The 60,948-nt window shown below is 42.2% G+C and overlaps 6 protein-coding genes across 16 annotated transcripts; 4 read left to right on the top strand and 2 right to left on the bottom strand.

Annotated features, from left to right (window-relative positions):
* Positions 1–11,909: 11,909 nt before the first annotated feature.
* LOC127757455 (universal stress protein PHOS34-like) lies at positions 11,910–14,424 on the top strand. 2 transcript variants are annotated; one of them, XM_052282959.1, is made up of 4 exons: positions 11,910–12,202; positions 12,289–12,377; positions 13,218–13,339; positions 14,094–14,424. In XM_052282959.1, exons 1-4 carry the CDS (start codon positions 11,956–11,958, stop codon positions 14,179–14,181), a joined length of 546 nt encoding a protein of 181 aa, XP_052138919.1. In that variant the 5' UTR covers positions 11,910–11,955; the 3' UTR covers positions 14,182–14,424. The 2 variants fall into 2 exon arrangements, with proteins under 2 accessions (XP_052138919.1, XP_052138920.1); XM_052282960.1 differs by having other exon boundaries at positions 11,912–12,193.
* A 219-nt stretch (positions 14,425–14,643) lies between these two features.
* On the top strand, positions 14,644–16,187 carry LOC127757456 (uncharacterized). Its single transcript, XM_052282961.1, has 4 exons — positions 14,644–15,002; positions 15,093–15,175; positions 15,288–15,409; positions 15,642–16,187. The coding sequence occupies exons 1-4, from the start codon at positions 14,825–14,827 to the stop codon at positions 15,733–15,735; spliced, it is 477 nt and encodes a 158-aa protein (XP_052138921.1). The 5' UTR covers positions 14,644–14,824; the 3' UTR covers positions 15,736–16,187.
* Positions 16,188–16,399: 212 nt separating this feature from the next.
* LOC127758016 (pentatricopeptide repeat-containing protein At4g13650) lies at positions 16,400–22,844 on the top strand. Of its 6 annotated transcripts, none has more exons than XM_052283620.1 (5): positions 16,400–19,726; positions 19,841–20,077; positions 20,327–20,501; positions 21,579–21,914; positions 21,994–22,843. In XM_052283620.1, the coding sequence occupies exon 1, from the start codon at positions 16,689–16,691 to the stop codon at positions 19,446–19,448; it is 2,760 nt and encodes a 919-aa protein (XP_052139580.1). In that variant the 5' UTR covers positions 16,400–16,688; the 3' UTR covers positions 19,449–19,726; positions 19,841–20,077; positions 20,327–20,501; positions 21,579–21,914; positions 21,994–22,843. The 6 variants fall into 6 exon arrangements, with proteins under 6 accessions (XP_052139580.1, XP_052139578.1, XP_052139579.1 ...); XM_052283618.1 differs by having other exon boundaries at positions 21,579–22,158; positions 22,237–22,843; XM_052283619.1 differs by having other exon boundaries at positions 20,327–20,531; positions 21,579–22,844.
* Positions 22,845–26,453: 3,609 nt separating this feature from the next.
* Positions 26,454–33,555, top strand: LOC127757526 (uncharacterized). The gene is made up of 3 exons (XM_052283053.1): positions 26,454–26,894; positions 30,155–31,745; positions 31,852–33,555. Exons 1-3 carry the CDS (start codon positions 26,680–26,682, stop codon positions 32,482–32,484), a joined length of 2,439 nt encoding a protein of 812 aa, XP_052139013.1. The 5' UTR covers positions 26,454–26,679; the 3' UTR covers positions 32,485–33,555.
* Positions 33,556–34,921: 1,366 nt separating this feature from the next.
* On the bottom strand, positions 34,922–40,156 carry LOC127757527 (uncharacterized). Of its 5 annotated transcripts, XM_052283055.1 has the most exons (8): positions 39,883–40,156; positions 39,591–39,805; positions 38,865–38,991; positions 38,323–38,440; positions 36,012–38,239; positions 35,756–35,935; positions 35,393–35,681; positions 34,922–35,311 (listed from the first exon to the last, which is right to left on the bottom strand). In XM_052283055.1, the coding sequence occupies exons 5-8, from the start codon at positions 36,782–36,784 to the stop codon at positions 35,108–35,110; spliced, it is 1,446 nt and encodes a 481-aa protein (XP_052139015.1). In that variant the 5' UTR covers positions 36,785–38,239; positions 38,323–38,440; positions 38,865–38,991; positions 39,591–39,805; positions 39,883–40,156; the 3' UTR covers positions 34,922–35,107. The 5 variants fall into 5 exon arrangements, with proteins under 5 accessions (XP_052139015.1, XP_052139014.1, XP_052139016.1 ...); XM_052283054.1 differs by having other exon boundaries at positions 39,591–40,156; XM_052283056.1 differs by lacking the exon at positions 39,591–39,805.
* Positions 40,157–45,646: 5,490 nt separating this feature from the next.
* On the bottom strand, positions 45,647–47,327 carry LOC127757945 (patatin-like protein 1). Its single transcript, XM_052283536.1, has 3 exons — positions 46,770–47,327; positions 46,511–46,672; positions 45,647–46,394 (listed from the first exon to the last, which is right to left on the bottom strand). Exons 1-3 carry the CDS (start codon positions 47,325–47,327, stop codon positions 45,801–45,803), a joined length of 1,314 nt encoding a protein of 437 aa, XP_052139496.1. The 3' UTR covers positions 45,647–45,800.
* Positions 47,328–60,948: the final 13,621 nt, after the last annotated feature.

The following is a 60,948-nucleotide window of genomic DNA, read 5'->3' as shown; positions in this document are numbered from 1 at the left end:
TGGGACGGAGGGAGTACTCAATTTCTGTATAGTACTTTCCATTAGCTAGCTAGTCATGTCGATCCCTAGCTAGGCTCGAACCAATCAGACATGCTAGCTAGGTGGTGCCCTCATCGCCAATCAATGGACAAGATCTAGCTGCAGTTCTGATCCAAACGGCATATGTCCTTTTGTGTACCTACCCCTGACCGGTCACAAAAAGGCAGCCATGTTCCCCTTCTACCCGGCGCGCACGGCTTTTACCTTAATCGAACTAAATCAGAACCAATACAATCATCCAAATTTGGATCAAGTGTCATCCAAATTTGGATCAAGTGGTGTAGTACTACAATGTTTGATACTCCCTCTGGTTCTATATTAATTGATGTTGTAGATAAGGTTGAGGTAAATTTTTATAAATTTGACCATCAATAACTTTAAAAATATTTAGTTTAAAGAAACTAGAAAAACATATATAGATTTGTCTTTCAAAACACTATAATAAAAATAAACATGCATTTATTTATTGTATATATTATAATAGAAAAATAAATTCAAAGGTATATCTTGTAGAGCGTGTCATTGTTCAAAGCGTCAATTAAAATAAAACCGGAGGGAGTATACTTATATATCAGAAGGATAGATCGGAGTAAATAAGTCATCTACTTGTTTTAAGAACCTATTTAGTAAGATTTGTAAATTACCCCTTCAACTTATCAGTATTAAAAGTAATCAAATCGAAATGTATATAGCCACGTATAAAATCAAACTAAGATGAATATTCTTATAGCAAACTGATGGGTATTGTACATTCCGTAGAAAATATAATTTTAATTTATTTTGGATAATATTATAATATATTCTCTTTCATCTGTAAAAAAGCACAAACTTAACTAGTTTAAGAAAAGTCTGTTTTACCTCTAAAATCACTGCCTTCTCTGATTACCCCATTAGATAACGTTGGACCGTTTTCAACACTTCATTTAATTTTTCATATTGGACGAATACTACTCTCTATCGTTTTTACCTACTGTTGTCCACGATTTAAATCAATGCCTGCACATGTTTTTCTATTATCTTTTCTGCTTAGATGTTAGCAAAAAATACGATGATGCCAAGGTAAACTTTATTTAGTTCGATGACTGCTTTGCTTATATACCATTTGCATTAATCACTACTACAGAAAAACACATCAGTACCGGTTGGAACCCCATAGGTGCCGTATTTTCCAGTCAGCACCCCTCACTATATAGGATTCTCCCAAACAGCAAGCACCCCCGTGTGCGCGTGGTAGGGTGGAAAAAAACAGTGCCGTCTCTTTTTCGTGTTTCTGTTGTAGCAGTGAAATGTCATGAATTTAAATATAAGTGAGCTTTTGAAATATGTCGACCATACATGCATGCATACATTCCAGGACAAGAAATTGATAAAAGGAGCAAGGGGGCATATCCTGTCTCTGACTTTATTGCGGAACATCGGGCGCAAATTAAAGGCGGTTTCATGAAGCTTGACTTTAAGGATGTTCCTGTGATAGCTAAGAGGTTTGTTCATATGCATGCATCTATATATCTTCCTTGCATGAGGCCAGCAAACTCTAGTTAAATTAGCTAGGTAGGGTTCACAATATTAAGATGTTTGTTTGCTGTTAAGCTTGTTGGATGTCCTTAAGTCTGATATGTCATTTGATTAAGCTGGTGAGATTTGGACACAGGCAAACAGATGTGCTGTTAGCTAGCTAACTCTAGCTAGCTACACTCCGTAGGATTGCAATTGTGCTATTGAGGGGCATGGTGTCCGGTTGGTGTCATGCATGAGTGGTCATGCTTTTGGTATAGATTCATAAGTTGCAACATCAAATTATAGATTTCCCCCAACCGATCGAAGTAGCTAAAATTTCTATAAATAATTTTAAATTAATTACAAAATCCTCGATCATATTATATATGGGTTTTTATTTGCTAAAAATGGGGGTTCATATCCTCTACCATAATGTCACTACCATTACAGACATTTATTGACGTGTGTAGCAATAGAAGCATAGGACCCATATACTTGTGACTGTAATGATAGTGGCATTATGATAGAGGATCCTCATTGATCTAGTTCTGAGAAACATTAATGGAGCATATACATGTGCTTATCCTTTAAGAAACTAAAAACTATACCCAATGATTGTCTAATTGTTTTGTTCATGCCTTCGGGGCATTTGTCTATCTCCATTTCTAGAAATTTATAGTACTGCTATTTATTCTATGAGATAATGGATATAAAATGTCTCATAATCCCATTGGAAATTAGTTCAAAAGCCTTTCTTGTAGGCAACAAATTAAGAATTAGCTAGCTAGGAGATTCAAATCCTTACATTAATATCACAACATCCGATAGCCTATATATACACAAGTTGAGTGTCACAGGCCTTGATGATAGTAATTAAGTTTAGAAAAGTATATCTTGTCTCTAACTGTTGAAATTGTACCCCACCTCATCCACATCGTACTTAATTTATGCGATATAAGTGCAGCTATATATATAAAAGGCCATTGTTACCCTCATGCTGTAGCTCAACAATAACATGAGCTAGAGGTGACCTAACCTGCAATCGATCATGTCGTGTTCATGTCATCGCCGAGGTATATAAGATAGGCTTTGAGCTTTAATTGATACTTCCTATGTTTCACAATGTAAAATTTTCTGACATTGCCCACATTCATTTAGATGTTAATGAATCTAGATATATATATATATATATATATATATATGTATATATATATATATGTTTAGATATGTATGTGGACAATGCTAAAAAGTCATACATTGTGAAATGAAAGAAGTAAGTCACATTTCGATGATATCTAGCTCAGGTCTTACAAATGGTGGATTTCTCTCGTAAACATTTTGTTAACACTTTGTAAATATTTTATTTGATGGGGGGTGTGTGGATCTGGGCAATCGGTGGGGACGACTGATGCGCGGACCTAGGCGACTGGGTAGCCTTGAGAGGAAGCCGTCTGCTGTGCCGCCATGGAGGGCGCCTGCCATGCCCCGCCATTGGGAGGCCGCCCGCTGTGGAAGGGAAACCACCTGCCTTGGAGGGGAGGCCTCCCTGGCCACTGTGTGCCACCATGGGGAGGCCACCCACCGTCCACTATACGGAGCGAAGGCCGCACCCTCGCGGGGGATGGACAGAGAATGAGAAAAGAAGAGAAGAGAAGGATGGGGGAAACAGAGAAGTTGCGGTGGAAGATAACATACATACACTTAAAAACCAAATCCATGCATCCCGCTTGAGATATTTTCATGGTGTTTCTTTGTTGGGTCGGCTCGATTGAAAGGCATTTTTTTTTAAAAAAAAAGGCAATAATGACTCATATATAAGTGTAGGTATTTTATAATAAGAATTGATACCTATGACTATTGGTGCTGATTTTTTTTTACTATAAAGTAACACCAATAAGCTGTTTTTAATTTGATCCAGTTAAAAGACTTGTTTGCGAGGGAAACATTTCATAGGTTTTAGTTTTAAGTGAATCGGTACTTATAAGCTTAGAGCATTACGGATGTGGTGTTGTATATATATATATATACTAGTGGCTACATCATCATCACGAATTCTTCAACCTAGCTAATTGGATGGTGCATGCTTTGATACTTCAGATTAATTATGATCACCTAATATTCCTAGACTGCCGGAATCATTTTATCACTAATTGGATTATGTACCTTATTAATTTCAATCAATCAAATTTACGACTAAATATTACTCCTACATAGTTATATAAAGTTGTGACATTTATACTTTAATACTTCGCAGAAATACACAGCGGCCAGTTATATCATCTATATGGCCTTGTTTAGATCCCACCCTAAAATTTTTCACCATGTCACATTGAACGTGTGAACACCTACATAAAGTATTAAATATAGGCTAAAAAAATAGCTAATTACACAGATTGCGACTAATTTGCGAGACGAATCTTTTAAGCTTAATTAATTGCTCCATGATTTGACAATGTGATGCTACAGTAATATTTATTAATGACAGATTAATTATGCTTAATAAATTCGTCTCGCGGTTTACTGACGGATTATGTAATTATTTTTTTATTAGTGTCCGAACACCCTATACGATACCATATATAATATCTGATGTGACATACTGAAACTTTATACCCCTTTTGGATTGGGATAATATGAGATCACTAGATCCTTTTGCATTGAGCAACGGTGCATGCATTTATCCGCACACTATTGCAGCTGAACCCCACGAGGGAGAGTAGAGTGGCCCTAACTCGTGCAATCGCGTCAGCTATCACGTCTATCGCATCAACGGATATACAGTACTAGCTCCACATAATTTTCTCATTATTTTGCATCGATCTTGTCGGACGTCGTCTGATCATGAGCAAAGGAAAGCCATCGATCGCATGCATGCATCCTGACGCAGATTGTCTGTTTGTTTTTTTTTAAAACATTGGCTGTTTGGTTAGTGAATTAATTTTGTCACAGCTAACCGTAGGTAAAGTGTGACATGATATAAAAGTGTGGCTAGGGTAACAAGTGTGGTGTAATTTAAAAAAGATAAGTGAATGACTCGTGGATCCAAAGAATAAAAAAGTGTGGCAAACCTAATTATAGCTGCAAAATAAACACATAGCTTACAACTGTGACATGAGTAAGGCGTGGCTTGATAAAGTGAAGTAGTGAAACAAACAACCCCTAGAAGATTAAGGTTGTCTCTTGTTTATCACACACCAAACGATGCATTGGTAGATGTAAATAAACTGTTTAATTAAGTTAAACCTATGAGCTAACCTGGTCCATATATATAGCTCTCGATTAGCCAGAATAATTCTACAGGGTTGTGATCAGCTGCTTGAACATATATGTGTCTATATTTTTTTTCTATTGTTGTGCTTGTAAGATCCCCAATATATAGTATGTTTTAGAAGTTACTTTAATTTTGTGTGGGAATCAACATCTATTCTACTACTATGTATTTTACAGTAGTCGGCGCTTTAAAAAAAATCTATGTTAGATGTAGAAGTCAAGTTTTAATTATTTTAGATAAAAGATAGTTGCATAAACTTATAGTTATAATCTGTTGGAATCTCCACTACTGAATATGCGGTGGAAAAGATAACCATGGTTTAATTTCGTGCGTAAAATATTGATCGACCACAAGCTAGCTGCTTATATGTAAAAAATGCGTATTAAAAAACATAAATATTAGGGAAGGACCTAATATTAAATAATTAGAAGTGGTGAGACTTCGAACCCAGGTCGTCTAGCCCATCACCTTGTGAAGTTAGCTGGAAGACCATAAGCGTTTCTCTGAAAGGTGCGTATCCAAAATAATTGTAGCTCTGTCCTGACAATTGAATAACTAAACCAATCAGTGAACCCAAATAGATGAGGAGGGCGTGCAAATATGCTTATAATTACCTTTCGAAGATGCAAGAGATATACTCATTAATTAGTTGAATTTTGATTTATAGGAGGTGATAGCTATAGGATCGATCCAGCGCTTTGACTCATTTTTTGTCTACTGCCAGCAGCCCAGTAAAATGGACTATATGATGGCATGTTGTAATGCCCATAACCTGTTGATCAATCCCATACAGATCTAGTTATTACTCCCTCTGTCCCATTTTAAGTGCAACCATGATTTACCGTGTTTAATTTTGATCGTCCGTCTTATTTAAAATTTTTTTAAAAAAAATTAAAAACATAAGTCACGCATAAAGTATTACTAATGTTTTGTCCTCTCATAAAAATAAAAATACTAATTATAAAATTTTTTCAAATAAGACGAACAATTAAGGTTGGGCACGGAATCTTGTGTTGCACTTATAATGGGACGGAGGCAGTACATAGATATCGTTCTAGCATAATACATTAAATGAATGTATGGACTCACATGCATGCATGCATGCATGCATGCTTCACTAGACACTGGAGATCGATGGCTAATTATCTGCAGGCTAAAATTATAAGTGTAAAGATGTTTTTATGGTCTAGATTATACCAAGATTCACGTTGATAATCTAATCAAGCGTATTTCTCTTCGACAATTCCCTCCCTCAACATCCCACGCTAGTGCATGCCACGCAATGTTTCCTGCCTTCCTCTATCTGCCCTTTCTCCCTGCCTCCCTTTCTCTATGTCTCCACCACTTTATCCTCCTATGTCCTCCTCTTTGTCATAGTGCTATGGTGCTATTTTAGAATCTGTTTGGATAGATTAAAATTCTAAGAAATAGTTTGCTGGTAGTCAGCTTTTGAGAATTTGGAGAGGCTGGATTTTTTAACTTTTAACTTCTAGTTTATTTTCTGAATTGTATAATTAACTACAGATTATAAGAATCTAGGTGAGAATTGAGGGAGCTGGAGTTTCTAAGAGAAGCTACCGCAGAAAAAAAAAATCTCCCAAACAGAACCTTACCTAGATTCCTTCTGGTCATCTCTGACCGGAGGTTTACCTTGCTAGATCCACTATGACCTCTTGACCACTTGCCATCCTTGCTCCAACACCAACCGAGCCTACGGCCAAGCTAGGCGCTACATCACCGTTGTCTCAATGTCTCCTGGGCCGCTTGTGTCACCCACAAATCAAGCTACACCCTCCGTCCCATAATAGATGACGTTTTTGACTTTTTATTTGCAACGTTTGACCATTCGTTTTATTTGAAAAATTAGTGCAAATATAAAAAAAGATAAGTCATATGTAAAGTACTTTTGATAATAAAGCAAATGACAAACAAAATAAATAATAATTCTAAAATTTTTTAAATAAGACGAATGATCAAACATTGATATAAAAAACTCAAAAAGACAAGTAATATGGGACGGAGGTAGTACCACACAACCGCAACCATGAATCATTTAAAACCTGCAAACCCCTTAAAAAAAATACCACATGAGCTTGGCCATTAATTCTTGCAGTATTGCCCCCATTCTCGCACTGCCTACTCTGAACCATAATCTTGACGAGGATCAAATGGTGGTTAAATCAACTGAATTTTTCTTGATTTTAAGGTGACTGGCATAAATGCATTTCGTTTTTATTAATACATATCATATTACTTTTTATTTATTTAACAGGCGCCCAGGTTCATAGACTCTAGAAAATGGGTGGTATTCAGAGGACGAAGCAAACATAAGGCCTTGTTTAGATTGAGGAAAACAGAACAGAGAAATAAAAATGTAGGAAAAGAAAACATAAAAATGCACATGTAATAAAACTGAAGAATTAGGAAAAACACAAAACTTTATATATAGTGGATGTTTGCAATACAAGAATTTTAGACTTTGCTTAAACTAACAAGGTATTAGATATTAGCTAGATTTCTTTTTAGGTCAAGCTAACCTCATCTATTACCTTTTCTTTTCCATGGGAAAATTTTCCCTTAGATTTGAGCTCCTTTTTCTTTTCCATTCATTTTTACTACAAAAATAATAGACTAGAGAAGCCTAGGAAAGTTTTCCAAAGGATTCTTGGGTCCATTCCTCCATTCCAAGCAGTCCTATATGTAAAAAAAAAATAAGTGGGTTTCAGATCCTTTGATTTTCATTTGAAGTTCCTCCATACCCAACATACCCAGAGGCGGATCCAGGAAAGATTAACAGGAGGATCTGAACAAACTATATAAAATTATAGCCCCCTCTTCTAATAGATGTATGACAAAAAATTTTAGTGGGATCTTTATGGGGTCTCCCATGATTACAATACAGGTAGTGGAGTCTCGATACCCTAGAGACCCCAGGTGGACCCTAATATATGGCATAAGCGAAAGCGAAATAATGCACTTGACAATTGATACAACACTCAAATGGGTCATTTCCTCACATTCGATATTAGGCAAGTCCAGAATTGATACCCAAATTAAACTATCTCTTAAGAAAAATACCAGAAGGGATCTTAATTCGACCGCTCAACTAGTAAGTCTTTGAAGTGGAATCACAATTTGAGAGACAGGCCAGTAGTTTTTGCGGTGCTTAATTACGAACAGTCAAAACTGGTTAATATAATTTTCTACTGATAGTTAATACGCACTAATTCATTCATACATATTTCCTCTAAAAATTAATAGATTTATATCTGTACACATACTCGATCAGGGCAGAAGGCCGATCGAGAATCAATTACGGATTTGCTAGTTTACTGTCGACAGTAAACGAGGGAAAAACTGTCGAATTTTTGACCGTCGGATTTGCCTCAAGATTAGTGCTGACGTGTTCGTGGCGGAAAAAATCCCACTAGCTATGCGTGGTAGCCACTTCATCTCATGCAAGTTTTTTAAAAGGTTTGCAAGTTACAGTTAGTTATACTCCAGTTACACCCTAGTTACATTATAGGGGAGCGTATCCTATGCACACAGGCCCTCACATGTACACACCGTGTACACCAACTAAAAATTATCACAAAAAATTCTAGGAAAATTCATACATATACTTTCAATAGTATTACATCTACGTGCAAAGTCGCATCTTCAAATTCATTCTACATAGAGAATAACAAAAAAGATAAAATTCTGACAAAATTGCAACCTTAAAACTGTCAGATTTTTTGTTTTTTTTGTTACGGCTAAAATATAATGAATTTGACGTTAAGATTTTAACCCTAGGTGTAATACAATTGAAAGTATGTGTATGATTTTTTCTAGATTTTTTGGTGACATTTTTTAGTTGGTGTGCACGTGTGTACACGTGAGGGCCTGTGTGCATAGGATATGTTGCCACATTATAGTTACACTATAGTTACATTGTAATTACATTGTAACTAGGCAACATATCCTATGCACACAAGCTCTCACGTGTAAACACGTACACACCAACTAAAAAATGTCACCAAAAAATCTAGAAAAAAATCATACACATACTTTCAATTGTATTACACCTAGGGTTAAAATCTTAACGTCAAATTCATTATATTTTAGCCGTAACAAAAAAAACAAAAAATCTGACAGTTTTAAGGTTGCAATTTTGTCAGAATTTTATCTTTTTTGTTATTCTCTATGTAGAATGAATTTGAAGATGCGACTTTGCACGTAGATGTAATACTATTAAAAGTACATGTATGAATTTTCCTAGAATTTTTTGTGATAATTTTTAGTTGGTGTACACGGTGTGTACACGCGAGGGCCTGTGTGTATAGGATACGCTTCCTTGTAATTATAGTGTAACTACACTATAAGTATATTGTTATCTCTATATAAATTAGATATAAAGTTACATATATTATTTTAATACATATATACAAGTTATTATTATTATAGTATATAGTTCTAGTGAAATTATATACTGTAGTTAGATTTGAAAGTTTTCCAAAAAAAACGCTCGACAGTTTTTTAGCTAATCCCATTAATTAAGTGCTGCGTCCGTGCTGGGCCGGTCAATGGAGGAATTTGCATTTTGCATATTGGGCCGTACGCGCTGCCACGTAGGCCCGCGCGAAGAATAAAATAGGCCCACCGTGAGCCCATTGAAACTGTGTACTTTGATATGCTGGCCTTAGCTAAAATTCTCAAGAATTAAATCTCCTTCAAGGAAAAAAAAAACTAAACACTAAAAAGTCAGGAATTTGCCAGTTTAATATATAAAAAAAGGAATCGGCCAGTTTCGGTCCTCTTGCGAGTTGATACTGTTCATCAATGTGCAAAACTATAACTAAATTTGTTAGTGATGCTGTTTTGTTAAGCACCTGTTTGCCATAATTGTTGTGGTTACGTACCAAGTAACAAATTCCATTATGTATAAAAAAACATACCGAGTAACAAAATATCCCTTATTTATGCAACTTGGACCAAAGAACATGTGTCTTATATAAATTGCTGTAATATTTTCTTTATCTTGTTCATGTTTTATTATTGATGGTATAGTGGCGACATCACTTTTTTTTGTTAAAACCATTTCTCTGTTTGAAGTTGAACCAAGAGATGTGAAATGTGCAAATTTTTAAAATCAGAGGGGCGAATAATTAACATTTTGATAGCTCAACGATCAAGACCAGAGTAAAAACTTTAGTTAACCGGACAAATATGATTCGGTTTTTATTTAAGGATACAAAGAAAGCCAGTAACTTAATCCAAGGAATTCAAACAGGTTAGAGCATAAACAATGATGTAACACCAGTATTTGAGAGAGAATGCCCATATAGGAATTTTGAAGATACAGAGAAAGCAGAAAAAAGAAAGAATATTGCAATCCGTTGATTAATGGATAACTTAATGTCATATATAAAACTATCTGTGGAATCAAATCATTGATCACACGAATATATTTGAGATAACTAAATAAACCATCTGTTTATGTGAGTTGTTTATTCGTTGCTGAGAACTTGAGATATGACGTGAAAATGTTAAAAAAAACGCAAATATTAGAAAATGACATAATATCAAATAATTAGAAGGAGTGAGGCTTAGAATCTAGATTGTCTGCCCACCATCTTATGAAGCTAGCCAGAAGATTCCTAAGTGTTTCTCACGTGAAAAATGTTATATAAACAATAACACATTCTAAAACTATTGTTAACGATCTTATAAGGCGAAAGGCCTTAGTGTTTGGCTGCATGCTGTGATCATCAACTCGACAGCACCATCGAAGTGAACCTTCAACCAATCATATTACTACTACTTACTAGCTCGATGTGATCCCGTACTAATTTTGTTTATTTTAAGACGAAGTAATTTTATATTAAATTTGTTTATTTTTAGATGAAGGAAGTATGTTGCAAAGAAATAGTTATATTTTATAACGGATCGAATACATTTTTTTACACCAACCAGAGCATGAGGAAAGATACTATTCCCTCCGTCCCTTTTTAGTGTAGTTATAGGTTTCTGTATCTAACGTTTGATCGTCTGTCTTATTTGAAACATTTGTATGATTAATAATTTTGTTGTTATTAGATAAAAAAACATAAATAGTATTTTATGTGTGACTTCTTTAAAAAATTCATAGATTTTTTAAACAAGATAGAGGATTAAACGTTGGACATGAAAAACTATAATTGCACTTAAAATAAGACGGAAGGAGTAGTAGCAAAGAAAGAACATATCAACATCAACTTGTGGTTTTCGGTTCGACAAACTTTGGATGACACGAGTGAGGCTGTGTTTAGTTCCACACCAAAATTGGAAGTTTAAAGAAATTGGAATGATGTGACGGAAAAGTTAAAAGTTTGGCTGTGTTTAGTTCACGCCAAAATTAAAAGTTTGGTTGAAATTGGAACGATGTAACGGATAAATTAGAAGTTTATGTATGTAGTAAAGTTTTGATGTGATGGAAAAATTGGAAGTTTGAAGAAAAACTTTAAAACTAAACACGGCATTTGTGTGTGTAGAAAAGTTCGATGTGACGGAAAAGTTAGAAGTTTGAAGAAAAAAAGTTGGGATCTAAACAGGGTATAATATTATAGGGAACGCAACTAATTAGTACTTTCTTTGTTTTAAAATATAAATATTTTTAAAGTTGACATGCGTATTAAGAAAATATATAAGAATAACTAGAGAAAGCGTATAATTTGTTAAAAAGAGAAAGTAGATGAAGAAGAATGGTTAGCATTGGTTGAGAGGAGGTAGTAGGTGGAGAAATAGATTTATTTTAGGATAATGTATTGTGCTATACATTTTAAAACCAAGCTAGTAATAAGCAATAAGCAGGAAAATATCTTCATGGAAAAAGCTTTGTCGATGCATCCATATCCTATCTCTGCGTGATCTGTTCCCATCCAAGCTCAGTCGTGACTCGTGACAGCTCGACGCGCCAGCCCACGATGCACTGAACCTGAACACCCACGAAGTGACGTGGCACACACGGACCTACTACCACCACCATTATTGGAGATGCCGCGTCCCCACCCACCTCCCCCGGGCCTACCTGTCAGCCAATGGCTGCCGTCTTACTAGGAGAAAGCACACGGTTCGCGAAGCGTACACACACTTCGTGACTTGTTTCCGTGAGCGATCGACAGGAGGACATGGCGGAGGAAGCGGCGGCGTCGTCGGCGGCGGTGGGGGAGGCGGCGGCGGCGGCGGGGGAGGGGAGGATGACGATGGTGGTCGGGGTGGACGAGAGCGAGCACAGCTACTACGCGCTGCAGTGGACGCTGCGCCACTTCTTCGCCACCGCCGCCGGCGGCCAGCCGCCGCAGTACCGCCTCGTCGTCGTCAACGCCAAGCCCACCGCCGCCTCCGCCGTCGGCCTCGCCGGCCCAGGTACGCGCGGTAAACGAGCGTGTGCTTCCTGTCCGGTACTTGGATCTGAGTTGGATTTGACTGAACTGAACTGAACTGAACCACCCCTCCGGTAGGCGCGGCGGATGTGCTGCCGTTCGTGGAGGCGGACCTGAAGAAGAGCTCCATGCGCGTCATCGAGAAGGCCAGGGAGCTCTGCGCCCAGGTGATCCGAGATCGAACCGAATCACTCACTTTTTTCTACCTCTAATCTGTATGTGTGTGCTAGTAGCTGTTAATACTCCCTAATCGTGTTCTATTTTTAATTCTTCAGGAGTTCATGTGTAATTTCGTATCCCTGTTATGTTAGATAAAGTAATTGTTACTCCCTCCGTTTCATATTATAAGTCGTTTTGATGTTTCTAGTCAAACTATTTTTAGGTTTCACCAAGTTTATGGAAAAATTAGTTTAACTAAATGTAACATTGAATATATTTTTCATAATATGTATGTTTTGTGTTGAAATTGTTATTATATTTTTCTACAAACTTAGTTTGACTAGAAAAAAAGTCAAAACGACTTATAATATGAAACGGGGGAGTAGTAATTACTAGCAAGTTAAGTTGGCAACCTAGCTAACTATATACAAGACGAATCACACTTGCTCTAAATTAAGGAAGCCCTAAAAAAAGCTAGCTAATTGAGATCAGCTCAGCTGTTGGAATCAAACCATGACTTTTTTTTTTGCCGGGAAAAAAAAAGGTTGGGATGGCTAGAAGGAGCTAGCTTCTAGCCATCCAATGGAATTAAGATAGGAGGAGGCACATATTTCCAACCCTTCATTTAATCCAGGCGGATGGTGAGGAGTTCAGGAATCGAACCCTGGCTGCAACGTTCAAACTGAACGCTTGTGCCAACTGCGCTAGAAGCGCATCTCAAATCAAACCATGACTTAACTCATTCATTTGTCTATGTCTTTTGTTTATTTTATTAGTGTGTATTATCATGGTTATGAGTATACATTTTTGATGATTTAGATCATGATACAAATGAGAGTTTGCTGCAGGTGAGTGATGCTCTGTTTGAAGTGCTGGAAGGGGATGCCAGGAATGTTCTTTGTGAGTCGGTTGAGAGGCATCAGGCGGAGATGTTGGTTGTCGGAAGCCATGGCTATGGAGCAATTAAACGGTATTGCCATTTCCTACTTTTGTTCTTCTCACCCCTGTTTCCCACAAAGAATTTCTTCAATTTGTTGAAAACTGCTGCCTGTTCTTCATCTCTGAAAAAAAAATGTTTCGAAAAAAAAAGAACTGTGAAGAAAAGAGGAGAATCTATAAAATGTGCGCAAGCAGTGGAGATTGATTTGAATTAAAAGCTTACCTGTTGCTATAGTAGCAGCTGTACCAGATTATGAGTTGATGAATTTCCATAAACAACATAATGCTCTTCTGATACTTTGGTGTAGCCTCTTTGTATATTCGAATAGAGTATGTCATTTTTCTCTCGTTATACATGTTTTGTGGCCATCTTTCGTCATGAAGTTCACTTGGCGCCGTAGCTGTGAATCCTCCTGCTTTTCATGATTTATTACACTTGTCAAAAATAGAACCAGAAAACTGATATTGGTCTTACCGGAAAGAAATAACTTCAAAAGTGGATTAACACGATTTATTATGACCTAGACTAGACTAGACTTTTTTTAGAACGGGCAGATTACAATGCATTGTTGTTTGATTGTATCGACCTACAAATGACCAATCCAGCTGCCTGCAACATAATTTGGTTTGGTCTTTCATGGAGGACAGAAACAAAAGCTAATCTTATGAACTCATGCAACATTACTGGCTGATGCATCAACTTTACTCCCAATCATCTTTTCCATTCCCCACTTCATATTATTCACCTACATTGGTCTTACTGGCATGCCTGAACTTCCCTGCAGAGCTGTTCTTGGAAGCGTGAGTGACTACTGTTCTCATCATGCGCACTGCACTGTGATGATAGTAAAGAAGCCGAAGAACAAGCACTGAGTCCATGAGCAGCGGCCCCAGCCTGGACTGATCAGTATCATTCATGTATATCTACCACCAAATTGTGAATGTATCTGTGTGTTAATAAATTGTCATTGTATTGACACTTCTAGTCATCTCCAGCATGACGGCATGGATTTAGCACGCATGTATATCCTTCCACCTCTTGGATCCTGGATCGAGAAGGTAAATAATTTGTGTTTGATATCTTGAAACAATGCGTTTTAAGATTCGTGAGAAAAATTCTTGCCTGTCACACATATGCATCATCAAGATAGTGCAAGTTCTATTGATCTGGAATTGTGGTTTTATTAGTGAGAAATATCTCACCTTTGCCCAAGCAAAGCTTTATCTGTGTATGTGATTCAACAAGAAGTTGTTGACCAGGCACAAACAAGAATATGATTAATCGGTAAAAACGAGTGAATTTTGAATGGCCGGAGAATGGAGAGGCTACGCGGGAATCGCGCGCGGGAACGACTCCCAGCCGCCGGCTTGATCACAGAGGCAGTTTTAAGTTCATTACATAAATAAATAGAGTGTCACCCCTGCTGGTTCCCCCCTCTGTTCATCAATCTACTGTACTGGCCTCCTTCTCAGCTCTCACTATTCTGGCACCTACAATTCCAAGCTTATCACGACGATGGTGAAGGGAGGAAAGCCGGTGATGTTGGTGGGGATCGACGATAGCGACCATAGCTACTACGCGCTCGAATGGACGCTCAAACACTTCTTCGCCCCGGGGCAGCCGCAACAGTACCACCTCATCTTGCTCACTTCTAAGCCCCCTGCATCCGCCGTCATCGGCATCGCCGGTCTAGGTAACCTTGGATGTACGCTCTTTGACATTATGAATGTATTGATTATGAAATCGGGGATCCTACTCACGTGAGGACTTATAATAAATATAGGTACGGCGGAGCTGTTGCCGACTTTAGATCTGAAGCGCGGTGCCGCCAGAGTAATTGAGAAGGCAAAGGAGATGTGCTCCCAGGTGATATAATAATCCTTCGCTTGTTGAATCCAAACTCAGCAGAAGAAAATATCTCCTATAATAAAGCATTGATCAACCCTAACTCTAAGAATCTCCAATTTTCATCGATTAGGTGATTGATGCGAGCTATGAGGTGTTAGAGGGAGATGCGAGGAACATCCTCTGTGAGGCAGTTGAAAGGCATCATGCAGATATGCTGGTTGTGGGCAGCCATGGCTATGGGGCATGGAAAAGGTAAATTAATCAATTAGAAGTTACTATTTTCATTACCTAAAAATATTAATTTGCAAAAAGCAGTTACGGGAAAAACCAAAGTTGATAATTAGTGTAATCGTTGAAATGGAATTTGTTGTAAGAATCTGCAGAAATTTTGTAGGATCAGCTGTTACGTTCATCCTTCACTCGATTTATTCTCTGCTGGATTTTGAATTTGCCTGAAATTTGATCAAATCGGTTTGATTTGCAGGGCTGTTCTTGGGAGCGTGAGCGACTACTGCAGCCATCACGCGCACTGCACCGTGATGATAGTGAAGAGGCCCAAGCATAACATGCATAGCTGAAAAACGGAATCACACTCGTCATCAAGAAGATCTAGTGCCATTTCTACATGTTTTTGAGTTCTAATTTTATTTCTAAATCGTGTATTAGTTCGTGTGGGTGAATAAATCGTGACAGAGTGACCACCTTATTCTGCATATTGCAATAGAATAATTAATCTAGAAATGTCTGATGAGTTAGCCATTTTAGTACTTTGGATTTTCTCAGACAATGCGCAAGATGTCAAAAAAATTACTCCCTCCGTCCAAAAAAAAAAAAAAGCCTAAGGGGAGATGTGACTCCTCATTGTATTGTTTAGATTCGTTGTAATAGAAGAGGTCACATCCCCTCCTAAGTTGACTATTTTTAGGACGGAGGGAGTAGTGTATTTTAGAGTCAGAAAGCAATCAGATGCTCAGACAACTCTCTGAAACAAGCGCAGTAGGGAGAAAAGTAGCTGGTTTTCTATGCCCATGCTTTTCAAAGTATTAAATAGTATTTCTTCTACAATTTTTTTTATAAAAAGTTGTTTTTAAAAATTATATTAATTAATATTTTAAATTTAAAATAATTAATACTCAAATATTAATGCATCAATAGTTTATCTCGTTTCTTCTTAATCTTTTTTTTTTTCCTTTTCCTCCTCTTAAACACACCCGAAGAATGTATGATCTCAGCCGTCGGTGGGCTAAAGAGGCATCTCCGAATCTCAACCATTGGATCTTCATCACTCTCAGTTCGGAGTTTCTAACACCTCCTCCCTTCCCCTCCCACAACCTCCGCCGCGGCGGCGCAAGCAGGAGACCTTGCCTCCGCCGGCGTCCGGCGACCTTGCCGCCGCCGCCGCCGCCGCCTCCTACCTTCTACGCATGCCATTACTCCCTCCTGCGATCGGAGCACCGAGAAGCACCATCTACCCTGGAGAACAGGAGGCTGAGATGCCATCCACCGCGTCGCGCCCCAGGTGTTCGACGGAATGACGCGCCGGGGAGCGGCCTCCCTCGGGTGGTCGCTCGCCGGGTTCCTGGCGCAGGAAGATCCAGCCAAGGTCCTCTCCCTATTTGCGGACAAGGCCAGGCAGCATGGGGGTCTTGGCCCCCTCGACTTCGCGTGCGCCCTGCGCGCGTGCAGAGGGAATGGCAGGCGCTGGCAGGTCGTTCCGGAGATACACGCGAAGGCTATCACGCGTGGTCTTGGGAAAGACAGGATCGTCGGCAACCTTCTGATTGACCTGTACTCCAAGAACGGGCTTGTTCTGCCTGCGAGGCGGGTGTTTGAGGAGCTTTCTGCCAGGGACAATGTCTCGTGGGTGGCAATGCTGTCAGGTTATGCACAGAATGGCCTTGGGGAGGAAGCTCTCTGGCTGTATCGCCAGATGCATCGAGCCGGGGTTGTTCCTACACCTTATGTTCTGTCTAGCGTCCTGAGCTCGTGCACTAAAGCGGAGCTCTTTGCGCAAGGACGATCTGTTCATGCCCAAGGTTACAAGCAAGGATTCTGCTCTGAAACTTTTGTAGGGAATGCGCTTATCACGCTGTACTTGCGGTGCGGATCATTCAGATTGGCAGAGAGGGTATTTTACGACATGCCACACCATGACACAGTAACGTTCAATACGTTGATCTCAGGACATGCTCAGTGTGCACATGGGGAGCATGCTTTAGAGATATTTGAGGAGATGCAGTCCTCAGGGTTAAGCCCTGATTGTGTGACCATTTCTAGTCTGCTTGCAGCTTGTGCGTCGCTTGGTGATCTTCAAAAGGGCACGCAACTCCATTCCTATCTGTTTAAAGCAGGCATGTCTTCGGATTACATAATGGAAGGTTCACTCCTTGACCTCTATGTGAAATGTGGTGATGTTGAAACTGCCCTTGTGATCTTCAATTTGGGTAATAGGACTAACGTAGTGCTCTGGAACCTGATACTTGTGGCATTTGGGCAGATCAATGATCTAGCAAAATCTTTTGAGCTATTCTGTCAAATGCAGACTGCAGGTATACGCCCTAACCAATTCACGTACCCATGCATTTTAAGGACTTGCACTTGCACTGGAGAAATTGACCTTGGAGAGCAGATCCATTCATTAAGTGTAAAAACTGGCTTCGAGTCTGATATGTATGTTAGTGGTGTATTGATAGATATGTATTCCAAATATGGGTGGCTTGAAAAGGCAAGACGTGTTCTTGAAATGCTTAAAGAGAAAGACGTGGTTTCCTGGACTTCCATGATTGCTGGATATGTGCAACATGAGTATTGTAAGGATGCTCTTGCAGCTTTTAAAGAGATGCAAAAATGTGGAATTTGGCCAGATAACATAGGATTAGCAAGTGCTATAAGTGGCTGCGCTGGAATCAAAGCAATGAGGCAAGGCTTGCAGATTCATGCTCGGGTTTATGTGTCTGGTTATTCAGGAGATGTTTCAATTTGGAACGCATTGGTAAACCTTTATGCACGATGCGGAAGAATCAGAGAAGCTTTCTCTTCATTCGAGGAAATTGAACATAAAGATGAGATAACATGGAACGGACTGGTATCTGGTTTTGCCCAAAGTGGCCTACATGAAGAAGCTCTCAAGGTATTTATGCGTATGGATCAATCAGGTGTCAAGCATAATGTGTTCACATTTGTATCAGCTCTTAGTGCTTCAGCTAACCTTGCAGAAATAAAACAAGGAAAACAAATACATGCCAGAGTTATTAAAACAGGTCATTCCTTCGAAACTGAAGTTGGAAATGCTCTGATTTCCTTGTACGGGAAGTGTGGTAGCTTTGAGGATGCCAAGATGGAATTTTCTGAAATGTCTGAGAGAAATGAGGTGTCATGGAATACTATTATCACAAGCTGTTCACAGCATGGACGTGGCTTGGAGGCTTTGGATTTATTTGATCAAATGAAGAAAGAAGGTATTAAACCAAATGATGTTACATTCATAGGTGTTTTAGCTGCTTGCAGTCATGTGGGATTGGTGGAGGAAGGCCTTAGTTACTTCAAATCAATGTCGGATAAGTATGGAATTCGTCCAAGACCTGATCATTATGCTTGTGTTATCGATATCTTTGGACGAGCTGGGCAACTTGACCGTGCAAAGAAATTTGTTGAGGAAATGCCAATTGCTGCTGATGCTATGGTTTGGAGAACCCTTCTCAGCGCCTGTAAAGTACACAAGAACATAGAAGTTGGAGAGCTTGCAGCCAAACATCTACTGGAATTGGAGCCTCATGATTCTGCATCATATGTTCTTCTCTCAAATGCATATGCTGTTACCGGGAAGTGGGCCAATAGGGATCAGGTCAGAAAGATGATGAGAGACAGAGGAGTCAGAAAGGAACCAGGCCGGAGCTGGATTGAAGTAAAGAATGTGGTTCATGCATTCTTTGTTGGTGACAGATTACACCCCTTGGCTGAGCAGATATACAATTTTTTGGCTGTTATAAATGATAGGGTAGCCAAAGTAGGATACAAGCAAGAGAAATATCATCTCTTCCATGATAAAGAGCAAGAAGGGAGGGATCCTACTGATCTTGTGCACAGCGAGAAGTTAGCTGTGACTTTTGGGTTGATGAGTTTGCCTCCCTGTATGCCCCTTCGAGTAATTAAAAATCTTCGTGTATGTAACGATTGTCACACTTGGATGACATTTACTTCCGACGTCATGGGAAGACAAATTGTATTACGAGATGTCTACAGATTTCACCATTTTAACAACGGAAGCTGTTCATGCGGAGACTTCTGGTGAAGTGCTTTGAAGTGAAAACCTACAATTACCAGTCCCAAGTATCCCATTTATACTCATTACGGTGCCACTTCAAGCAGTTTATGTGGGACATACACCTCTTTCTTTCTAGTTCGATATGCACACATCTAAAACGGGGAATTCAGCATGATCAGACAGACAGGCAATATAATGTACAGTTATTCTCCCCTGAGAAACGATCTTTGGATTCAGAATTCCTGTGCTGCTATTCTTCTTTTATCATGTTGGTATTGTCGTCTTAAGTATTTTTATCTGAATGTGTATGTGTTACATTCTCTCTTCTGACAATTATCTGAATGTATATGTATTAGTATCTGAATGCATATGTATTAGTATTACATTCTCTTTTCTGACAACCATCTCACTTGTTTCAGGTGGAGAAATATACTTCATTGTATGTCAACTTTCTTCATCAGAAGAGAACAAATGGTCAAGTAGGGTCTATTATCAGTCACTGGTAGGCCTAAAAAAAACAATCAAGAGTTCGGTCAGACACTCAGACTCCGTTGATACAATTACATGTTCATGTAAAATCCTAATTGCTGAGATTACCCAACTCTGACGATGGATTTCCCCTAATCTCAACATTGCTTTGGGATTCAATAATTGAGGTTTGACTATGTCCTCCATAGTAGTATCAGTAAATTATTTAACTCATTTGATAATGTATTAGGACTGGCAAATACATGTTGTACTTGTACCTAGAAACCTTATTCCTTGTGTATATTTGTGAAATATGACAAACCACGTCATGTTGTACAGCTTCTATGTTAGCTTCTTTCATGCGCATGCCATGGTGATCATAGGCATATACAACTGAATGAACTGAACCTTGTCTTATGCTTGCTTTACTTCGGCAGATAGATTGAAAAAACTGAAAGAAAGGAACGAGCAGGAGGGATGAAAGGAAAACAATTGGAAACCCCAATTAGTCATCTGAAATCTGGAGCACATAGAAACATTCTCAAGCCTGCTTCTGCTGCTGCAGCTGTGATGGAGCTGACATGCTCAAACCAAAAAATGGCTTATCAGCAGGTACGTTGATGGTCGTGAGGTGGAAACCTGGTAAGGGCTTATGAATTACTCTCTCCGTTTCAGGTTATAAGACGTTTTGACTTTGATTAAAGTCAAACTCCTTTAACTTTGACCAAGTTTGTAGAGAAAAGTAGTAACATTTTTAACCCAAGACAAATTTATTATGAAAATATAATCAATTATTGATTTGAGGAAACTAATTTAGTATTATAAATATTATTATATTTGTCTATAAACTTAGTCAAACTTAAAACAGTTTGACTTTGACCAGAGTCAAAACGTCTTATAACCTGAAACGGAGGGAGTATTATGTGGTACATAGATTGTGCTGTGCAGACAATAAGAAACTTGTCCCATATGTAAGACATGCCGAAATTAGTTAGAAGGGAAGAAATTCACAGCCAATGTCAAATGGCTCTTATCAGACCTGTTTATGAGATTTAATGGGCCTAATTAGGACCACATCTATAGTTAAAAATTCTGAAAAAAGGTATATTTTATATGTTACGCAAGCAGATGTAAATGACCCAGTGGGCCAATACTAAACGAGCAAAGATGATAACCCATTACCAATGTGATAATGGGCAAAACGTAGGCAAAAGTAGTGGCCCACTCCACTGCCAATGTACAATGAGTGAAAAATTAAGATCACTGCCATCTGCCAATGGCCCAATCAAAAGATAAACCCTCCTGTGCGGATTGTTTTTTCATAGGAGAGTGTAGGATATGGCATGGTGAGTCAACTCTCATACGGACATTCTTAGGTCTCTGGTGACAAACTCCACTGCTTGAGTGGTTGGTTCTAGGTGTTGGATTGTTAATTCATTTATTATTGACGAGAAAACCAAATAGAATATGATTTTAACACTGTACTGAGTCAAACGGCTATAAGCTTGTGCTAGTTCAATGCTATTGCAAGGCTATGTGCTAGTTTCTCTAGAAAATTATAGAGTGCTTCCATCTTTCACGCACCTAAATTTTCCGTTGTGTCTTTGTCCTTAAGTGCCTTTATGATGCTGTAAGAGGAATATGAAGGCGTTTTAATTAACCCTTTTTTTGTTTGTTTTCATTGAACAGGGTATTCGATGCCTCCATGAAAGAGAAGCTGGTGCATATTGTGTGTGCTTTAATCGGGAGTGTAAGCGTAATCGCCGAGGAGTTTTATATGGATTTTCTGATGGACGGCTTCACGATGCGCGCGGCAGTTATACATTTTCATGTCGTAGAGCTACTTGTGGGGTTCGGATCGGAATTCAGGGCTGGTGTTCGGCATCGTATTGTGCACGCCCACTAGCAGCTTTCTACATGTCCGAGGCGGGCTGCCTGTACATCTCCGGCGCGCTCTCGCTGTGGCGCCTCGTTGAGCGCGACTACATCGTCGGCGCCGGCGAACTCATGCCGGTCATCCATGAGGTTGGACTGCGGGAACATCGTAGGTTGATGAAACAAACAGCTGCTGACTGGTGGCGACATCATCCACAAACTTGTGCAGACGCTGAGCCCCAGATCAAGCCCGTATGACAGGGAGATCCATCTGGAGGAGCTGCCACCACGAGGGCTGCAGTGCATAGCTTCCCTTCTTGTCACCTTCCAGGAGTACTCTGGGATGGAGACCTACGAGCGAGACTGACGACTCGATCGCCATGGCACACTCGAGGTTAGTTAGTCAGGTTGATGATGATCTGCAGGTTCAGGTTGTTGATTCTGCTGATCAAGAGGAGGCTTCCGACCACAGGCACACGACGGCACACGGGCGTGACGCTCCTGGCTACACGGAGCTGATGCTGTTGGTAGGCCTGCGCATGCATCCTCACGAAGCTCGCCGCCGACAAGGCCAACTGCCGTGTTATGAGCCACACGACACCGACGACCTGCTCACCGCCATGATCATGGCACCGGTCAGCTCCGAGGGGTTCCACCAGGATCAGCATCATGACGTACGAGTGGACCGCCATAGCAGACGGCCTCCTTCAGCTTGTAAGCCAAGTCCCAGGACAAGCTGCAACGGCAAATCGCAAGCAGCGACCGATTAATATCAGCACCCTTGAGAGTATTCTCAATTGTCCACGGTGTGATACCCTGTACAGAAAGGCCGTGTACACCCTGGTAATAGATAGATATTCATGTGGATACGTTTTCCTTTTTGGCTTGCGGAAGCAGAGAAAATTTCATGAGGGGCCGAACAAATTTGGCCTGGCACCTATTGATCATTTTCGGTTACTTAGGTTTTGATGGAAAGAACAGCTCCATCAGAGAGTTGACAGCTCTATTCTACACATCCCCTTTAGAATAATTATTTTACACCCCCCTCCCTCCTTCCCAGCCCAAACCCTCCCCCTCCCACTCGCCTCCCTTATCCTCCCCCCGCGCGCGCCCTTCCTTGCTGGCCCAGCGCTCCTGCTCGCCCCTTCCCTTGACGCTCGGCGCAACTCCTCTCCTCCCCCTCCCCACGCGCGCAACTCCCTTCCCCTCGAAGAAGAAAAGTAGAGCTCTCCCAATCTCCACTCCTATTAGAAAAATCAGCTCCTCCCAATCTCCTCCTCCCGTGAAAAATCAGCTCCTTCCGTTCTCCCCTTTTCTTTCTTTACTTTTTTTCTTCCCAAATTCTCTCCGGTGCCTTATTTAGAAAATGGCGCGATGGCCACCCGCGCCTTCGGGCCGGCCCAGCACGGCCCGACGGCTGGTGGGCCGTGCCTGGGCGGGAGGCGCAGCCCATGGACCGGCACGGCCCGGCACGAAGTGCCGATCGGGCCGTGCCGGCCCAATGGCTGGTGGGCCGTGCCTGGGCCGGGCGGGCCTTTTGGCCATCTATAGTACCCACCATTATTATTCTTTTGTTTCTCATACGATCCTGATTTTTAGGATCGACGCCGAGACTGATGAGAGGAGCGGCACTTGACTGCTACCTTGTCCTGGCGCTCCTCCTGGGCGGTGGCTGAGATCCATGGCGACTGGCATTGTCGCCTATGTCAGATGCCGTTGGCAAGGAGGCGGGATCCGGGTTGGGTGCGCAGGCGGGTTCTGCTCGTCTTGGATCCGCAGGTGGTCATCGTCACCTGCCATGGAGCTCCAGCAATGCGTCTTCCTTTCCTTGCCGCACTGCCCCTCTGCCTGGGAAGACCAAACGGAGGAGGTGCTGCGGCTGGATGGGGGGTTGTGCTCAGAGGTGTGAATGGAGGCAGTATTGTGTGATGTGTGGTCATGCGCGACCGCCGGTGATGCACACGACTCCGAGCTCCGTCGACGAGGGATAAGCTTGGGACAGGCTGCATCACCACTGCTGCCTCTCTCTTCCCCTGGATGAGATGCGTTCCAATCATTCATTTCATCCTCACTCCTTTTTTTCCGGATCCACAGCAGCCTCAATCGAGGAGGTTACGTGATGGCCCGACGGCGGTGACGAAGACACTAATAAGATGCTCGATGGTGGGTGGCGCTCCTGGAGATCGTCAGCACCGCGGCGCTGCTGCTTCATCGGCAGCAGATTTTGTTTTCCCCCTCTTTTTTTTTTTGCATTTTGACAACAGCTGGGAGGACCACTGTAGTGCTGCCCTGATACCCCGACGACCTCCATCGTGGCCACACGCCCTAAACTGTCCAGCCCGAGAAGTCCATCGAGGTCCTACAGGCGTGGCCGACCAGGATCCACCGCGAAGCCATCACCGGTCATGTTTTTGCCGATTTGGAGCCTGCTATTCGTGTTTGCTATTTTGGACGCCGCAGAAAGCCACACATCGCTTTTTTGTTTTGTATTTTTGTAAACTTTTCACCGTATGTAATATTTTTATACATGTGATTCACTGTATGATTACATCCAACAGGACGTTTGTATCAAAATTGCAATCAACGTATCAGTAATTCAGTATACCACAGTTGAGTCAAAAATATACTATTACTCCGGAGTAAAAAAATTACTCATCCAGTAAGGAAGTAGGATGGAACTGGAAAGTGCAGGAAAGGAAACAGTACACTGTAATGGAGTAAACAAAATTAGTATTGCTTTGGAGTAAAAAAATTACTCATCCAGTAAAAACGCTAAGGAAGTAGGGATGGAAAATGCATAAAAGGAGAGAGTACACCACAATGGAGTAAAAAAAATTACTATTGCTTTGGAGTAAAAAAATTACTCATCCGGTTAAAACATTAAGTAGGGATGGAAAGTGCATGAAAGGAGAGAGTACACCATAATGGAGTAAAAAAATTACTATTGCTTTGGAGTAAAATTTGAACTTATTCAATATGAACGCTAGGGATGGAAAGTTCATGAGATGGGAGAGCTAACGTGGGTAGTAATTTTTTTACTCAGTCTAACCGGGAGCAACTTTTTACTTACCGTGAACAACTTTTCTACTTAACGAGAAGTCAGCCTTTTATCGGGTCAAGTCGGAGAGCAGTTTGTTTATTGGGCATCCGCATAAATAAACTGAAATTTCGCTCGGTGGGAGAAAAACCGGAAAATCCGGACAAACTCGCTTAGAGTCGCGCTTCTAACTACATGGTGCGTATCGGCCGTGTGTCGCGCCATGTAGCGTGACCGTTTATTTATTTATTTATTTATTTATTTATACAGAGTTAAATGGAATCGAGGCCTTGCAAGACGAGTCACCATTAATAAAACGTGGGTGAACTCTGACTAGAAACTATTCTATTTCTACGTAACGTTAGTAATTAATGACTTGGATTGATACTGGATTAATATCAATCGACGGTCTCGTTCATAAAGTAAAGCATATATCATCATTTACTTGTACTAGTCAACTCTTTAGGTCAAATAGTCAATGATATATAGCAAAGTTACTAGAACTAGCACTTAATTAGGGGAATCTTATGCACTGGCCGATCTGCCTCCAGTCCCATTGGAAATTAAGAATCACAGAATGGTGTGGGTCGTCTTCACGAGGTGGTCTCACTGAGATAAAAAAATATTATCGTATTACATGTACTAGTCAGTTTAAGCTTGAGCTCGTGAAGAAAAGAAGGAAAAGGGGCTATATATATATATACCACATTGAAGATAATTATGGCCTTATTTTGGGAAAAAGGTTAGAGGCTGTGGCAAGTGGCAATATTGGAGTTGAGTTATTGCTTGCAACGACAAGGTACGATTTTGCCCAATTTCATGGATGTCCAAGGAGGATAAAGGCTGGAGGAAAAGACAAGCTTTCATGGCGCTGGCCTCCCTTTTGTTGTTGGCTGAGCTAGGGGTGAAAATGGTACAGAATTTCCTGAACACCATGCTTATTTTCGTTTTGTATGGACCGTTTTTTAGCCCCACTATGATGTTGTTTACTAGTAGTAGAAAATAATTTGAACAGTTAATCCCATTTAATTGAATATGGTTCAGATCTATTTATACTACCACCTCAGTTAGCGGTGGTAGAAATGTGGAAATATATTCTTGTCTAAGAAAAATAGGTGCAGAGAGGTATAATTATCATTTGGCAGTGATTAAAACTCTTTTTTCTTCTTTTTTGGATTTTTTTCATGAAATATGAGCGATGCTGCCGCAATGGATGATCATAGGTTGATTTAGACCCAAATGACAGTTAATTCTAATCATGTTATTAGTAAATTAATAATTTACCTCTAATAATACTGGTGGTGTAATACTACCAGTAGAGAGCATCGGGGCATCATTGGAAGTTGGAAGTTTAAGGAACGGAAATGGAAGCGGTAAAGTACTCTGCAAACGCTACTGGAAATAGGAGTGTAATTTTTGGTACTTCCTCCGTTTCACAATGTAAGTCATTCTAATATTTTTCATATTTATATTGATGGTAATGAATCTAAATAGATATATATGTCTAGATTCATTAACATCAATATGAATATGATAAATGCTAAAATGACTTATATTGTGAAACGGAGGAAGTAAGAGCCTTACTACGGTGCTCTCTACTGATATATTTATGCTACCATCTCCATACCTGCCTCCTGAGTTTGCGTACTTTGGATCAAGCAAAATCAATATGGTACATACTCCTCTCAAGGAGTATAAAAACTCTCTTGAGATCTACTCCGGAGGCCAACATTGAATAGGCTGGATGTTTCAATAGATAACATTGACCACCACGGCTTGCTAGAGGTCAAGATCTGTCCAATGTACTAACAGTTGTCCTATATATTGGCTCGCTGCGTTGCAAGCGGGACCTGGAACTCTTCAGGAGAAGAACTAACAATGCCTCACAAGCTTGATGACGATTCCAGCTGGGAAGAAGTATTGAACATCAACAGTTATGCTCTGTTTATGGGGTACTTGTCGATGGCCGTCAAGGGAATGAGCGTCCTGGTGGTTCTATGGACCACCGTCGTTCTTCTTGGTGGCTTCGTCTCCATGCTCGGGAAGAAGGACTTTTGGAGTCTTACCATCATCACCCTCGTCCAGACAACTGGGTTAGAATGCTTTACCTTTGCTATAATAAATTCAATTAACTGCCTCATGCAGCTTTCCTGCTTAATCTAGTGCCTTTTCTTTTCGTCAAACTCGGATGATTTTTTTACCCCACCATTCTTAGTGTTCCCAGTAATAGTTTTTTGCTAAATACGAAGGATTTTCACAGGATAAATTCATGTCATTTGGAAAGTAGGAATAGTGGTTCAAAAGATATTCAGTAGCTAGGAACATAGTGATTGCCGTTAGAAAGCAAGTGCAGTAGTGGATTTTTGTCACTAGTCCTTTTACTGTGGAAAATCACAGATAAAATAAATATTGAAAGTGTGGTTTTCCCAGCGAAGGATCATGGAAACACTCAACTAACACTACAAACTGTGCTATCTCTCTCCCAAGATCGTTGAGGAAGAAGCAGCTGCCAGCTTGCTAGGCTGCTATATTCTGAAATTTCTCCTATATTAGCTAGCTCGACATATAATCGGCAAGGATACAGCCATAGAGCACCTGATGTTCTGCGATGAAGAACACTACTGTAGCTCGACCTTCAAGCTCTTCCTTGTCCAGTAGACCAGTACACTCCAGGTCCATATCTCCTGGATCCATTGTTTTCGATCTCCACTGGCTGCAGAGGCGACCCCATTTGGGCCTGGCCGGCTGGGCTTACCTACCACCTGCCATAGCCCATAACTCCGCCTCTGGCCATGAGGGAGAGCAGAGAGTGATGTGAATGGTTGTGGCAGAGTATAAGATTACCACAACCGAATGCAGCGGTAGGAGCCACCTGTCAGTGGCTTTATGAGCCACCTGTAGTATATGCTTTTAAGTTCTTCTCTTTTTGTTGAGAAAGAGAGGCAGTCCTTTCCCGTTTCCATTACAGATAGTTTAGCGAAAGAAAACAAAACAGAGGCTATAGGATCAGGCCATCAGGGACGCCCCCACCAGATGCCATCCTTATGGATGAAAACTGAGCGGATAGTTTCCGTCTGCTCTGGACAAAAACGGATACGGATATCTTTTGAATCGGATAATTCTCGGATAGTTCGGATACGGATATGGTATCGGGGTTTCCGACGGATACAGATAATAATTCGGATATCCGGTGAATATTTCTATTCGGATATCCGCAGGACCTATGAGACATACCCCATTTCTTTCTAACTCTATAACCTTCAATATACCTTTATAGATTTTTAATAGTAGTTTATCTTTTAACACTAGTTCATACTATTAATATTATTTAAATTTTAAAAATATTTATAAATTATACCTCATTTTATATAAAATGATCTAATTATATATGTTGATATTTGTTTCTATTAGAAGTTGAGTTGGTTTTCATGTTCCGAGAAAATTTTGTTTACGTATTCGTGTCCGATCATATTCGATTCTTATTTGTATTCGAGATAATCCATATTTGTTTCCGTATTCGAGCTATCCGTATTCGTTTTCGTATCCGGTAAAAAATATGAAAACAAATATGGTATGGGCATTATCCGTCCATATCCGCTCCGTTTTCATCCCTAGTCATTCTCCGACCAAGCATCTCAGAACTAGCTAGGAGCCTAGGACCTAACAAGCTAAGCAAAATAGTCACCCAGACGTCATGCCTTCACCCTCACGTTGCCTCCTTGCGCCGCCTCTACCTAGAGCTGTCAACAAGCCGAGCTCGAGCGAGCTTGCCTGCCTAGGCTCGAGCTCAATACAAGCTCGGGCTTGCCTCGAATCGAGCCTAGAACAAGTCGAGCTCGAATAGCTCGCGAGCCTCGAGCTTTTTTGATAGCCCTACCTCTAGCACTAGATCTAAGTATTCCCACTCTCTTTCTATATATCCTCGACCTTCACTCGGGTTCATGACTAGGGTTCAAAATTCCTCTATCCACAATATTATTTCGGTCAAACTTTTTGATTTTTTCCATTTTTTGGTGAATTTGGTAATATTTGTTCAAATTTTTCCAATTTTTGTTAAAAAATCAAATAATTTCGGGACCAAATTTTCAAACATATCAGTACCTCCCGATACAAATGTCAAAAACGGAAGATTGAACCCTGCTCATGGCATTGTCACCTTGCCGCTACTTCCCAAAACGACGATGTAGAATTAGATAGGAGAAGGACAGGACATGGCTGGTAGATGGTTCTGGAGGAATAACGGGATCCGACTAGTGGCAAAAGGTGGGGTTGTAGAGATGGCAGTTGAGATTTGGCATGAGGAAGGAGGGCCGCAAAATTTGGCATGTGAAGGCGTCGGTTTGGATGGTCTCCAAATTGGGCATATGTGATGGCAATTTCTCTGGAGTGCAATTTTGATCCTCAACGAGCTATATCTCAGATGGAGGGCAAGATGGATGAGTTGCTAGAGATGCTCTTACTACCTTCGGTTGGGGTGGGAGAAGAAGGGGGAGGGGTCATACATAGGGAGGTGGAAGGTATTCTCTTATTTAGAGGGATGGCCGAAGAAGCGCCCCCCTCAGCAGTTGGTCGTTGGTTGTCGTCCGCAGGAGAGAGGAAGATGGTGGGCCGGTGTTGGTGGTGGGGGAATCTCGCTATTAAAGTAGTTAGGAGATGGTGAGGAGGTGGTGGCAAATACAGCAGTGGGATTTGGCGGGGACGGATGAGGACGGTAGCACATGGCACCGAAGCCAGGGAATAAGCCGGCAAGGCTGAGGGGGGTGGGGCATGGGCCAGCAGAGGCAGAGCGACACTGTTGTCAGGCATGCTTTAGTTGTAGCAATTGGAATGGAGTAGAGGGGGGGGGGGGGGGGGAAGGAGGGGGGGAATCTGGACAGTTCGATTTCAGACCAAAGAACCAGAAATTTTGCATGATTTGAAGAGAAGAAAAAAATCGTGTGTCACATAGATTTATAGTATATATCTGAAGTTTTGTAATCTTTGGTTGTATTAAAATGTAATGACAAGTTTAACTTACTCCCTCTATTTAAAAAAAGAATACTTCTACTATTCAAAACTTACCCCAAAAATAATGCAATTGTAGAGTACTACTTCAAAATTTTCCCCATCTTACCCCAATCATCCCGCACATCCAATAATCTCTCATGTCATGAGGGATATTTAGGTCATTTCACTTTTCTAGTAATGCATCTTTTGAATGCTAGGATTGTGTTCTTTTGGGGCTAGAGAGAGTAGTATATAGGTGAACTCTGGATTTTTCAACGTTGGCAACAGAATAAATATCTTCTTCTCGTTGCTCCCATTCTGACTAAATTCTTGGACTGGTCTAACCGTCGTAACAAATAATCCGCAGGGTGTTCGACGTTTTTCTGAAAGAAAAGCTGCAGCACGTTGGGAAATCCTTCTATGGCCTCGGTGGTACTATATCAGGCATGCTGATGAAGGACTACTCTAGCTTGTTGTCCGGGCGACGGCTTGTGCTGGCATACGTTTTGCTGGCTCTCAATCTGCTCTTGTTCGCCGTCATACTGTGCCCTCTGGCGCTGTTCTACCTCACCGGGCTGTTCATCACCACCGGCCTGTCCCTGTGGCGCCTGATACAGCGCGACTACGCAATGTCCGACGGCGACGGCAGCAGCAGCGCCAACCTGGAGCCGGCGCTCAACGTGCTCTACTCGCTGGTGCTCTTCCAGGGTGTGCTCTTCTGCTACCGCCTCGCTTCGCGCTTCGCCGGCAAACGGATCGCCCGCCTAGTAGCCATGGACTACGGCTTCGACAAGGACGATCGCGCGGGGCAGGCGCTGGTGATGAAGTACATGCGCGAGACCAAGACCGGGTGCGAGAAGGATCCATCGTTCGCCAAAGGAAGGAACATGGTGAAGTTCGCCGTGGCGCTGATGAAGCCGGAGTCGTCGTCGTCCGGCGACTACATGTCCGGCGCGATGATCCTGGACAAGATCCTGGGTCAGGAGGAGCTGCAGGGGCAGCACGCTCTGATCAGGAAGCTGGTCGGCTCCGCGTTCTCCAGCAAGGTGATGAAGAGGCTGCTCCGCTCGCTCCGGTCCTCAAGCCAGTACAACAGGGACATCCGGGTGCTCGCCGCGAGGATCGTGGCGAGCCTCGCCGGCGAGATCAGCCTCGCCAGCTTCCCGAACGCGCTCCGGTGCATATCGTCGCTGCTCGACACCACCACCACCGAGCAGCAAGACGACGACGACAGCGCCTCGTCCGCTCACTGCAACGGGCTCATGAAGTGCGGCCTTGTCATCCTCGACAAGCTCGCCGCCGAGGAGCACAACCGCAGGCTCATCATCGACAACGACCAGGGCATCCTCTCCAAGGCCATGGCGCCCGTCAGCGCCGACCTGCTCCACTGCATCGACCACGCCACATGGTCCGACGTCTCAGCCGCGTCGATGCAATTCATGTGCCGCCTTGTCACTGCCCCCGGAACCACCGGTGACACGCTTCGGTCCCAGATCTTCGAGAACAAGGGCGCCATCAACACCATGGAGAAAATCCTCACGTGTAACCAATGCAACGAGAAGCTACATATTCTGGCCATCAAGATCATCACAAAGCTGCCCATGGATGCATCCTCGAGCATCAACACCGAGAGCAGGGAGAAATTCACTAAGCTGCTGGTTCACATCTTCACTAGAAGCACTAGTACTGATGAAAAGAACAAGGACGCCTCCAAGAGACAATTGGCAGGTGAAGCACTGGCAATGCTGTCCGACCAAAGCGAAAGCAGCGCGGCCGCCATCATCAACGCAAAGGACACTGTTGTCCGTGATCTCTGTAAAATGCTTCTAGATGATAACACGGACAGAGAATACAGAATAAGTGCATCTGAAATCCTGGAGCACCTGTACATTCGATACACAAAGAAAGATGGATACCTCAAGGAACTGACGGAAGCCTTGAATGATGTGCTGCCAATGGTGAGTGGTCAAAAAGTCAAATAAATACGGGATTTGTGTTCATTTTATTTAAATTGCATCTTGCATCTCTATCCCTGTCAAACTAAGCATAATTTTGTCGTTTCAGGTGCTCAAAGAAATACTTCTCTTTCCACCAAAGCAAGAAGAAAAGAAAACAGAAAAGGCAGAAAAGGAAACAGATGGAGCCAAGCTTCCGGCACAAAATCCAGACCCTGAAAAAGGCCCAGATCCTGTTGTTTCGCAAGATGAAGGCAACGTTAATGAGCAAAAAGACGATATCAATAACAAAAATGTGGACAGGAAACTGCATGCAGCTTTACTGTCACTTAGTGCAGCATTGTTTGAAAAATCAATCACTGATGATACAGCTTTGACTCAACTGGCTGATAAAATTGTCCCAGGAGACTCTGCATTTAGCTTTCCAAGGGAGCTCAAGAAGATGGTAGAAGGAAACAGCGATGCAACTGCCAATTGCCTTAGAATAATGAAGATTACCAGTAGGATGATCATATCACTGATAAAACTCAACGGAGGCTATGTCCAAGCAGAGGTAGAGAGCTTGTTGGAATCTCTGTCTAAGGCTTCCGATAACATGTTGGAACTGGAAGGCTTAATGATGTTCTCTAGTAGCGACCATAGCACAACTAAGCCTTTCAATTCGCTCGTGAAAGAAGCACAAGACTGCCTTGAAGAAAAGAAGAAACATGCACAAATTCTGGTAACTACACCAGCTCTATGAGTGGAAATTAGCTGATTGAGAGTGGACTATATATCAACTCATTCGGTGATCTGCATAATGCTGACTGTTAACACTCCCTGAAAATTGTCTGTCATAATGATATTTTGAAATGTATATGTGTGCTAAAACTAGATATCTTGTCCTATCTACTTCTGAAATTTCCAAGTTAAATATCACTTAAATTGTTGAGCTTTCTTGACAGGCTTCAACATTTCTTATTGGGCCTGCGAGTAACTTATCGGAAATGTCTTATGTCCCACAGGTTGTATGTTTGGCTGTACATCCATATTGGATGTAGAGGCCGTGTTTTTATTCCATTATCTAAATAAAATGTTGTATGTTAATTCAAGTATCCATCATCATTTCTGATGTAGCATCCCAAACCCCTGTCGCCAGTTAAACTAGATTAATTAGAGGTAATATGAATTTATTGTATTTCTTCTGTATTTCATAAAAACATTTCAAATCATTTCTTTAAAAACTTTCCACTGGATTTACAATTATTGCATGAAAATTGATATCAATGTGCATCACTTGAAGTTTATAGCAAGCCATAGTTTTTAGTAGTTAGCTAATATCAAGGAATCGTTATTCAACACCAAGAATACGCAATGCTGAATGCTCTGTTTTCAACTAAGGTTATCTGTATAAAAGGCAATTGTTTACTTTACTTATTGGCACCCAGAATATATTTTTATTTATTTTACAGAGGATAAAAGCATTATGTACCTTCAGAAATCAGAATTGTGCAACGATTTGTGACGAGTTATGTACCTTCATCTATTGGTGGTGATGACTGATACAGCCTCCACGGAGGGGATCTGCCATCTGGCAATTGTCTTAAACCCATATCTGCAGTTAAGTGTTTCAGGAGCAGACCCATTTTATCTGCAGTTAAGAAAATAATGGTAAAAAACCAGGAACAATGATCGGCAGTTAAGAAAATATTCTCTGTATAGGCATTCATGCACACACTATCAAGTTGGCTAGAATGCACCTCAATTTCAGAGAAAAGAGTCTGTCATTGGCCGCCAATAGTGAACTCTGAAGCCTGCTAATATTTCTATGACCATTTTGAGTGTACCTGAAGGGAGTAGCCGATGATATGCATACCGCCTATTAAAAAAAGGGGAGTACGCAAAAGCGCACCTTTGTATTATGAGGAATAAAATGTACAGGAGGGACCAAACCAAAGAAAAAAAAAAAGACGGGGTAGCAGAAGAAAAAAGGAAAGGAAAAAGGAAGGAAGGTCTTAAGCCTACTCTCGCACTAACAGTGTGACGACCGGATGACCTATTAGAAATTTCAGGGTATTTCAGCATACCGACTATTTAGAACTGCAAGAAAAACTATACAGGGTATGAATCTATTAGAAATTACATGATCAATTGACCTGCAATAAAACTGAAGACATTGCTATCTGGTTGACGACCAACTCTCATGTACTTCACATTCCCCACAGAAAATAGTTGGAAGGTGTATATCTGGCGTGGACTGTACAACATCAGCTTGAGGTGCTCGAGAAATTAATCCAACATCTGTAAATGGTACAAAAAAACAATCTGACCTGTAGAATACACTAGCAAAAATGTAAACCAAAGCTTTGTACAGTAATGAAAATTCTGAACGACAGGCTATGCAATTACTCTATACCTGTTAGAAGATCACAATTTCTTTCATTGGTCAAACATAAATTGCATATTCATAGAAATCACACACATCCTCCACATTCACATCAATGGGTGCAGTTCAGCTCAGTATTCACATTCACATCAACGGTTTAATACCTGACGTTCAGCTTGAATATTCAGAGTTCATGAATCATCACGTTATACATGCATGCATATTAAAGCGAAATTTCTAGTCGCACACTAACTGTGAACACTCTCAACTTTTCCTTTTCACCCCTATCTATTTGGAAGCTAGTTATTAGATCCATGTGTTCAAGCTAAACTTTGTTGAGAAAGCTGTGAAATTCTCGAAAACAATTACCTTAAAAAGCGCTTTAGCACTTTATATACTACTGCAAACCTACCTACTGCGCAGCACAGCAGTACAACCCTTTCAGCACATGAGTACTGAAAACTGAATGCAGATGCATGTGCTGATCAGGAAATGCATATGCACGTACTGATGTACTTCCTTTCATTTATTTAACTAATCACCACCAGCTCAAGTCAATGAGTGTGTGAGTCAGTAAAAATAAGTACTCCTACCCAGCTTGCTCAGCACCTGTCATAAATAATTCACAAAAATCACACACGTCCTCCACATTCACATCCTCCATATTCAACACCAATTTTTTTTTCAAATAAGAATTTAACTCAGAATTTACAGGGACAGTATAATACCTGCAGCAGGAGAGCATATTTGGCGAATCCTATATCCCTGAATAAGCAGCCTCATCCATGCCACATCCAGTCAGTGAGATCACCTGTTGCTTTTAGGTATAAAAATATTAACTAGAGAAACTTAATACATGATTAGATAAGTGTCGTAGAAAACAAATAGATAAACTTAATTCATGTTCAAGACATTAAGAAAACCACATCAATCCAAATAACTGATCTACAAGATACATAGAAAATGTTTAAAGGTTACGTTCTGCTCATTAATTCTAAGTCTATGTATCCTTTGTCATTGATCGGCTATCTAAAGTATCACTAGGGCCGCCAGCCTCAATCAAACCCATTAGCCCAGCAGGAGCTCTTGAAATGTTGTATGCACCGTTCGACGAGATGATATGTGTGACGATGAATCCACATAGTTGTTTAGCGAGGCCGAAGCAAACATGTGGCAGCAATTTACTTGTCGGGAGCTTTAATTTCTGCAAATGGAAGGATTGAAGATGTGAAAACGTACTATGTGTTTAGAAACTTGGATTTACGTCTTAAGAAACATGGCAAACCTCAGAATCCGTAATGTTCCAGTTGCCATCCTCCATGAAAACCCTCATAAATTTCATCATGTAGAACCCACATGTACTCGTGCCCGGATCCTGGCGTGAGCAATAAGGGTGGCACCAGACCCGGAATGTATTTGAACACGGAGCGTGTCGAATACGCTTCTTATACTTCACAAGTGCCTTATCTAGGGTGTCAACGAGGGATTGAAACTTGGCTTGCGGGGTCCTCATTCTATCCATGACAACAATCTTGGAATCGTTTAAATGGATAGCAAGAAGGATCCAGTGAGGCCTACATACAAGGGAAGAGAACAATTAACATCTTAAAGTACAAATGAGAGGTACAGCGATAAATGCCACACTTACTTAAAGTGGTAGGGCAAAAGGATGGTATTCATGTCTTGTAGCTTGACAAAGGATGTGTACAGGTAGTCCAACACTTCTTTTTCGGACTTTTCACCTCCCTCAATTTTAGTGGAATTGACTATTTGTGGATCGAGGAATCCTAGTTTGTTATGGGTCGTTCTACATTCAAGTGCTCCCATTCTGCATAAGGAAAAAATTAACACATGCAACGAGGATATCTACTTAGAAAAAAGAGCGAGGGGTCGAGTATACTTACAATACCCATAACTGAATTAGCGATAAGTCTACCTCCTTCAGATTGTATAGCTGAAAAAGTTCTTTAAATGAGACCCAAACTATACCATCACAGTGATGAAAGTCCTCGTCCCTGTAAAAGACGGGGAACATCTCCTTACCCTCCTTGGCCATCTGTAAGTACCACTCTTCTACCCTTCTCATCTGAGTACAATTGCCAATGACCTTGCGATATTCGTCGGTAGTTAAAGAATAACCGAGCTTGAACTGAGCTGCCAACGGGGACTTCGCAATATTGTCTACATCAGACAAACTTTGGAGGCCTGCACCTTCCAGAAATTCCTGCACATTCTTGCTGGCCTCGTCTTTCTCAAATTCTTTCTTCGAAAATTCTTTCAATCTTTTTTTCCTGGTCGTGCGTCGGAAGTCTGAAATAGGTGGTTTTGGGGCAAGTGGTCTTGCCATGCGATTGAAGTGGTCATGTACTGCAACTGGCACTTTCACATTTGTCGCCTCCTTTATTTTGTCCCCTTTATGTTTAAGGAGCAATGTTATGCTCCCGCTCATCTCCTTTTTTTCCTTCAAAGATGGCACCAACATGTTAGGTAGTGGCGCCTTCTTGGGCTTCTTCAGAGATGGTGGTTCAGACATCTGGGAAGTTTTACACAAGCGCCCCCGCTTCTTCAGTGGGATTGAAGAAGCTAAGCTCTGATGTTTTGACGATGGAGGAGATGGGCTCTTACGGTGTGCTGGTGGAGGAGACGGGCTCTTACGTGGCAACAGTGGTGTTGGCATCCTTCGGGGGGAGACAACAAGCCCTTCTGAGCTAGACCCACCATCGCTTGGCTCATCATCGCTGTCTCCTGAAGGGAAGACAATGAAACGCTTGCGCCACAGGATAATTTGTGGACGGCTTTTCCAAGAGTGTTCACCCCCTCATCTGGAGCAAAATCAAGTTGGATTGCCCTGTATCTACTCGACACGTACTCCACTTCGACCCTTGAGTAGCCACTTGGTATCGGATTACCGTGTATCCTTTCACCCTCCATTACGGGATGTGCCATACCATGTGCCACCTCTACAGTGATGTTCTGAAGTGGCAAATGCAGCCTGCATGCAGTACGTACATGGATGTCATCTACGGGGTAACGAGCCATACCTAGTTCTTGAGTAACCTCAATTGAAGCGGAACTGCTTTTCCTCCCACCTGGACTGATTACACGGCCAACATCGCCTACATCCTGACTTTCGAGCCTCGCCATTATCAGGTCCATTCGTTCCTTCAGTTGCCTTATCTCTTCTGATTGATCTCCAGAATTTGTATTACTCCGAGACCGGTACCTACGTTTGTCTTCAGGAAAACCTTCCCTCCATGGAACTAGGCCTACTCCTCTTGTGCGTCCCAGATGCTCAGAGTTCTGCAATGCAAGTGTGAGCTCATCTTTCTCCCTGTTCGGAACAAAAGAACCCTCTAAAGACTTTTGATGGGCATCATGGAGCCTTTGGGACACTTCTTGCGATCGTGGACCCTTGTGTACCAACTCGCCAGTATCCGAGAGTGTTGCCCCTCGGGCGTATTGATAATTCTTTCCTCGTTGGGACCAATCCTTCGTCTCTATCTCGATTCCCTTTTGTAATAGCTCATCTTCCCTCTCTTGCCATTTGCCTACGTTCTTAGCATATCCGCTAGGGCCGAGACGGTGAGGGTACAATTTTTTGGCCGCATTGGCCTGGTTCCTTTCGCTAATCTCCTTTGCCTCATCTAATGTTCTGTAGGCCACAAAGTCATCCCAGAAAAGGCGGCACCTTCGATAATTTGGATCTTCAAAATTTGGTGTCAACCCCTTCTTGACAAACTTCTTGGTAAGGTCCGTCTTAAACTTCTTGAAGCTGAGGGACATCCTCTGAAGGGCCTTGTGCTTTGCAAGTTCTTCTGAACCCTCGGGGAACTGGAATGTCCACTTCAACCTTTCCCAAGCAAGTTCCTTGTCTCTGTCTGGTACCATCCACTCCAATTCATCTGGATCTCTGGTCTTCCAGTGTCGGTACTTGATGGGGATGTCATCCTTCACGATGACACCTAGCATTGGAATATGGGGTGAGTGCTGATTCTGGAGCTGTAGGGTTCCCATCTGCATCTAACGCTGTGATAGTGTAAAGGCCAGAGGGCATCTTGGTTGGACCTCTACCCCTTCTTATCGATGAGGTGGCAGTATCCCCAGAGTGCGTTGTGGCCGAAGGATTAACGTCCTTTAAAGAAAGGTATAAATTAGTCATTCAGAGCGGATATATGTACAATTGAGGTCTTATTTGTTCCATATGGGTGAATTTACCTCCATGTTATCGGGGTTATCACTTGGGCTAACATTACCACCATCGCTTTCTCCAGAATTTGCAGGCCAATTGTTATCTTGTTCCCGTGACATTTTCCTTTGTAGACCTAGAATAGAACTATTGAAAAAAACGTTAAGCATGAACCACAAGGTTAGAATAAAACAGTTGTTGGAGTTCCCTTTCATGGAAACCAAGGAGACAATAACATCAAAGATAAAACAATCGATAGCATAGATTTTGGACAACAACAACACTAGCAGGTTTGCACACATTTTATGACCAAGTACACACAAAAAAATGGATATCCCATCCAAGTTTCAGAATTAATTAATTAACAGCACATGTTTTTTATTGGAGCAACAAAAAAAAAAGAGCAATTACAAGCAAAAATTGTATAAAAGATTATATTGACGACAAAAAGTATTTCATAGGCGGAGCAAGGAGAATGAAATCATGTCATAATTTGTCACCATGCTAAGATGCTAGATCTATGTTATCAGAGCAAAGACAAAGCAGAGCACTAATAATTTCCATGACTCACCACAAACTGTAGGGGAGCTTGGTATAAGAGCTTGCAGTAATGATTTACATGACTCGACCATTTCAGATCAATCGGCAAGACTGCTGCAACCATGCACAGACCTACAGCTACAGGAATGATCTCCTCTCTGTACGCCATTTTTTTCAACAAGATGTTAAGGTATAGGCACATATGGATTATATGGATTCATGGCTAAATGAAATGACTAAGTAACCCCCATATAATGGTACAAGAAATGTGCCTATTAGCCTTTCAGGCCACTGTTTCAACTGTTGATGACTAAAATGGCTTTTGGTAAACTAAACCAAAACCAAGTGGATCCCAGTAAACAATGCTTTGAACATGCAAATTAACAACTCTATGTGTCTACAACTCATGCTAATGTGCGATAACATGAGAAGCTAATTGAAACAGATTTGACAAAGGTGAGATCCTTCGAATTTTGAAACAATTTTCACGCTTAAAACAGAGATCAACCAATCAGAACATCAGTATTAGAGGCTATTCACCACTTGGAAGCTGTTAACAGTTTTTCACACTTGACATGGCGGTATAAGCAGTCAAAGAATTTTCAATGAGCCACTGTCCATGTGCAGGTATTCCTTTTTCTTGTTACAAAAATAATTATGGCCGATCTGAATCTTAATGGTGCAATGTGTGTGTTTGTGCAGGGCATACTTCTGGGTCCTAAAGGGAGATAAATGATGTTAAAATTCGTTGACTCACATGCATTATGAACAGATATATCCATCCATCTGCCTTATTGGAGGGTGATGAGGGCTCTACATGCATCTGCATATGCATCCCATTTCCCATGTGACATGTTCTTCAGCTTCCATCCAATCTATCCATGTCCTCCTCCCTCCTCACCCCACACCACCCACTCAACAACAGCAAAAAAATCTTTTTCTCAATTTCCACAATGAAATCAGCACAGCAGGCTCAACCAAAGAAACAATTATCAGCAATGATCCAACAACCATACATTGTTTACAGGGGAGGGGAGAGGGGAACACACCACAGTGGCGGAGAAGAGCCACTGGACGAGAGCCGCGGCGAAGAAGTGAGAGCCGGCCTGACGCCTTGGTCCTTGGAGCTCCGGGCGACGATGACAGACAACGGCGTTGGCGTTGGCGGAGTCGGCGGCGGGCGACGAGGGTGGCGACCAACGAGGGGACGGCCGTGGCGGGGCGGGCCGTGTAGATCCAGGCGCTGGAGGGCGACGGCGGCGGCGCTGGCTGGCGGACGGCGGTGGATCCGGAGGCGGCGACTGCAGCAGATAGGGGGAAGAGGGGGAGTGAGGTGCGGTGCCGCACCATATATGTATAGAGCATAGGTGTCGGTTCTCTCCCATAGGTTGCGGTTATAAACCTGGGCCGGCACTTTATAGTGGTCAAAGGTACCGGATCTAATGAGAACCGGCATCTTTGGTCATTCTACGATTTTTAATTTACTCATCATACCAAGCAATATAGTGCTCTTGCTCTTGCTGTTTGTTTAATCATTTGTACATTTTTTTCCTTATGAATATATGGCACCAAATCGCAATGTTCCAAAATATTTTCAAATTTTTTCATCACTATTTACTGCCAATTTTTTTTCTCCACTTTTTGATATGAGCGCTTGACATCCTGGGTTCTCGTGTAAAATGTATGCCCGTTAATGTCGTACCCTTGGAATGAATGAATTGTGCTCGTCGGTCCCACTGTCAGGATTCAGCCTATGCTGTGGATTCTTGGTACGGAGTGTGTTGTCATGCACGTCAATAAGGGTGTGTTTGGTTGGGTGGATGAGCCTGGATGGGAGATGGCCGCCCGATTTTCTGTGGTGTTTGGTTGGATGGCAGGGTGGATGGGGTGGCTCAGAATAGGGAATATTCCCTCAATATGCTGGATGAGTGTATCTGGCTGATTTTGCTGGATGAAGCCATCCAGTTTTGGTCTGGGTGATGTGTCCTGTTCTGATTGGTTGTTGTTGGTTTGATTTTCTGTTAAGCAAGCTCCAAATGATTTTTTCTCCTAAACCGTTTATCTAATTTATGATTTGATTACACCATTATATTTGTTACAATTAAATTTTTAAAACAAGATCTCAGATGATTATATTTTGATAAAAAAATATATATGACAAATGAGTCCCACTAACTTTTGCCTTTTTCCATCCATGCTATATCCTCCAACCAAACAAGAAATTGGATCGCCATATCCATACAAACCAAACAAAAAATTAGATCGCCATATCCAACAAAATATGGATGGCCATATCCCATCCATGCATGACCGTGAACCAAACACACCCTAAATGGACAAAGAATGATAGCTACCTCAAGAAACTGGCAGATGCCATGAATGGTGTGCTGCCAATGGTGAGTGATCAAAGTCAAAAAAAAATGACGGAATTTGTGTTAATTTTATTTAAACTAGTTGGGTGGCCCGCGCAATTGCGCGGCTAGCACCCAAACAAAATCATATATTTTTTAGTATGATTGTACTTAAAATTTATTAAATAGCTATCTCATTGTCTTAAGACTTTAAAAGACCAAACCTTATCATTCTCGTGTTTCTAACTATATAGGTTTTAAAAGTCACACCAGTTGCTACCCCTTAAGTCATTTTCTTTTTTATTTGCTTGCTCGATCTACCACTATTTCTATTCATTTTTCTTGGAACCTTTAAAAATTGGATTTTATAGTTTTTAGAGTTTATTGTCACGATGGGTTTCGTTTTTATAATTTATAGATGTCCCGTCAAACGTTGCCATTATACTCCTCTACGGCCCGTCCACTGTTTCTTCTCTTTATTATCATTGAGATTTTAAAAATCGAACATAATTATCGTTTGGGTTCATTTTTACTTTCTAGAAGTCCGACTAAACCATCAGCGGCTTTGCCATTATACTCCTTTACGGCTCACCCGCTGCCTCCCTTCTTTATTGTCATTGAGATTTTAAAATCGAACATGATTATCATTGGGTTTTTTTACTTTTTGGAAATTCCGAACCTTTAAAAATTAGACTTGCATTTCATTTTTTATAATTTTTAGAGGTCCCATCAAACGATGCCACTATACCCCTCTACAACTCGTCCGTCACCTATTCTTTATTATCATTGTGATTCTAAAAATCGAACATAACTATCGTTGGAGTTCATTTTTTATTTTCTAGAAGTCCCGTCAACCGTCGGCGGTTCTGCTTCTCCATTTTATTGTCATTGAGATTTTAAAAATTGAATATGATTATCAATGGGGTTTATTTTTTTACTTTCTAGAAGTCCCAGCAACTGCCTTACTTGTTTGCTTCACAGCCTGCTTGACTTCTCTCTTTTTAATCATCATTAGGATTCTATTTGGTGTTTTATTAACAATTTTTATATTTATATGTCGTATGAACCGCCACCACTCTACTCCTTTATAGATCTGTTACTTAATTTATTTCGTCATGTGTTTTAGATGGTCTTTTCTTTCAATAGTCTTTATTTTTATCACAAATTTTAGTTATTTATAAATTTTATTCCTAATTGAAATATTATTTTTCTTTTTCTAATTTCAGAATTTTTTTAAAAAAGAATTTAGTTAATACCATATTGTGTTCTTTTAATATTTTTATTTTTTATTTTCAATTTCAGTTGTTTAAAAATTGTATTCCTACTTGAACTCTCTTTTAATTTTTCTAATTTTGGATATTATTTTATTTTTTATTCGGAATTTTAATTAATCTCGTATTGGGTTCTTATATGGATTCTTCTTTCAATATTGCTTATTTTTAATTTTGAATTTCAGCTAATTTTAAATTGTATTCCTACTTAACTCTTCTTTTATTTTCTTTTGTTAATTTTGGATTTATTTTTATTTTTATTTCGAATGTTAATTAATCTCGTATTGGGTTCTTATATGGACTCTTCTTTTAATATTCTTTATTTTTAATTCCGAAATTCAGCTATTTTTAAATTGTATTCCTACTTGGACTCTCCTTTTCTTTTCTAATTTTGGATTTTATCTTATTTTTATTTCAAATTTTGATTAATCTCGTATTGGGTTATTATATGGAAACTTCTTTCAATATTGCTTATTTTTAATTCCGAATTTTAGCTATTTTTAAATTGTATCCCTACTTGGACTCTTCTTTCCTTTTCTAATTTTGGATTTTATTTTATTTTTATTTCGAATTTTGATTAATCTCGTATTGGGTTCTTATATGAAAACTTCTTTCAATATTGCTTATTTTTAATTCCGAAATTTTAATTAATCTCGTATTGGGTTCTTATATGGAAACTTCTTTCAATATTGTTTATTTTTAATTCCGAATTTCAGCTATTTTTAGATTGTATTCCTACTTGGACTCTCCTTTTCTTTTTTTTCTTTTTCTCCGATTAACGTGAGAATTTCTAGCCTCCACAGTGAACGTGGTGCCTCCTTTTCGAGCTGTCTTAATAATATAATAGATTGCATCTTGCATCTCTATCCCTGTCAAACTAAACATAATTTTGCTGTTTCAAGTGCTAAGAAAAATACTTCTCTTTCCACCAAAGCAAGAAGAAAAGAAAACAGAAAAGCCATAAAAAGAAACAAGCTTCCGGCACAAAATCCGGACCCTGAAAAAGGCCCAGATCCTGTTCTTTTGCAAGATGAAGGCAAAGTTAGCATGTGTTTGGTTTCAAGACTACGTGGGATGGGATGGAACCATCCCTGATTTCCCTGATTTTAGATTGGGATGATTCCACTCAAATGTTTGGTTTGTAGGATGGGACGATCCTATTTTTTTTCGATGAAGGGATAAGGTAGAGATGGGGTGGACGCTGTTTGCAACCACCGTCAACGACCGGGCGGTCATGTGGGCGAGCAAGCCGGTAGAGTTCACAAGCAAGCGCGGTGCACGAGATGGGCTGGCGGGCAGGCAAGCAAGCCTACGGCGAGGAAGAGGAAGAGCGGTGAGGGCAGGCTCACAAGATGGAGGATGGAGGACGGCGGACGGAGACGCGCGACGACGGCCTAGCGAGCGAAGGAGCTCCGTCTCGATGACAGCCGGGGGAGGGGGGGGGGGGGGGCGGAGGAGTGCGACGATTGCCATATGCCGCTGCCAACGACCATCGATGTCGTCGCTGCGACTGGAGCTCGCACGGCTGATCCGCCACCGTGAGTCCCCCGCCCCTGGATCTACCGCTGCAACCCTCCCCATCGCTGGATCCGCCGCCGCCGCCCTCCCCACCATTGTCTCCGCCGCTCTCCCCACCACTGGATTCGCTGCCTCCCCACCACTGGATCCACCAAGGCCCCCACCGCCGCCATCGCCGAGCCCGCCGTTGTCGTCGTCGCCCGAGTCGTTTGCCACTGCTCGAGCCCGCCGTCGTCGTCACCGCAGGCGCTCTCGAGGGCGGTAGATCCGGCTTTCCCTAGGGTGAGCGAGCGGGCAGGACGACAGCGCACGTGAGAGGGGCGAAGCGGCGTGGCCCACGCCGTGCGGTCATCCCATGTGGGACGAGTTCGTTCGGCCGATTTTGCCAGATCGGTTGGTCCCTGATCTGAGAGGAATATTCCTCGATCTCCAGGGACTAACCCAACCTACTAACCCCTAAACCAAACACCCCTAAAAGTGGGTTCGCCCCATCCCATCCTTGCAACCAAATACTACCTTAATAAGCAAAAAGACGATATCAATAAGAAAAATGTGAACAGGAAACTGCATGCAGCTTTACTGTCAATTAGTGCAGCATTGTTTGAAAAATCTATCACTGAACACTGATGATACAGCTTTGACTCAACTGGCTGATAAAATTGTCCCAGGAGATTCTGCATTTAGCTTTCCCAGGGAGCTCAAGAAGATGGTAGAAGGAAACAGTGATGCAACTGCTAATTGCCTGAGAATGATGAACTTTACCACTAGGATGATCATATCACTGATAAAACTCAACGGAGGCTGTATGTATGTATGTGTACCATGTGACCCAGTTAATTTTTATATATACACACACAACTCAAAATGTGTAGTAAGTGTAGAATTAAGCTATCTTGGCGGGGCAAGCTAATCTATGATGGCTAGGTGGTGTGGTAATTTGTTCTAACCCATCAAAGTTGTCTAAATGTCTATTAACTTTACAAGTGCACATACTTGCACCTAAAAGAATTGAGAAAATTCCCTATATACCCTTGAAAGTTCACCCAATGTCTCAATCCCTTCTATACCTTAGAGATTTGCTCCTAGATCCCTTCTATACATCTTCCGTTAGTTGACCGTTAAATTCTTATCATAAGATCCATTTTGTCTTTTGGTATCAGAAAATATAAGTTATGAAATATATTGATGGAGTGTATAAATTTATTGTATGTGACTTTTATATTTATGAGTTTAATATATACTCCATCAATATAGTTCATAAGTTTATATTTTCTTGATACCAAAAGGCAAAATGGACTTTATGATAGGAATTTTAATGGTCAACTAACGGAAGAGGTATACAAGAGATCCAAACTGAAATTTAGGGATATGAAAGGAAATAAGCAAATCTCAGAGGTATAAAAGAGAGTGGGCGAACTTTCAGGGGTGCATAGGGAGTTTTCTCAAAAGAATTCGCCGTCACTCTTAGCGCCCTTTCCTGTATCATGACACAGAATAAATTGTGAAATTAACGGTATATGGATCTGGACGCTTACAAACTCACATCAGGTCGGATAGAAATATGGCGACAGAATTATATAGCAATTTCTTAATTCTACTCCAGCACGTAGTACTACATCTTTTTCAAGTTGAACTTAATAATTAATATTGGTTGCTAGTGTTAATTTTATGGTCAAAATTTGAGAATTTCGATAGGCGTTGAAATTTTTTACTTTGACAAGGTGGTTGATAGCCGAAACGTGAAACATTTCTTCGTTGAGGTTTGAAATTAATCAACCGGAAACGTAAGCATTTTGGAACTGTCGCACTGGGCGATGATGATAGTCGCTAAAACCCAGTGGCACAGGCACCGGCCGCCGTCACTTCGCCCATCCGCCGCTGCAGCCTCGCCGTCCTCTCCTCCGAGAGCTGCCTCGCCATCCTGATGAGCGCGTCGGCGTTGCTCCCCTCGTCGGAGACCTTCTCGTACCTCCCGGTCTCCACGTTGACCCTCGTAACCTGCTGCTCCAGCATGCGCTCGCCGATGCCGACGAGGTTCCTCATGTTCTCCGGCGTCGCCTCGTCCAGCGCCGCCGCCGCCGTGGCCTTGAGCGGGTCGTAGTCCTGGTATTCCTGGATGCGGAGGTAGTTACGCTCAATGTGGAGCAGCTGGAACTTGACGCCGATGTGGATGTCGACCATGTCGGAGCTCCCCGCCATGAAGATGTCGATGATGGGCGCCATGCCCCTGTGCCGCAGCCACCCGAGCGCCCCCCACCGGGAGCACTTCTCCGCCGTGTACAGCCCCTCGTCGGAGGCCAATCCGGTGCCGATGGACAGCACCAGGAACCGCCCGCACTCCTCCGGCGGCTTCGCCAAGAACAACCGTGCCTTCTCCTCCGCTATCATCTCCTCCGTGATCATCGTCATGGCTACCATCGTCTGAAAAAAGAATATAAGGAGCTAGTACTAAATGAGACACATTCTAGCACTACCAATTTCTCATATTTTGGAATGGAAGAAGTATGAATTACAAATCTGATGGAATAATACTGTACAGGATTGTTGGCAGCGACGCCGCCGTCGATGAGGTTGTACTCGCGCGTTTCGCCGGCGCCGTCGTGTGTCCGGAAGCAGTGCGCGGGGAGGTACGTCGGCGCCGCCGACGTGCCGATGCAGACGTCGGAGAGCAGCGCGTTCTTCAAAGGCGAATGCTTAGCCTGCACAGACACACACACACCCCAATTCAGAAACAGTTTTCCTTCAGCTGTTCAGCTATCAAACCAAACATGAAACATCAATGGCGCACGCACATACGTCGTATGTGGAGAAGATGACGGGCTGGAGCAGACGGACGTCGAAGGTGGGGATGACGACATTGGTGAGCGTGTCGCCCACCGTCATTTCGCCGAGCACCTCCCGGACCATGTCGCGGAGGTACCTACCGTTGTACTTGGGCCCCCACACCGCGGCGACAGTGGAGGCGAGCTTGCACCACCTCTGGGGGAAGATGCGCGGGCCGTGCTCCTGGTAGAACGGACAAATCTCCTTGGCGGCGAACAGCGGCCGCCGCCGTCCGTCCCCGCCGGCGCCGGGCGCGGCCAGCATCGCGGTGATCAGCCCGCCGGTGCTCGTCCCGGCGATGTAGTCGAAGTAGTCGGCCAGCCTCGCCTCTGGCCCGTCCAGCTGCTGGAGCTCGTTCTCCAAGAACTCGAGCACCTTGCCCGGGATGATGCCCCGGATGCCGCCGCCATCGATGGTCAGCACCGTCACCCTCTCGCCGACGACACTGCACGCCGCCGCGCCGTCGCTGCAGCCATGATAGAGACGCCGGCACCGTGGCCGAAGGAGACGAGCAGTGGTGAAGCGAAGCATCCTTGCTAGAAGATGGATTCAACCAATCGAGAGTGTGTGTTCAGTTAATAAAGCATGAAGGAGATGGGCAGAACATATTCATTTTGGACGAACAATATCAAAGATTGACTGACCGAGCCGACCGACGATGAGTCTTTCATAAATCATCGTCCATTCCATGATTGAAATAAAGTTCAGCACGCCAGATCCAAAATTTTGCTTAGGGTTTTGTTTTCTAGAGAATCTTAATTTGACGGAGCTGCCTGCCTGCTTCCATATGGAGTATATTTTATATGTCATGGATTTGCACGCATGATGCTAACAACATGTGAGTAATATATAGCTGCACGGTGACCTTTACGGCTTTACTACATTCATGGTGCTGATCAAATCGGAGACTAAATAAGCACCCTTTGGGCTTTGGCAAACATCTGTCATAGCTTTGCAACACTCATCACCGTAGCTTTTCGTGGTGACTGTGCTGGATGGATCGGTATTTTCTGAAGAAAAGATGCGCGGGTGGTTGAGTTGTTGACCATGTTTGAATCGGATGAAGATGTTTAAATGACGATATGCAAATCAAGAAAGTCATAACGCGTGATTAGTTGAGTTTTAATTATTATAACCTGAAAAATAGACTTATATGATATTTTAAAGCATGCTTCAAGGTCTTAATTAAGGGCATGATTTTCCGATGCTAAGTAGGCAGAATCTACGTATTTTACGATTTTCACGTATAAAATTAAAATTATATGGTTGTGTCCCTATCAGGGTTTCAATTTTGGTTTTAGATCAAAATTTCTGAAATTTTCAGCAATTTCGGAACTTTTTTGACCGAAATATATTATATACTAAAATTCTATTAAATTTCCTATAAACGCTACTAAACCACCACGTGATATCCTAGTAATGCTTTTAAGCTGCCAAGTGGCACTCTAATAAATTATAAAAGTTCCTAAAAATTCAGAGGGAAGAAACATCTGGCCCTTGATTTTTATTGAATTTGGTAATCCATTATTTGCAACTATTAGATTTATTTTCAAGAAAAAAAATCATCTCTCAAACCTGGGACTATAGGTACATAACACCTGGGTCCACTTAGGACTATACGTACATCCACCCCCTTCTTCCCTCGTTCTTCATCGGTTCCTTCTCTTTTCCACCTATTCATTCTGTAATTTTCATGCTTTATTATTAGAAAAGAAAAACTTTTGTGTTAAAAAATTAAGCATCTATAACATTTAAATTATACAACTAATTTTTCATCTGCTTATATATGAGTAAATTCACAGTAAAGACCAAATTTCACTATAATCCAACTTTGAAAATAAATGTCATTTTGAATAAATGATAATTCATTAGAAATCGTTAAAAAAGACACTAACATTCAATTAAAGAAGACAAAACACGTTACTTTTAATTTACACTTAATTTGTTAGACATATTTTTCGATCCCCATGATTTGCCTTGCTATCAACAGCTTTGAACAAGTCTTCTAAACCTCAAAGCGTGAACTCGCAATCCTCTAAAACGGCGCAAACAGGCAACCCCAGTAAACCCTTGTAAGGTTGTATGCTGCACTACCAGACTTGGTGGCGAGCCTATGGACCGGTATATTTTCTGTCATCCCAGCATACCCACAGAAAATGTTTATTCCAGAGTATAACTTAAACCTACAGGAAAATGACATATCTCCGTGGGTTTCGAAACCAACTCTCAGAAAATAAGCGCTGATGGGTGGGCCATCTAATCCCAGGCATATAACCGAGACATTCAAACCTAAGTACAAACCCATCCCCCTACTCCAAGCTACCATCACCTCTGCTCCTCTCACTGGCCATGAGCGTGGAGGCGATGCAACCTGGCTGGCCATTGGAGCCGGATCAGGTGCCCTCGATGACCGACCGCTGCCTGCCCGCCGCTCCTCTATCCTCCCCGATGAAGCCAGGCACCGATGTCGCGCTGTGCCGCGAGCAACAGTAGTGATCATGCGTTCGTGCTGAATCATCTCACCATTCTCTCCGCGGATGCTGTTGGTAAAGCCTCCGAAGATCACCGGCCAGTTGAGCACCTGTGAGTTTTCACCCTTTCCTAGCTAACACAGTTGTGCGCTGGTCTTCTGCGAGCTGTGCACCTGATTTCATCTCTCTTGCTAGCAAGCCTCTGCCATGTAGTAGATCTGAAGTTATTCTGAGTTGATTTTTAGTGCGTGATTGCCAAGTAGTACATCTGGAGTTCCAATAACTAATAATGACCATGCATTAGGTTCTATATGTATAGATCTAGAGTTTGGGGTCTAACATTTGCTTCAGATCTAGAGTTAAGACTGCCTTATTCCTTGTGGTATGTTATTATGCTCCAGGTTATGCATATTCCCATATTTGCTCTTATGTGTAAATCAAAGTGTTTATTATTATTATTTTGTGATGATCAATTGGTTTGTCAGATAATCGGTTTTGATATTTGATGATTTATTGGCGAAGTGATGCTGACTTGTGGAACCAATCAGACCAGGTGGAATAGGTTGCTCAGATCGGCCGGCCCGATGGTTTGACCTACTAGCTCTGTGCTGGAGTCGGTTTCGGGTTGTTTATTTGGTTGCTCTTATGTTTATTACTTCTAGATTACTATAAGTATGTAAATTGTTGCATACTAGTGTTGAGTCAAGTTGTGGAAGAACTTATGATCAGGTATGGTTTCTTGATTGATTTATGTGTAGGTGTGTCTTGATACCTAGGGAGAATGTTGCCGGTGATGAATCAGGAGTCAACTTAGGAGAAGTTGATGATCGGATGATCAGGAGATCATGTGGGATGCTTAGGCTAAAGATCTATGCACATAGTGTTGAAGATTCCATGCAGCATATAAGAGGAGACTGTGTGCGTATGGGATGCAGAGTTAAATTTGAAAGCTTCTCAATTTGGGAAGGTTGAAGTTTGAATTGTAATGGGATAAGTTAGTGTTTACACCCAAATTTAGCACCTAGGATCGAAATAGGGAAAATTGCCAAGATTTGGGGAAGGTTTTCTAGTGGATTAGGACTACTAGTACAAGTTGGATTCGTGGTTTTTGAGCAGGTACCTCCAGGTATAAATAGAAGAGTGGTTGAGGTCTCTCAGTATTGATTTTCGTGTGAGTTGAAAGAAAAATTAGGGTTGAGTCTAGATTTTGAGTTTAATAGAAAGTTGAGAGATACAATTAGAAGCAATAAGTTGATATACTTTCATAGCATTCTTCGAATTGTGTTTTTCCAGATCTCGATGGTCAAATCAATGAGAACCCACCGGTCAGATCGGCAGCGCCAAGGCGATTGGACCAGTGGCTACAGGAGGTTGCAGCGATAATGGGGGGGTCAGACTAGCCGAACAACACCAATCACTAATGGAGAAACAATCTTTGGTCGGTTGCCTAAAAACCACAATAGTCTCGGTTGCTTAAAATCTAGGAATAAAAAGCATTTTTAGTCCTGATTTAAAAGCACAATAGGACTATATGATCTTTAGTCCCGGTTGGTATTGTTACCAACCAGGACTAAAGATCCTAACTTTAGTCCCGGTTGGTATTACTAACCGGCAATAAAAATCAAAGCGCTCTATATAATCCCTAGTACTTATCCTCTTCTCCTGTCCACACAAACTCCTCTCTCCTCTATCTCTTTTTTCCTCTATCTCCTTAGTTTTCTCAGCCACTGCCATCCTTATCTCTTCCTCAATCGATAGCGCAGACGGAGCGGCTGGGAGCGAGCCGAGCGGCCGGCGGTAGAGGGCGGGCCGGCTGGGTGGCGGCCGGGCGCACGAGGAGGGGGCCGGGCGGCCGGCGGCAGAGGGCGGGCTGGCCGGGCGCACGAGGAGGCGGGGTCGAAGGTGGCCGAGCTGGGGTGGCGGCGGCCGCCGGGCGGGATCGGCGGCGGTCAGGTGGGGGCGGCGGCGGCCAGGTTGGGAGGCAGGAGGAAGAATTTTTTTTAGGATTTGTGCTGAATTTGTTGTTGAGATTTTGTGATGTGAATATGTGATGTTTTTTTTTTAAATTTGGGATGTAACCATCTTTGAGAATTTGTGATGTATGATCTGTGATTTGTGGATTTCACGATTTGGGATGATTGATTTGTGATTTGGAGATGATTTTAGGGATTTGACTATTTGAGGATGATTTGGGAATGGAGTGAAATCAATATCCAAGGAGTTAAACAATGAAAAAAAACTAAAAAACCTATCAATCGAGACCTGGCCTCTTCCATCTTTAGTCCGAGTTACCAACCGGGACTAAAGATTTCCATCGTTGGTCGCGGTTGTTAACACCAACCAGGACTAAAGATGGATCTTTAGTCCCGGTTAGCTATCTTTAGTCCCGGATTCGTAGTCCCTGTTGTATAATCGGGACTACAAGGTTTACAAACTAGGGTTAAAAACCCTTTCTCCAGCAGTGAATTAGACTGACAACAAGGGTGCACTCAGACAGGTGTGCACACGACGATCAGACCAGATTGCGTTGGACCTCATCGAACTTGAGGATGACTTTTAATTCCACTAAAAGTTTGATTTTTAGTGTTCCTACACCTTTCTCTGGTAGGTTTGGTTCTTGTGTTTCGTTCATACGTTATGTTGTTGTTGTTTTCTATTAGATGATTGATTTGCAATTTAGTTGAAGATGCAATAATACCAACAGGTGATTTCAGCATGCTATGTATTGTCGCTGGTTCTTTCCTATTTTCAGTTTAGACACTGGCTGCTACTTGTATTTGGCGTTCAAATAATCAACTGAGTGACTTATAAGATCATATGCTTAATAGGAAATATCATATATGCTTATTTTGTAGGTTGGTTCCGTTTCTATTTACATCTTGTGTACTAAATGGTGTACAAGTAAGTCGATTTAATTGGGAATATTATGAATAGTGGTAATTGTTCAAGCTAATTGATCAAAAAGCACCAACGATAGGATATATATATATATATATATATATATATATATATATATATATATATATATATATATATATATATCTATATATATATATATATATATATATATATATATATATATATATATATATATATATATGTACAAACCCTAAGTCATCACCTTCTTTGCTATCTTTAGTCTGTATATTGTCTAACAGATCATGGTTCTCAATCTCAGTAGATGAAAACCTTTGCTCCATGATTTCAAGGTATCACTCTCATGTTGAATGGATGAAACCTTTGCAGAACCTGAGATGCTACTTAACAGTTACATCCAATATATTTATTCCTGATTCACTAAACATGGATATGCACTTCAATTTTGTAAGTTGTCAAACTTAGTCTGTTGACTTTTATTTTCGCGTGGCAGTCTGTTTACTTACTGATGGCATTTGTTTCCTTACTCTCTTTTATCATAACACTTAAAAACTAAGCATTTGTGAAAGCTGACAATTAGTTATTATCTGTTTTTGCACCCATTTTAGATCTTCTCTCTATATGGACAAGTTAAAGAGTAAATTTTGACTATCCACTTCATCAAGTTATTTATTCTTGGAAGGTTAATTATCAATACTAATTGAAAGATCCCCATTAATAAGCTACAGCTTAGTTTTAGCATATAAATGAAGGAAACAAACTTATAGCAAGTTTACTAATATAACCAACTATATATTAGCTCCAAATCATTTATAGTCAATTTAAAAGCCAATTCATATAATAGTTACCCATAAATATATGCTACGCTATTAATATTTGGTCCCACTTGTCATACACATATGGTGTCTCGGAGTTTATGCTGCAGCTGGCTACAAATCTGTAGCCCGCTGCTCTTCTCTTTCTTCTTTTACTTTCTTGACATGTGTTTATAGCTAGTTTATAGTCTGATAGTGTACCTGTTATAAAACCGGCCCAAAATCACCATCGGAAACAAAAAGCGAAAGAAACGCTATAGGAGATCCAAACACGATAACGACACCGAGGCACGATATTTGGTAACAGAATTCAGCTGAGGCCTACATCTCCGGGGAACTGATTACGGGCACTTATCCCCGATCTAGTATATACAGTGTATCAGAGTTACAACGACTCATGGCCGGTCGCTGCCGGCAGTCGCTCCCTCTCGCTATGCTAAGTCGCCATATGGTTACAACGGGCACGCACATCTATTTAAGAGAGATCCTAGGATAGAGTCTGACTCTTATTCTAGTCTTAATACCTATTACTACTCCAAGTCCTAAACTGTAACCGACTATGCACACATATTCGACATAAACTCTAACAAACTCCACCTTGACGAATATGCCACACCAACCTGAATTTGTTCCTTGCGAACCTCTGTGCACCCCGACTTGAGTTGGTTCCTTTTCGCCGCTCACGCTGCACTGCCCCGACAAGCCTTCACCAGGCTCACCGTAACGAGAGATACTGCCATCCCCGCAACCTCTTCCTCTTGACTCCACCTGCAACAGTGCTCCACCTTCTCTCATATCACCACAGTCGTCTTGCCAAGCGAAATTGAATTCCTTCCTAGCTGTCACATCATAGACTCCTCGAAGACTATGTTCAACTCCATCTACCATCTTAAATTTAACTTGATCTAATCCATGGTTAGATAAACGATATCATCACCAAATAGATAAATCAAACTCACCAGACATTAAGTGAACCATTTCTTCCTTGTCGTCTTATGAACAGAGATAATAAATCCAACATCCACGCTTTCCACATCCGTAGACTGAATTCATGATACTTTGAGAAAATCCACCGTTGCCTTGAATCATCCGAAAAAATTACCATCATAGCGCTTGCTCTTCCTCTTCAGTTACACAGATTTCACATATCCCCATCATACAAATCTTGCAGATCCTGAATATACCTTGTACTGCCAAACAGTCTATTGATGCCCTCAATGATTTTCACCCACTGTTGCCCAGGACGTTCTTCACGCACATTCATTGTCACACACCTGCACACGAGCTGCACCTTTTGCACTGATATCTTGGCCACAATTGATCAAAGGGCTCCCCGAAGCGCTAATGTCTAGATGTTGTTGCTATTCCATGGCCTCGGCATCCATCACAGATACTGACTCGGCTGGGAAAAATCCTGGACTCGGCTTTGGAGTGCCTCCTACCAATCTCCGTGTTGATCTCGCTTCATATCTATCCGCACCATCAGCCTCTTCTCTTGGCCCAACTCCCGATCTTAGCACCCTGCACCACCACATCTGCCCACCACACACCCAGGACATGCACCAATCCGAGTGCTAATGCGCTACTGCTGCTCTGTCGCCTGTAGATGATGAGTCCGCAACCCTGCACACATACATCCACGCAAAACTTCCTCCCTTTAGTACGTCTCATGCATCCTTCATATCATAGACACCGTAAGATTACCAAGCCAACAAGCTCCTGCATCGAATTAATTGATACCTTGCATATACATGCAATTAATTAAACCAATGCACTTTTGACTTGTTGTTGTACGCGACTTGTTATGACTCATTGCACGAGTTCCAGACAACTTCTGCTCGTGTATATAATGTGATGTTCCTGTGCGTGCCACCGCTACCTCCTCTGACCGGAGCCGGCCCGCGTCGAATCCCGCCGGCACCTACGCGACAACCACACCAAGCCATATTCCTGCCGCTCGAAATTCGTCGCAAACAAATCTGCTCCGACCTTCGATTGACCACCTGTCAAACTAGTTGCGAGCCGAAGCCGACAAAACACCATGCCGTCTTCCCAGCCACCGCAAGACCCGAGCGCTACGTCTAGCCGTCTCCCTGTCGAACGCAGCTCATCGAAAGGCCCGGGCCACCCCGCCCAGAGTGTTTGAATCCACCGATCGAGAATGCCGATCACCTCCAGCTTCAATCAACCCTGACCGTGAGGCCTCACTTCTCCCTGTGGAAAGTAGCTCACCGGAAAGTTTGAGCCGCCAGCTCGAAGTGTCCGATCCACCTGTTGGATCGCCAATTGCTTCCGCCGCCATCAACTTGAGCACCATGTATGGTCGTCTCCCTGTTGATTGCAGCCATCGAATGGTTCAGACCGTTGCATGGAGTGTCCGATTCCACCGATCAAATTCCGCTGATCGCCGCCATGCTCCACCTTGCATCCATGTCCGCCCCTAGACACCCTGTGTAGTCATCGCGGCGTGGAGCACCTCCCTCGTACCTCTACCATGGATCTCCCGCAGGCTCTGATACCACTTGTTATAAAACCGGCCCTGAAATCACATCGGAAACCAAACGCGGAAGAAACGTCATAGGAGATCCAAACACGATGATGACACCGAGGCACGATATTTGATAACGGAGTTTATCCGAAGCCTACATCTCCGGGGCATTGATTACGGGTGCTCCACCCCGATCCAGCATATCACAGCATATCAGAGTTACAATGACTCATGGCCGGTCGCCATACAGTTACAACAGGCACGCCCCTCTATTTAAGAGAGATCCTAGGATAAAGTCTGACTCTTACTCTAGTTCTAATACCTATTAGAACTCCAAGCCCTAAACTGTAACCGACTATTTACACATATTCGACACAAACTCTAACAGTACCTGCTCTTAGTCTATCGTTGTCATTTAGTTCTTAAAAAAATGAAGAGAACTCTGCTAATTGGACCCTACTTTAATTTCCTTTCCTGTACAGACTGAACACCAAGGTAGAATTAAACTTAAGTTTCTATCCGAAGACACTCTTTTTTACATGTCTCCCCTAATTTAATCCTAGTTGATGAAGTGGCAACACTACTTAAAAAAATCCTCATAGGGATCGGACTTATAAGTGCTGTTTCATTTAAAACCGGCACTTATAGGCATTTTCCCACCTCCATATGATGGAAAAATAAAGAACCAACACCTTTAATAATTATAGGTGCCGTTTTATTAGTTAAAACCGATACCAATTAAAAGTACCGGCACCTATGATATATTATAGGTGTCGGTTTTTTAAAAACCGGCAGCTATTAATATATTATAGCTACTGGTTCTTAAAAAAACCAGCACCTACCAAACTGAGCCAACACGGGCGAGCCGAGCAGGCCGCCTCTTTCCACATATCACTAGCGTGTTCTCCCCAACCTTATCCACTCGCGTCAAACTAACGCAGCACTTGCCTCTCTCCTCCATCGCCACGCTCTCCACCTCGCCTCCTCCTCCGCCGCGCCCTCCTCCTCCGCCTCCCCTCCGGCCCCCTCCCCCCTTGCCTCCTCCGCCGCCCTTCCCTCCCCTTCCTCCTACCCCTCCCCCTCCGCCTCCCCTCAGCCTCCTCTCCGGCCCCTTCCTCCCTTGCCTCCTCCGCCGCCCTCCCCCCTCCCCTCCGCCCTTCCGCCCCCGCGACGGGCGGAGAGTGACTCGGTGCCGGCGTCAACCTTGCACGGACAGGGCTCACGGCCGATTCTCCCTCTCCGTCGGCCTCCCACCGGCGGCGCGCGGAGAGGGACACGGTGGCCGGTGGCGACCTCGTGTAGAGAGGGCCCACGGGCTATTCTCCGTCTCTGTCGGCCTACCACCAGCAGCGCGTGGAGAGGGACCCCGTGGCCGGCGGTGACCTCGCGTGGAGAGCGACCCCCAAGAACCGGCGAGAGTGAGTTCGTGCATCTGTGATTAATTGTGTAGTTCTTTCATCTGTGATTGGTTGATGGATTGTTGTTCATCTATGATTGATGATGGATTGGATTAGGGATTATTATTGTTGTTGATGATGACAATTTGTGATCTGTGAGACAATGAAAGCATTATTGTTGTTGTTGTTGATGATCTGTGATGGATTTGATTTGTGATCTGTGAGACTGAAATGATCGGCTCATCTTGGAGCCACTTTTCTCTTTTCCATTTTTAATCGGGGAGAGCACATAGGTGCCGGTTCTATGACCGACACCATTAACCTAGTGTTATTGGTGCCGGCTGGGAAACCGGCACCTATTACCGGTTCCCAACCGGCACCTATAGGGGGTTTCTGTACTACTACAAGACCGTGAGAAACTTTCCATGCATGAATTAATCCTTTGTACATTACTACTTTCAGTTTGGAAGAATGAGATTGGTAATGAAACGTTAGATCTAAGTTTTGTAAGCTAAATTTTAATGTATTAATCGTTGTGTTTGTTTGTGTTCTATGCGACAGATATTCATGCGGTGCGTATACATTCTGGTATTTATTTTTTAAGCTAAAAAGTCCAAATTTCTGACGCTGCCACACCAGCAGAGAAAATAAGGGTGACGTTTTTTTTTCTGTCGGCTGCACGTCAGAAAACACTTTTCAAAAACCTGACGTGAACATTTTTTCTGGGAGGTAACTAACAGACAGGAATAACGGTCAGGCATTATGTTTCTGTGGGTTTCCTAACAGAAAAAATGATTTTCTGTAATTTTTCTGTCGGGAATGTCTGGTTGGGAATTTCAGTTGGTCGACCCACAGAATTATAATTCCTGCTGTTACAATGAATTTCCTGTCGGTTTTGCACCTACAGCGCTGTCAGCTTTCCATAAAATTTGGCTGTCTGGCCTTTCGTCTAAAAGCAAATTAATTGTTCCTTATCTGCATGGACTATGTATCTTCTACTAACGATTTTGTTTGTACAGCTTGATAAATCATTGTTTTTATTTTGTTTTCGAATTTCTATTGATATAATCTTGTTGGTCACTGTCACGGATGCAGAGTTGACGTGAAAGAGGACCACAACAACATTCTTCGATTATAAAAAAATACTAGCCCACCTCTAGCCCGGTTTTCACGGAGGCGATGAGATGGGCGATTTCCGGTGATCACCGTAATGGTAACGCCTGCGCCGCCGAGGGGTTGGGACTTCTCCCCCAGTGATGCAATTCGAGAGGAAGTTCGCCTTCGTTTTCATTCTCTGGTGCACTTCTCTTTGAAGTTCAGCCCTTCAATTTCCGGTTGACAAATTCTTCTGTGGCTTTGGCTTTAAGAGCCGCTATTGGTGGTTCTCCTAGGGATCTCAATGTTCAGCATTTGTTAGACCGAAGTTTCTCTTTTGATGTCTGCTCTAAGCAAGTTGGGCTATGGATTTATCATTTTAGATCTTTTTCTTTGTGATGGTTTTGCCCTTCATTTTTATCTCTGGAGAAATGGGGGTCCTAATTGGTAGTGGGAATATGAGGCTTGGAGTCGTGATTGTGTTGAGGAATGGACATTGGTCTCTTCTAAGAAGAGATCAGTGCATAAAAGTTCTATGGTTTAGAAAGGCAAATCTTTTGCCCAAGTAGTTCAACAAAGAGATGTTTCGGTGAAATCGGTGTTTCAACGTTTGAAGGCCCCTCTCCAGGAGAGGAGATCAGTTTTCACGAGGCTTGAAGGGTTGAAGGTTCCTATCGCCGGTGAATACTCCGGCGACCAAGTCGGTGGAGCTAATCAAGGAGGATGATCATATTTTTACGCATAACTTGAATTCAAATTTCTTGCCTTCTTGTACGCGTTGTTTGGATAAGGGCCATATTGTTTCTGATTGCTCTGGGCCTATTCGATGCCATTCTTGTCTGGAAACTGGTCATATGGCCCGTTACTATTCAGCCACTAGGCCTGCGAAGGCCCATCAACCTGTGGGGAAGTTTCCGAAACTAAGTTCTCGGAATAACGTAGTTTGGAGAGCTAAATCTTCTCCGGCCAAAAAGACGGCGGTTTCTCCCCGTATCCCTTCCTCTCCCAGGAACACTGTTCAATCTAATCCCCAAAATTTCCCCTCTCTTGCAATGGCTGATCTCAACCCTAACCCGCAACGTTTTCTTCGTCAAGGGCAAGTGGTTCATCAAGGAGGTAATTTGCGGGTGTCGCATGTTGACCTCACCATCCCACAGCGTCCGCCTCGACGTCATGAGGATGACTGCATCGCCATTGTGGAGCCGGCCATCCCTGAGCATGAATGGGATTATCACCAGGCACTCATCTCGGATCACATCGTTGAAGTTCACATGTATGAGGTTCGTACTACTTTCCGTCATCCTTCGGCAGTTGGTATGTTCCAGCTTCGCTCGGTCATACATAGAGATGCCTTAGTGAACTCTCCCCCTGCTGCATATGATAGGATGCATAATGTTGAATTTGTGAAACATGACCAAGGGCCAAACTGGCGTGCTTGTCACTTTAATCGAGAAGGCTGGTTTCTTCTTTCGGATTTCCCGCTGGATTTTGTTGATCGCCACCATATAAATCTAGCGGTAGCGTCTTTTGGTCAGCTTTCTTTCTGGCTTGATAGAGATTAGATGTTGGGACAAGTGTTTGTGCGTGCAAAGTATAGGGATCTTGACTCTGTCCCCCAAAAGATAGTGTTACAGGATCCTTTGGGTAATGGTGGTGGAGGTGAATCATGGACTATTTCTGTTTTTGTACTAGATGGAGATTTTGCAGACATTCCACCGGAAGAGGATTTACCCCCTGCTGGGCCACAGCCAGGGCCTAATGATGATGATGCCAATGACCCAGATGATGGAAATACTTGGCAGCTGGGACACCCTGGTAATCAGGAGGGAGGGGGTGATTGGGATGATCTTGTGCAGCAGCAACAGGCTGCGGAAGCGGAAATAGAGGATGCTTGGGGTCAGGACCACCCAATGGGCTAGATTGAAGAAAACCCAGGGCAAGTGATTATCTTGCCTAATCAAGAGGAACAAGAACATGATCTGATTGATCAGGGGCAACAGGTGCAGCTATTTCTGGCCAGGCTCAAGGATATAGCTGACAGGGAAGGACCAAAGCACCCATCTTTTTATCCTATGGCAGGATTGCTGGAGAAAATTGACCACCTGAGAAAGCTAAGGAAATCATGCAGGTAGCTCAATTTCCTAGCCCCATATTTCTACCATACAGTACCCCTTTCATGACCCTGGTACTCCCAAAGAGAAAGGCAATGTTTGATCATGCTCCTCCTGCAGTTAAAAGAGCACATACCAGCTGGGCCTTATTGCCTTCCATCTTTAATGATGGGCCTTCTGATCAGGAGATTTTAGTTGTTGCACCTTTACAAGCCCAGCCATCAAGTCCAAAAGTCACCCCAGCAGTGCTTCAGATTCCTATGGCCCCTGTGAAAAAAAGGGATGGGAAGACTACCTTATATAACCCTACTAGAAGGCAGAGCTCTAGGCTTCTTATTGCCAACCAAGAGCTCAAATTTGATCATCGAATGGGAATTGGCAAACCAAGGGGAAAATCGGCTAAAAAGCTGAAGGAGTTGGCATGTATATCAAAAATCCTTATCCCTGGCAGCAAATTACTGAATCTGATTTCAATGCTCTGGATGATGATATAAACTCAGATTCTTCTCCTTCTGATTGTTCTTTATCTTTGTTGCAAAAGATGGGAGTGGATCTATGTGGCCTGAATCTTGAGGATGTGGCTGAATCAAGTTTAGGGGGAGAAAAATGGAAGAAGCTTCCCCGGCCAAACATGGATGATTAGGAATGAATTATGTTTCTTTGCTCTACTGTCGGACTGTGGCCAGTGTTGTTGAACTCTGTGTTTGCGTGGATCTTATATTATATGGCCCTATACAAGCTAATTTAATTAGCTCTGTTTCTATATGCACTCTTAAATGTTTTTCTCATGAATAATGTGTTCAAATCCTGGAATGTGCTATGTTGGAATATAAGAGGCATGAATGCTGATATGAAACTATTGTCTTTGAGGCAAAAGATAGAGGAAAGTGGTTGTCAT

Source organism: Oryza glaberrima, chromosome 12, assembly GCF_000147395.1.
Source record: "Oryza glaberrima chromosome 12, OglaRS2, whole genome shotgun sequence".
Taxonomy (NCBI): Eukaryota; Viridiplantae; Streptophyta; class Magnoliopsida; order Poales; family Poaceae; genus Oryza; species Oryza glaberrima.
Note: the sequence above shows the minus strand (reverse complement) of the source record. Positions and strands in the feature narration are given on the sequence as shown.

Bases quoted from the DNA above. Each gene is read 5' to 3' on its own strand.
- LOC127757455 (XM_052282959.1), top strand. From the start codon at position 11,956: ATGGCGGAGGAAGCGGCGGCGTCGTCGGCGGCGGTGGGGGAGGCGGCG. The intron at 12,203-12,288 runs GTAAACGAGCGT...CCCCTCCGGTAG, and splicing joins CGCCGGCCCAGGTACGCGCG to GCGCGGCGGATGTGCTGCCG. The intron at 12,378-13,217 runs GTGATCCGAGAT...AGTTTGCTGCAG, and splicing joins CCAGGGAGCTCTGCGCCCAG to GTGAGTGATGCTCTGTTTGA.
- LOC127757456 (XM_052282961.1), top strand. From the start codon at position 14,825: ATGGTGAAGGGAGGAAAGCCGGTGATGTTGGTGGGGATCGACGATAGC. The intron at 15,176-15,287 runs GTGATATAATAA...TTCATCGATTAG, and splicing joins CAAAGGAGATGTGCTCCCAG to GTGATTGATGCGAGCTATGA. The intron at 15,410-15,641 runs GTAAATTAATCA...TTTGATTTGCAG, and splicing joins GGCTATGGGGCATGGAAAAG to GGCTGTTCTTGGGAGCGTGA.
- LOC127758016 (XM_052283619.1), top strand. From the start codon at position 16,689: ATGACGCGCCGGGGAGCGGCCTCCCTCGGGTGGTCGCTCGCCGGGTTC.
- LOC127757526 (XM_052283053.1), top strand. From the start codon at position 26,680: ATGCCTCACAAGCTTGATGACGATTCCAGCTGGGAAGAAGTATTGAAC. The intron at 26,895-30,154 runs GTTAGAATGCTT...AATAATCCGCAG, and splicing joins ACCCTCGTCCAGACAACTGG to GGTGTTCGACGTTTTTCTGA. The intron at 31,746-31,851 runs GTGAGTGGTCAA...TTGTCGTTTCAG, and splicing joins TGAATGATGTGCTGCCAATG to GTGCTCAAAGAAATACTTCT.
- LOC127757527 (XM_052283054.1), bottom strand. From the start codon at position 36,784: ATGCCAACACCACTGTTGCCACGTAAGAGCCCGTCTCCTCCACCAGCA. The intron at 35,936-36,011 runs GTAAGTATACTC...TTCCTTATGCAG, and splicing joins CTAATTCAGTTATGGGTATT to AATGGGAGCACTTGAATGTA. The intron at 35,312-35,392 runs GTTTGCCATGTT...TTCCATTTGCAG, and splicing joins GGAACATTACGGATTCTGAG to AAATTAAAGCTCCCGACAAG.
- LOC127757945 (XM_052283536.1), bottom strand. From the start codon at position 47,327: ATGCTTCGCTTCACCACTGCTCGTCTCCTTCGGCCACGGTGCCGGCGT. The intron at 46,673-46,769 runs GTATGTGCGTGC...GTGTCTGTGCAG, and splicing joins TCATCTTCTCCACATACGAC to GCTAAGCATTCGCCTTTGAA. The intron at 46,395-46,510 runs GTACAGTATTAT...TTCTTTTTTCAG, and splicing joins GCGTCGCTGCCAACAATCCT to ACGATGGTAGCCATGACGAT.